Here is a 72,089-nt window from a genome sequence, read left to right on the forward strand (position 1 = left end):
TGCGTGTGCACGCGTGAGACAAAGACCACCTGTGCAGTGGAGGGAGCCAGTGAATCTGGAGCCAGAGTGCGCTCTGTCAATTGGCATTTGATTTGTCACTCAGCAGACCGGCTGACTCACTTAGCAGGCCACACCCGCTGTTCTCCATCTTTCTCTCTGCCTTTCCCTTTTCTTCCCCCTTCACACAAGGTGTATCTAAGAGTTCACCTCCAGGCCAGCGCTGTTGACACACATACCTTATTGCGCGTGGCTCACACCCATGTCTTTCAGTGGCTGGTGTTAAGCAGCAGTGAGAAAAAAAAATCATCATGTAAACTGTTGACTGTCGCGATTAGATGTTGATGATTTCTTTGGATAATTTGAGTGCAGGAATATATCTGAGAAACTTTGAACTGCCTTCAACCAGATCACAAAGGTGTATCGTATGTTGCTGCGTGCCGCCATCTCATCACCTGTACTCTGAAATGTGCTGAGACTAAAATATTTATATTGTGTACAAATCACGAGAGATTGCATGGTCCAAAGCGGGCTTTTAGTTTTAATGCACACCTACCGACGTAATGCACGTCTGAGTCTGAAATGAGAGGACCATAGCACAGGTATTAGGAAAAGCCACATCTGAGTGGCACCACAGGGAAGCAGGTGGCAGACAGTAGCACGCTCAAAAAGAGAGCTGCATGGATAGCACCGCCAAAAAAAGATCAGATGCACATGGAAGCCTTCTTATTGTCCACACTGTGCCTCTGAGATCACTCTCTAAATAATCTGAAGGCAGAGGTAGATAACCTAGTGTATGTTACTTGAACTAATAAAACACATTTGTCCCTTTATGAACACTGAAACACTTTTTCTTGTTGTAACAATGAACCCTGTCCATATTAGCCTTTAAAAAGGTCCTAAAAGATTCCTAGTCTGCCTTAATCGGAAACAAAATGCACAGAGCTTGCATAAGAGTATTGGCATTTTAAATATGAAATATTCTTGTTGTTCTGGATCACTAAAGGTGACAAGTTTTGTGTGAAAAAGCTGGGAACTTTCATCTAGTTTAAGGAAAGAACTGTGAATTTTGTTCACTTTCATTTTAATGCACTAGAAAGGATCATATGATAGTCAGTTTTGTTTGAACTATGAGTGCTTTTTAAAAAAAAAAAAGCAACAAACACTTGTGCTTTTCCATATTTTATGACATCACAGCTAAAACAGCAGTGCAAATATATTAATCTTTGCAAAGACAACAGAACGGATTTCAGAAAATTCTTGACTGAAGCTACATTTTCAATTTGCTTCAACAGGTTCATTCATGAAGCCTCTGAGAGGGTGTGGAGCAGAGCATGAGGCCAACCACATCAAACACCTGATTAACTGACAGTGCAATGCCAGAGGGTGTGCAACAATTGTTACTGCGAAACTTCTCGCTCGGTGACTCCTCTTCTCCTGAATTCTGTCTGAAAACCTTCATCCCACACAGGGATGCATCAAAACCGAATTCCAGCTCATAGTACAACACTAACAAATAGCCCACCACTCCCTGTGGTAACAAAGCATATCTGTCTACAGAGCTGTGTGACAAAAGGGACAAAGCTGCTCGGCACTGTAGCGATGGAAGTCAGAGGCGATTGCTGAAAGAACTGAAACCTCCCAAGTCAGGTGAGTTTGGTTTCCCATGACAGAGAAGTCTTTGAAGACAAGTTTGGAAGCTTTAGACAAAAGTGTGAGGATTTTTTGCTTGTTGCTTGAGCTCGAAAAGCACAAGATGCAAGACAGAAAATCTTTTGCATGCAAAGCTCTGGAGGAAAAAGCAGGTCATTTTCCATTTGTGGAGCGATACGTGCGGAAAGGTGTCCACTGCGATAAGCAGCTAATTGATACGCTGGCTCAGACAATAGGAGGGTGCCACCCGGTCACATTCCTCACATGCCAGTCAGTCTGTCAGTGACCCTGAAACTGAGCCCACTTTCCCAATTAGGGTCATTAGTGTGAGCCACTAAGTGCCCCAGTCACACATGGCTGCAAACCAGGCCCACTTTGGCACCAGTGAAACACCACAAGCAAAACAGCATGGAAAAAAAGGCCGTCTCAGGACATCTTAGACAAGCAAGTGGTGCCTAAGATGTCCATCAAGGCCATTAGATGTTTTTAATGTAAATGCTAAATTTGATCTGCAATTCAAGGGGATCCACACAGTCCTGAGCTGCTCAAAAAAGTAAGTGGCTGTGGCTATTCCTTCAGAAAGGAAGGAATAATTCAGTCGAATCTAATCGAGCTTGTAAAGAATGAAAATGAAATAGATGCTGGCAGTTGTAAAGCTGCTTAACAGCTGACTTAAAGGCAATAGACTGGCAGTTGTGGCAGTTGCTTAATTTCTCAGTGATGTAGAAAATAGCAGACCACATGATTCACTTATGTGTTTCTATGGATGTGAATAAGTGAAACACCTCCTAACCACCTTTCTTTTTTGGACTATCTGTATGAGCTTGTTGGCCTATTATCATTCTCATGTCATATGGAAATAGATATTGATTCCGTGAATGATATTTTCCTATTCCTTACAATAGTCTTTCTAATGTCGGACCAATTTTAAATCCCAGAACTGAAAAGAAAAGGGAGGCATTTGAATCTGCGGTCACGTCTTTTTTTGTGTTGTCTCTGGAAAATGTTTCGACGTTAACGTATAGCAGATGTTGTTGCTCATTTGACTTCTAATTTGGCTAAACAGTTTAGATGCTGCTTCGAAATATCCGTTTATGGATATGAGAACAACGACGTTAATGGGCCAGCATCATCACATGTGACTGACTGTGAGACAGCTGCGGTGCCTCTTGTTTGGCCTTCTGACAGCTACAATTGGTGCTCGTTTTGAAATAAATAAATACAGAACAGTGCACCCTGGAAGAAAGTGTTTTAATGATAATGCTGGAGCATCATATTATTTGTCTGGCAGTCAGGACTGCTTTTCCCTTTGCTTTGATTTCTGTAGTGGCAGTTTTCATAGAGCATTTCACATATTGGCTGCTCGGGCTAATTTAGTTGTAATTAGCAGATTGTCCCATGTTAAAAAATAAAAAAACATTTTATTTTGTTAGGCTGCATTTCTTTAAAGTGCACAGCTCGATATCTCCTTGGTTTTAAGGATTTAGCATACACGCTTCGCTTCTCTCCGCTATAATTTGAGCACTAAGTGCACCTGCATTCAATTCAACCATTTACAGGCACTGGGGTTTTATCTCGAGATAAGGTACGCTGAGAGATTTGAAAGGTGGCAGAACAGTAAAAAAATCAGTCATCAGCTTTCACATTCAAGAAACAATAAAGCAAAATGAAAGAGAAAACAGAGAGCGAGAGAGATTAGTGCTAAAGCTGTTGCTAGGCTGGAGAAAAGAAGCCTCTCAGCTGTGCAGCAGGGAGTTGTGCAGATTCATCAGGTGAGCCTGCTAGCAAGGTGCTGAAAGGTGCTAAAGCTCACGCAGAAAAGATGGTACCTTTCAGTGTGCTGTAAAAACACAATGCTTCTTAATGCCACGAGTGTGAAGAAAGGAATAAAGGCGGCAACTTAGATCTTCTGTCATAACTGAGGAGATGATGCTGAATGTATATTAGCACCAAACAGCAGGGTGGTGAAATGCAGGCAGGTTTCAGAAAACACAAAAATATTGCTGTAAGGTGAAGATTATGTGCAGCACAACACACAAAGCAACTACATCAGCACTGTATTTATTTGTGCCAAGCTGTAATATTATACTAATGTCAATAAATTCTCTAATAACACAAACGAGATGGTACACAGTGAGTGTACTCAGTGCCTCTAGTGTGTTTGTTTGATGAGTTGTCTGGCTTGTAGTGTCTGAAGCCGCTCACCTTGCTCTCTGTCATAAAGAGGCTGTTTGCACAGCGATCCTCAGACTTACTGCACATCACACTGAAAAGTAGAGCACTCAAAAAGCTGGCTGTTGATCTGCTGATCTCAATGGCATGTTGGTAAAGCAAAGCAAAAATAATCAGAAAACCCTGTTTGTACAATTGCTAAGCCAACCACCCTGTGCAAGTGGCTGAGTGTTGTCCACAGCTCCAGCTGTGGTACCATTCAGATAATCTTGCAAAACAAAAAGAAAAAAAAAGTGAGCCATATTTGTTTATTGCAACCATGTGCTGCAAGAGAGAAGCTGTTCTTTGCAGTTCAGAGCTCCTTTGTTTAAATAGTACCTTTAAAAAGTGTCTGTTCCTTTGAAAAAAACTAAAATAAATGTGGAAAATATTAAAAGTAGAAATCAAACCAGTTTTTAAGTATGGAAAAAGGGTTTGCTGTTATAGTGAGCACCATTGCCCTCTAGTGGACAGCTTTGGCTTCAGCACAGACAGAAGGTCTTGCAAGGTTCAAGAAATTCACAATGTATCTCTCTCTCTCTCTCTCTCTCTCTCACCCACACACACAAAAACACACACTGCACTAAACCAACATGGCCATAGTCATCAAAATATTGCACTTTACTATTATCACAGCCAAAGCCAGAGCCTGGCAGGCTATCGCTGCATACAATCCCTCTATGTCTTATCGTTGTTCCGACAGGTGGTCCTACCTGGCTGCGGCTGGGAAGTACACAGATATGAAGGGGATGTGTAGGGCAATAAAACCATAACTGCTTGGTTGTACTGAGGGGACGTTACGTACAGAGCACCACCTGCTAGATGTGAGTGCTCTTTATCACCAGCTGGCCAGTGTTTTATTGCACTTGTTTTTACAGTGGCTGTGATTAGCAGAAAAGGTCAGGAGGAAAATGGAGAAGCTGTCTTTTCATCTGGACGTGTGAAACAGAGTTCATATCTGTTAAACCATGTTTTAATCTACGTGAGATAAGAAAGTCGATAAATTCTCCTTTTGTTTTCCAGCACGTCTTCCATTGACTAAATGAAACAGGGCAGCATCAAATCTTATTCTGCAGCTCCACCTTGTGTGTGATGTAGTGCACTGCAGGAGTCCCCCTTAGGATCTGAGTCCTATTACAAGCTCAATCAGAGAGAAATATATGCACGTATATGTTTTTATGTACCAGACTGCAGTTAAATAACAGCAGATAACCTGTGGAGATAACGGATCCAGTTTAAAGTAATAGAGTAGCAAACCTACTTAGATCAGAGCAACTGCCAGAATTAAAGTGCACAAGAAGCACTAAATGTAAAAAGGCTAATTTACACCATTAAGCTCTACTCTCAAAGACTGACATACAGTAACCAGGGGAGGATCTGCTGTGGTGGCATAAAAACTCCAGTGCCACCCTAGTTTTGCATATGACAATGTTGTTTATTAAAATAAGCTAGCATTAACTTTGAGCCTAGCTACAATTCACACTGAATATAAATTCTAAAACTAAATATACTGCGTAGTGTTAAACCCCAACCCCCAAATCAAAACACAGTTCAGCTCATAGCACTGACGGCTTTATTTCTTGCTGTCATCAGCAGCTGATGCCTATGAATGTGCCAGAGCACATTTTGAATCAACCCAATGGGCATTTCAACACATGTGAGTGTTATTAACCCAAAAAAATCAGGTTTGAAATTTTAGTGAAACATTTGTTCATGACTTTCTAACATTTTCTTTAAATTTAAGTAACAATTTGATTATTTTTAATAAAAAGGGCTTGAAACGTAAGTTAGACTTGTGTTTCAAACTGATACCCTCATGTTGTGTAGTTTTCTGGATTTTATACATGCTACATGCTTATCCATTATAACTACATATACACTACAAAAAAAAAAATCAAAATTCACATTTTTCTTATATAACTGAACTGTTTAGTTATTTGGGTTAAAACCGATAAGAAAGTTACAGACTATGTTTATATAAAACATGTGTACACTTACTGCATTTGATCTATTTGAACCATATATAACACATATTACAGAATGCAACACCTGCATATGTGTGAAATAAAGTGGCTTTAATTTTGCCACCATACTTGATTACTTTAAAGCCACCCTAAGAACATTTCTCTGGATCCGCCCTTGGATGTAACTGGGTTTATGAAATGAACGCTTAAAGCTTTAAAAACATGTTTAGCGCCATCTTCTGGCAGCACAGAACATTACGTCACTGGGTTAATTAAATAGACTTATACTAGTTTACCTTAACCAGCTAGTACCAGAACCAATAACGCGGGAAAATAAGAAGGCTAAAAGTAAAAATCAGTTGGGGGTCACTTCTGTGCTGTCTTTGGCTGTAACAACGAGTTTTATGTTAAAACAGAGGGTATACTGCCCACTTTCACTGTCTGTAGCAGTCAGTGGTTCTTTGTTGTTTGGCTAGCTGCACTGACTGGGGTTTGTAAAGCACTTTATGAATGAAAACTGTGCGAGTCTGAAACTCCAGCCTTCCCGCGACAGGCCAACCAGCTGACAAAGCACATGTTTGTAAAATGGCATCAGCTATTTAATGCAATAAATAAAATATTCTGGCGTTTCCTAAGTGCAAACAAACAGTCTACAACATCACAGGTACTACATGCCAATCACACCACAAATATAACAAAAAGAAAAAAGAAAATCACTTACATTTGGGCTTCGCTTTTCCTCACTTCTAATCCATCACTGAGATGACGTGAGAGGGAAAAGTGTGCCATCTCTTCCTCGGTGTCTTTCTTTTCCCTTAGTTTCACCTAGTCCACCTAGATTCCCTGCAGGCGTGCTCCGGTAAGAAACACGGTTCCCGCCTATGGTGTGATGTGAAAGTGGACAGAACAGCCTAAGTTTTCACATAAAAGTCGTTGTTATAGCGAGGAGCAAAAAAGTGAAGCCCTTAAACTGATTCTTACTTTTAGTGACCTTATGTCCCCGAGTTATTGGTAATTTCTTTATCAAGTTAAGCTAATTGTTTACAAATGGTAACATAATGACATGCCAGTATTATTACACACTGTAATTCTTATATAAACTGGAAGAGAAACAAAAATGACCTAAAATGAGAACAGACTTGACAACTTATTAAAATATAACCATTTAATCATGATTTTAATCCAGGGTCAATGTGAGCCTCTCCCAGATTGCCAAATGTTAGATTTGGTGTATACCAAAGACAGGTGACCTGGACCTGTCCATCACAGAGAGACAAAATTGAATCAACAGTTAACCAAGCACGGGACCTTCTCTGCCTGAGGTGACAGTGCAACATGCTGCAAAGTGTTTCGGTATAAAGAAACCATCCAAAGAAGCCTCTGTTTTCCATTAGAACATGGATCAGTCTGCAATCATTATTAATGGAATTGTTTTGCAGGCCCTCTTGTAGCACTACAGTACGACTGGTCACAGTTAGGTTGTGGAAATCACTGCAGGGAGTTATGAACTTTCTGAGACCCCATGTTAGGGAGCATAGTTGGTGGATCCATGAATGCAAGTTAAATTATTCACCTTATTTCATCTACCAAATCATGCAGGAGAGGGATGATCTGGAGTGTTATCGGCACACATTTCAAAGTCAGCATCTGTACTGAGGTGCTTTAGTGAACGTGACATACAGTGCTCACTTAAAACAATGCAGTAATTCTTGCAGTGCAGTAAATGGCTCCAAAGCCACATTTTTGGCCCCACTACTTCCCATGCAGCTCAGCTACACCCTTGCAAAGTTTTGTGACTATTTTTTTCACAGGTACAACACCATCACACTGTCAAAATCTGTACACATATGAAAGATAAACACCACTGTGGTGCCTCTGCAGATGTCTCTAGGACAACATTTTCAGATGACACATGGACTCACAAGGGGACACAAGAGAATATTAAATATTTTTTGCTTCTTCGACAGGCGTTTTCAGTGTGATGAATTAGATCTTCTCCAGAGTTGACTAGCTCCAACTCTACAGAGGATTTGTTAATGCAAACAAAAAGAACCACTTAAATCAAACACGGTTGTGTACTGAAAAATACGTCTGAACAAATGTGAGCAAGAAACAGTAACATAATCCCAGTTAGCTGTTATAGTCTGTGTTATAGGCTGTACTTATATTAGCCGGGCCTTTGCTCAGCTGTCTGTCTCCCCCTGCTACAGCTTTATTGAAGTGGTTTCAGTCATACCTCTCCAACAGATCTTTTAGTGTTTTTGCGAATTGGTTTATGTCACATTCCAAGGATCTGACATGTGGGGTACCGCAGGGTTCAGTTCTGGGTCCTATTCTTTTTCTTTTGTACATGTTACCTCTAGGACTTATAATTAAGCAGTTCCCTGAGGTGTCTTATCACTTCTATGCTGATGATATTCAGCTCTATTGCTCTTTTAAGCCGATGGAAGTCCATAAACTGTCCTCTTTAATTAAATGTTTAGCTTCCATTGAACAGTGGCTTGGTGACAACTACTTACAGTTGAACTCTGAGAAGTCAGAAACATTAACTATTGCCCCCGATAACCAGATATCTCTAATCAAACAGCATCTTGGCTCTCTTGGCTCATCTGTTCACCCGAGCCTCAGGTACCTTGGTGTGATCTTTGATTCTGCCATGTCCCTAGAACAACACTCTCGCCAGTTGATTAGGAATTGCCTTTTTCAGCTAAGAAACATCTCCAAACTGCGAACTTTGCTGTCTGAATCTGAGTTAGAAATGGTTATTCATGCTTTTATTTCTTCTCGCTTAGATTATTGTAACAGCCTTTTTCTTTGTTTGAGCAAAAGGAAGCTTGACCGTCTCCAGTTAGTCCAGAATGCTGCTGCAAGGCTTTTAACTAAGACACGAAAAAGAGAGCACATTACACCAGTGTTAAGCTCATTACACTGGCTTCCAGTACATTTCAGAATTCATTTTAAAACCTTGGTACTGACTTTTAAAGCTTTGAATTGTGATGCCCCTGCCTACATTTCTGATCTTTTAGAACCCCACGCTCCCTCTCGCAGCCTGAGATCATCTAATCAAAGGCTGTTGGTAGTCCCACGAACACGTTTAAAGACTAGAGGTGATAGATCTTTTAGAGCGGTGGCCCCCAGGTTGTGGAATGCTCTAACTCCATCATTACGATGCCTTGATTGTATTTATTCTTTTAAAAAGCAGCTTAAGACTCATTTATTTAGATTGGCTTTTAATTAGATTTGTGCTGTATGTTTTGATAATTAATGTATTTTATGTATTTCTGTTTTATATTACTGTGAAGCACTTTGTGGTTTTTATCCTGTGTAAAGTGCTATATAAATAAATTGATTTGATTTATCCTTTCTGCTTAGGTCTGTGTGTTTGTTTACTTTACATCAAACATTCTTTTTCACTCCTTCACCCTGAAGGGCGGAGTATGAAGCAGGGTTAAGGAGCGTGAGAGCCAGATCAAGCTTAAAGCCAGAGTTGTCACCGTCACAAAGGTGGCTCTCTTTTTACCCTAGCTATATCACCATGGAAACATATGCTGAAGACATAACCTGGTCGGGAGCAGATTATGTTCAGGTTTTCAGTTTAAAGTCATGTTTCCACACTTTATTTAAAACACATTTTAAGCGTGACATAGACTCTTTGGTGGGTGAATATGTTTTATTTGTGCAATTTTTGAAGCTATACTTTACTAACGTCATGAATGAAGTCAACTGCAACAATGCAATGCACTGGTAAAATTTTGCACCACTTTAGGATTGCTGAAATGTATTTAAAAAGACCAGAGGACAAATATTATAATGAGTGGATTTACTGGCTTGATGTTATCACTGCAAAGCATAAAGTTTGCAGTGCCATCGGCCATCATGGGGTGTATCTGGGATGATCAGGAAGAGGAGTACAGAAGTCTGGTGAGGAACTTTGTCGCATGGAGTCACACAAACCACCTGCAACTCAACACCTCAAAGACTAAGGAACTGGTTGTGGACTTCGGGAGGTCCAGAGAAGGTCCACTGCCGGTTCAGATAGAGGGGGAGGAGGTGGTCAACAAGTACAAGTACCTCGGGCTGTGGGTGGACAACAAACTGGACTGGTCATGCAACACAGAGCACCTGTATAAAAAAGCCCAAAGCCGACTGTACTTCCTCAGGAGGCTGAGGTCTTTTAACATCTGCAGGAAGCTCCTGAGGATGTTTTACCAGTCAGTGGTTGCTGGAGTACTTTTCTATGCTGTGGTGTGCTGGGGGAGCAGCACAGCAAAGAAGGACTCATCCAGGCTGGAGAAACTGATCAGGAAGGCTAGCTCTGTGGTCGGCATGAAGCTGGATATCACTGGATATCCTGAATATCACTGCACAAGCAGGATTCACTGCACTGCTAACGTTAGCTATATTATATTGCTGCCTCTGTTCGGTGGTGTCGAGCCAAACGGACTTTAACGTGTGTTTGAACGAGCTGACGATGCTTTAATCACAGGAGTCACACATGTCTCCACTGTACCATCTTGTTCAGCACTCGTAATAACGCAGCTTATCACATTTGATTTTTCATGTGTGACAAGTGTCCAGAGTGAGGACAGACTGAGGGACCCACTGTGAGGCTTTGCACCCCTGATGATCCACCAGGACAAACTTGGCAGTTTGTGAGGAAGAGGAGGAGGAAGAGCCAGCAGCAGCTGACAGATGGAGAGAATAGACCAGGGGTGAGCAACTCCAGGCCTTGAGTACCTGCGTCTTGCAGGTTTTAGATATCACCTTGGGTCAACACTCTATGTGAAGGACTGCTAGAAAAGTTTAAAATGACTAATTGTCTGTCCTTAATCAGTCTTATTAGGTAATGTTAAAATAATTTTATCATTAAAATGTTTTCAGTACTCGAACACTATGAAAACTCTATGAAAGGCAGTAACAAGTTTTATATTCAGAAACCTAAAGTATGTATCAGCAGCAGAATGGAGCTAAAAATAAATGTTTGTTTCAGTTCTATGAAGCTTTGAGTATTTTGGATCAGTAGTACTGCTGTGTTTGTTGCATCATATTGCTGTAATGGTTTATATGCTTTATATATTCTGAGGTAAGTTGATGAATATGTTACATCATATTCTATAAGGATGTTATGTGTTTGTATACTTTCTGCCCAGTTTGACCCATTTAGCAGAAGTCAGCCTGTTCAAGGCTCTGATATCTATTCTGTATGACTTAAAGCAGTTATGACATGGTCTGATTTTCCCACCCAGTAAAAGAATATTTAATATATCAGTCTACTCTTCATTCTATCATAAACGGTTATCACAGCTCATACATTGTCTTTGTACACATGTAAGCATTGAGCCAAGTTTAGTAATGCCAACATAATAAAATAACGTGTGTGTGTGTGTGTGTATACAGATGTTGTGTGTAAAGATGCTTGTCTTTGAGTGAAGATTCAAGGTGATAGGAATAATAAACAACTGCCCCTCAAGATTTGACACAGACTTCAGGCTCACTGCTGTAATAACTAATAATGATAAATATAATGCTGACTTTAATATTGGCCATATTATATTTACATGACCAAAGTGAAAAGCGGGGCAGCCGAGTAAAAACAGATGATCAAAAAAAATGTCTCCTTCATTTCTGTCAAAGCTGTATGAAACGTTTCCAGCGGTTAGTATCATGGTTGCTAGGCAACCTGAGCAGCGCGACGGAGGCTAGACTGTCCCATTTCGGAAGCCTCGTACTTCCGGCCTTCTCGGTTTTCGGATGACGCGGACTGCCACGGCCGGGTCCTCCGAAGGATGCAGACCCTGAATTGGGATACAGCCAATGAGATGTGCACACCTGAAGGGTGAAAAACCCAGGCAGAGAAAAATGACCCCAAATCACGCCCTTATGACAGGATGGTACCTTTTGATGTGATCCATCATTGACTGTGAACATCACAGCCAACTTTACTACCGGTCATGGTCCCTGGGTTTCTGTTTTCTTTTGGATTTTATGATTATTTGGAGCTCTTGGTATTTTTTTTTTAAAGACTGTATAAGTTTTCCCAATATTCCCACTAGTGTAAAATTGTTGTGTATGTGTTTGTCTTAGCTTTGTATTTGCTAGTTAGTTCCTGTTTTATTTTCACACTCATTTGTATCCTGTGTCTTGCATATAGTTATAATTTCCTTGTGTTTTAGTCTTAATGGTTTCATCTCCATCTCGCTACCCTCCTTCGTTCAATTCCCCTGATGGCCCTCGTGTATATAAATAATGGTGGTGTCCCTGAAGTCCTTGCCTCAGAGCCTGTTTACCTCCCCAGTGTGTCACCTGTCTGCCTTAGTTTGCCTCTTTGTCTGCAGGTTCTTTGTTTTTGTTGAATTCTTGAATCAGCCAAAATAACGGCTCACCTTTTGTTACCTTTTGCATTTGAATCCACTTCCTGCAGTCCATAATCGCAGTACAAATTACAACAAATTAAACAGTTTAACCTGTGGTATCTATACCTACCTGCCAAGTATAGTATTTTCATGCAACCTTTGCATAACATAAAAAAAAAAATTAAATTGTAAAAATCTAAGTTTCTCACTGACCACTATTTCACTGAGTCACGACCTTCCAGTCAAACTAACCTTCATCAACCGGGTACAAAACATTGTTGTGTATAGCTGAAGGATAGTTGTACCAAACATTGTTTTGTACCCGGTCAAACTGAACTTCAGCAGGTACAAAACAATGTTTATATGACTGACCTTTTTGTACAATGGAAGGTCATTTGGAAGATCAGTAGTCTAGCATACCCCCAACCTGTTGCTGAGCCTGGTTCTGCTGGTGGTTTGTCCTCTTTAAAGGGAGTTTTTCCTTCCCACTTTCACCAAGGGCTTGCCTGTTTGGAGCTATGGGATTGTTGGGTTTTCTTTGTAATACTGTGAAGTCTTTACCTTATATGTTATTTTTTTGTGCTTTCTGTGAAATATACCAGCTGTAGACAAAGATACAGTTGATGTATTTTATATTATTTGCAGTGTTTGAAATGTTGTATTTTACAATATACTTAAAATGCAGTAAAGTGTGGTGACTTTAAGAGAAAGGAAAGGAGAGATTATCCCTACACAGAGAAACAAAAAAGATCTTCCTCCACTATTTAGCAATAATTGGACAAAAAATGGATCAGATTAAAATAAATTTGTGCTGCCCCCAAATCTTCTAAATACCATATTTTATTTGCAATAAAAAGGCAATAAAACATTACGAAAACACGTCATCACACATAAAACTGTATTATTTGAAAATTGAGCATAAAGAATCGAATTAAACCGATTATTCTCCAAAAAAAATGCTCCCCATCAGCGTCAAATGTATTAATATAACTGCTGCATATGCTCCACCATTTTCTGCTTTACTAAACATCTTCTCCACATCACACATGTTCGCCAAGATGTTTTGCAAGATGAAACTCTTTGGGCATGATGATAAATCACTGAAGCTCATTTATTTGCTAATGCTAGCTGTGTTTCCATATGAAGCACAAATCCTAACTTGTCTCAGAGCATTGAAAGCGGAGCCAGTGGCAGCTTGCTTTACATGCTGGTCTCCCATCAGTTTGCTGTGAAACCAGAGGTTTATCCACATGCAGAAATCCTCCCCCCGACAAAAAAGCTGCTGTCCTCTCAGCTTGCTCATCTCCAGCCACTGCTAACGGGAGAGACTCATATGACAGAGAGAGCTACGGTTTCCTATGATTGTGAAGCAAGCGTATCTTTCAGTGAAAATAGCTGACCGTGGCCACAAGATGGCAGTAATATAGGGGATGTATTACAAGCTTTATGGTGGATGTCTGAGATGAAATGAGAGAGACCAATTTACGGTGGTACCACTGATTTTATGTCTACTTTTCGATTTGCAGGCACTGCTTGCCTTGCTTGTCTTAATGGAACACCACTATTTAAATGTTATTGCTTGCTTCTCCTCTGTTGTGCCAGCTATATGCTGGAGTACTGCAACCGCAGCTTTATTTACAATTGTACCATGAACACACTAGTATGTTGAGGCTGTAAGCAGCGCGTGGGACACTTTCTAATTACCAAGCAAATATCTCCATGCTCTCACTGACAGAAAAAAGCACGCGAAAAATCAACTCATTCCACAATACTAGCTATTAACCAACCCATCGGATTTAATATCTAATTAATTGAAGGTGCTAATACAACACTGGTCCACTTAAACAGTAGCAAAGAAATGCACATAATGTTCAAAGGAAGCTCTTACAAAGTCACATTACTCCCATGCAGGTACTTTCAGATTGGACCTATCATTCGGGCCCCTCCCATACGTACCGTCCAGTCCTGAGATGATGTGTTTAACCAGACTTTAATTTCAGTCTGTTCATTTTCCCTTCCTAGTCACATTCACTACATATATTTTTATTCATGAACAAAAATATGAAGCACCCCAAAAACACTTGCTTCCTAAAAAGTCCCCATATCATATTTTTCTTTCTTTTTATTAGATTTTCAAGACCACATTATTCGCTAAAACCTGTCAGCTGAAGTGTGAATACAATCATTTGTTAAGGAGCATCTGTGAATTACAATCAGTAGGATGCAATTAAAAAGCTCTTTAGCTCTCCTCCCATCATTTTTCCAACAGCCATGTTCTGCTAATAGCTTTGGATCATGGCTAATCCTTACTGCAAATGGCTCCTAATCCAGTGGGCCTGCGTTTGGTTACCTGAGGGAAATACTATCCAGGTTTGCTGCTACCCCCACTGCAAGCTTCCAGATTAGTCCAATATATATTAATCCCTCCATTTATCTTTGTCAACTAAGGACCAAAAATAATTTAAGAGTGAGTAAATAAAAGCCACTGCAATAAAAGAGGCATGCCTCAGACAGAAGGCAGGTGCTTGCCACCTCATGCACCTCGTCCCTGCCACTGACTCTCTAATGAGCTTCTCCGTATGGTAAATATGGCTCTGCTCATTTTCCTCATCAACATTTCATGGGTTAGGTGATTATCCTTTTCAAGCAAACAGGGGATGTTTCAGAGTTTCTAAAATGGAAAAATAGTCATCAAAAACACATGACGCCTCACAGCCTTCGTGTTTGTTTAGAAGATGAAAAGAATGAAGAATTTTAGAGAAAAAAAATGTGATTTCGAATACGCTCGAAACTTGTTTAGAAGAAAATGGAGGCGACACTTAATGACCTGTTTAAAAATAGAAGTAACATCACACGTTTTCAGCGGTTAAACCTTTAGGTTGCCTAAATTATTCTCATGTGCTTGTAGACACTGATCAGCTGAACCCTGGAGAACACGTCCAAAGTTTGACATTTACTGTCAGGTGGGCGACTAATAAATACAAGAGCAAGGGTGTACCACAGAAGGAATGTGTCTGAAGTTTTTTCTGAAGGTCCAAACATGATTTCAGTCTGATTTCAGGAGGCTACTAGTCCCAAATACTTTTTAAAAGAAGCAGTAAACTTTGGAAATAGGAGGGACAGTCATCATGACATTTTTTTTTTTTTTTTTTTTTACAAGAGAGTGACTCAGCAGAAATAAAAGTCTGAATTGATCTGTAGATTGTCCTTATGCCCTGCTAGTGGAACTCATTACAAGTGGCACAGACCAACAGGCATGCTGTGCAGCCCCACCGTTTCATAATAGGGTGCAGATACACCATCAAAGGTAGGGTTACCTGTGTAAAAGACCTCATGAGGATCACGAATGGTGGTGGAGTCTGCTTTTAACGTTTCATGGGCTTCAAGATTTTTTTAAAGGAAAAAAATTGAAAGTTTTTTTTTTCTTCTTTAGCAGATGTTGCTTAATGGTTAAAACAAATATACAGGAAAGAAAGAAAAAGAAAGACGGAGCTTGTAGGACTTGATTACAGGAGGATGCAGACTGAAAGAGACTAACAGTGATATATCAGTGAAAGTGTGTGGTTACTGGGCTGATCTGCTGGTAACTTTGAAGTGCTGTGAATGTCAACACAAATATAGACAAACGTCATGTGTACACAAGGACACACTCGGTTTGCAATAGCAAAAGTGATCTGGCTCTTACGACTTGGCACTGGTCAGTGGTTACGATTGTGAAGGGGGGTGTTTTATCCCCCAAATCATGATCTTTTTCTAAACCCAACCAGGCGAAAGTAAAAACTGAGTGAAAAAATCTAAACAGAGTAAAAATTAGATTTGACTGATAGATTTTCACAAAGTGTTTATATACACTCAACAAAAATATAAACGCAACACCTTTGTTACTGCTCCCATTCCCCATGGGATGGACGTAGAGACCTAAAATTCATTCCAGATACACAATATAACCATCCCTCCCAAACAGTGGTCACAAATCAGTCCAAATGTGTGGTAGTGGGCACATCTGCTATATTGAGATAATCCATCCCACCTCACAGGTGTGCCACATCAGGATGCTGATCTGACATCATGAGTAGTGCACAGGTGTACCTCAGACTGCCCACAACAAAAGGCCACCCTGGAATGTGCAGTTTTTTGCGCTATTGGGGGTCTGGGGACCCAGAACTGGTCAGTATCTGGTGTGACCACCATTTGCCTCATGCAGTGCAACACATCGTCGCATGGAGTCTATCAGACTGTCAATTGTGGCCTGTGGAATGTTGGTCCACTCCACTTCAATGGCTGTGCGAGGTTGTTGGATATTCGTGGGAACTGGTACACGCTGTCGTATACGCCGGTCAAGCACATCCCGAACATGCTCAATGGGTGACATGTCCGGTGAGTATGCTGGCCATGCAAGAACTGGGACATTCTCAGCTGCCATCTGCCCTGAACAATGTGAACCATGATTCATCCGTGAAGCGCACACCTCTCCAACGTGCCAGACGCCATCGAATGTGAGCATTTGCCCACACAAGTCTGTTACGGCAACGAGCTGGAGTCAGGTCAAGACCCCGATGAGGACGACGGGCATGCAGTCAAGCGTCCCTGAGACGGTTTCTGACAGTTTGTGCAGAAATTGTTTGGTTGTGCAAACCAATTGTTCCAGCAGCTGTCTGGGTGGCTGGTCTCAGACGATCTTGGAGGTGAACCTGCTGGATGTGGAGGTCCTGGGCTGGTGTGGTTACACGAGGTCTGCGGTTGTGAGGCCGGTTGGATGTTCTGCCATATTCTCTGAAACGCCTGTGGAGACGGCTTATGGTTGAGAAATGAACATTCAATGCACGGGCGACAGATCTGGTTGACATTCCTGCTGTCAGCATGCCAATTGCACGCTCCGTCATTGCTTGTGGCATCTGTGGCATTTTGCTGTGAGACAAAACTGCACATTCCAGGGTGGCCTTTTGTTGTGGGCAGTCTGAGGTACACCTGTGCACTACTCATGATGTCAGATCAGCATCCTGATGTGGCACACCTGTGAGGTGGGATGGATTATCTCAATATAGCAGATGTGCCCACTACCACACATTTGGACTGATTTGTGACCACTGTTTGGGAGGGATGGTTATATTGTGTATCTGGAATGAATTTTAGGTCTCTACGTCCATCCCATAGGGAATGGGAGCAGTAACAAAGGTGTTGCGTTTATATTTTTGTTGAGTGTATATAGGTTGTATAACTAAATAAATTAATAAATAAATAAATAATCACATTTTCATTCTTTTCATGAATTCAAGCTACCACTGAATTTTTCCCCTCACATTACCAAAAAGTGAACATTACACCACTGTGGCAAATAAATCCCAAAAAGCTATTTTTTGTTTGCTTGCTTCAAAAACTATTTATTTTTCGATCCAGGATTTATAATCTACCATCTGGAAAGCTCAACTGGATTATTTACCCACAGAAAATATGCTGGTGAAAAATTCATGTCTGTGTGTCAGTCTGACCCTTGGTCATCTTCTGTCTCTCCCAGAAAAGCCTCTCGGTGCTGTTGAGTGAAAGATTTTGGAGAGGAGGGTGGCCATGCTGTCATCTCTCTGCAGCCTGTGCCTCTCCTCTCCTCCCACTCCTCTTTTTCTCCACATGAGAAAGAAGGACAGCTGCTGACAGCTAAACTTGTAGCCTCTGTAACACGCAGGAGCTCAAATGACCTTTAGTGGCAATATTTAATTAGGGTCAATATGTATAGCTATTTCCCTCCGTCTGTACATCCATCCATGGAGCCTAGCAGCTGCCATATTGTGAAAGTAGCTATGTAATTTAAAATAATTAGATATAAAAACAATTGATGGAAAAAAAATCTGTTTTTGAACACGATGAGTAGTTGAATTTCCCTTCTGAATTGTAACACCTGTCAAAAATCAAGTGACTACCCCATGTTATTGATCTCATCCCAGGAGGAAGGCTCTATTTTAGGTTCTTTGACATCAGTTGATCATAAAAAGATGTTTTTCTTCATAGAACAATAAACGGCATTCATGTGGATCCACCGTTTTTCTCTATAGTGGAGACAGATGACATGCAGAAAACCTTGGGACCTCCAACTAACATTAACTGTCAAGTTCATAAGGAAGTCAAATATTCAGTGTGAGGATTGAAACGTAGCCTTATCCATCTGCCTAGCTGAAGGGGACATTTCAAGCTGCCAACAGATTTAAGTGGTCACCGAAGCCCGCATGAGGTGCTCTGTGTATTACATATGACAGCAGTATTTCCATAATCCTACATCTCTGTTAAACACTTGTCTAAATAGTTATAAATCATCACAGGATTCCAGGCTTTATTTGGAAGGACGTAGATTTCCACCCTATAGGCCAGAAACAGTTCACTAAAAGATCTGCTTTGAAGCAAAAACCTTTCAATCAAGTAAACAACAAATGACCACAATATGATTTTAATAATTACAAAGTCCAACTGTCTTGTTTATCACTATGTAATGTCTTGGTACACATCAAACATGTGCATGTGCATACAAAGACAGAGAGCAGAGGATTCTGTAAGAGAACTTACAGTTCTAGAGTAACTGTTAATTTCCTTTGGGGAGGAAATCGGCCACCGGTTAGAAGAGGACTTAGTGAGTGATCCATTTTCCCTCCCACAGATGAGAAAGTTAATAGGTTATATCCTCATCCTCAGCTGGGATTGTCATTTCCTCTGCTGTTGACCTGTACATCAGATGGTAGACTCTTACAGGAATCAAGGTGAAGAAGAACAAACATGAACGCTGGACTCTGGAAGGCTAGGGCTTGCCTGAGGTCTGGGGCTGTGTGCTCTGCTCCACTCTGCCTGCCAGCCTGTGAGGAAAGATTGGAAAAGTCATCAGCACGCCGGGGCCCTGCTTAAACACGGGTGGCCACCACACAAAGTCTCCAAACAAATGGCTTTACATGATGGGATCGGTGTATTATGTGCTGCAAGGGGAGGGGGAAACGCAACATAAATGGCACTTTCTTGTTGAAAGAAAAGTTATGGATGATGTAAGAACGCTGTGTTTGAGGGTGGCCAAAGAAACAGATGAACAGGGCTCTATTTGTCTGCTGCTCGGCCTGGGTAGCTTTTCTATGTCCACAAAGTCAGCCATAAAAATCTGAGCGAGGTGAAAGAAGTGACTTTGGCGCTTTCTTCATGCATACTGACTAAAAGGGTCAGCTAGTGTAAGGGGGTGCAGGGCACATCTGTCAAACTAAACTGCAGCATGCTGCAGAATAAATATGAAGCCCATCCACTATACATTATGTCATTCTGCCATTTGGAACAAAAAAAGCACATTTAACAAACTAATTTATGCAATTGGATCATTTGTCATCTGCATGAATGATGCCAGGGAAACAAGGAGCAGCTTGAATATGACTGTAATAAATATAATGTGTACTACTGGCTCCAGCTCACTCCCTTTCAATATGACCCCCACTACAAGCTTGACACAGTTCCCTACAAAATCTAACAGTGACGTTGGCTTTGTGCTACAAACTTTGACATCGCACGATTTGTAAGCAGGGGTTGCCACAACTCGTGCACAGCATGCCCAGTATCATGTGGTGCTGCATATTTAACCACTGGTGTAAACCAGTTCCATATGGCAATGTAGTATGAATAGCGACCACTAGAGGTCGCCATAGTCACACCACTGATCACATGATGCGTGAGCAGCAGACGGGCCTGCACAGTGTACTCCGTTTTTATCCAAGAGCAGTGATTTCACCATGTGAACAAAACACACACAGACACACAAAAGTTTATTTCAGTGAGTATTGATGTAGATTAAAACATTTAAAATTAAATAAAAATATCTGTGGTTTTCCCTCCTCTGAGAGGAACCCACATCTTTCACCTTCATAGACATGTTACCCCCTCCCCTACAGCTCAGTCCCTCTATAAAGTCACAGCCTGCTCTTTGTGGTTCACATCCTTGACTTTGGGTCCACAGGTCAGACCACCAGTCCCTCAGGAGGAGTGTCCTAACCTCTTTCTCTTTAAAATAACAGCAGTGACTGGGTCAAGCCCACGTCTTCTTCTTCTTCTTTTTCTTCTTTTTCTTCTTCTTCTTTTTTTGAGTAATATTTCCTCAAGATGGCCACCAGCAGAAACAGCTGCAGGTAGAGAATTAACCACAGCTGGCGAAATGTTAACACCATCACGTTCTTAAACATTTGTAAAAGTATATTTTATCCCTTTATCCCCTCTTAACATCTAAAAAGGCTTTACTAAGCCCATGTGTTACAGCCTGTATGGTCAATATAAAAGCTTAATGAGAGGGCTGGATGACTTGACTCCAATTTGTATGTTCTGTTAAGTTGGCGAGTTGGTTTACAGTGAAAGGCTCATTTGTATTTTTAGTTATTAGTGTTACTGAACAAATACGGCTTGCTGTATCTGTCTGACCCACACACACACACACACACACACACACACACACACACACACACACACACACACACACACACACACACACACACACACACACACACACAAATATGCTCACCCTGTTCTTTCTTATTTTTGGAGGCCCAGTGAGGTCTTTAGCCAAATACAGCTTCATACTGCCTGGTCTCCAGTCCAAATGGCTCAGTAACAGTTAAGAAACCTCCTGGGCCCACACAGACCAAAAAGAAACAGAGGAAAAAGTGGAATTGGCAGCCAACCCCACATATTCACTGAGCTCATCCCACCAGGCAGCAGTAAATCATTATGAAAGCAAAAGACATTGTGGTTGATGCTATCATCTAAGACCAATAAAGCAAGCATTTGTAGGAACAACCTCCTCGCAAATGACGGTCAATGTTATGTCAGTAGCATTTCACTCTGTGGCTTTTCACTGGATAACAGAGTTTCAGAAAATGTCTCAAAGGTGCGAAAGGGTTAGAACAATCCTCATGTACATGATGGGGAAAAAAGATTCTGGTTTGTCTCTAAGGTCTGTCTAAGCTTTGTGGCACTGCTTGACAGGAACTGGCCTGGAGGACAGTTTCAGTGTTCCCACAAAGAGATGATTCATTTTTCCTAACAAATCGGGAACCGGACTCCTAATAGTGGTAATAATCAGCCTTACAGTTTCACAGAGTGAAAATACTGAGCTGCTGTTGGTAGAACACAAATGTGGTTTTCAAAGACCTCCTGTAAGAGGCCAATTGGCTTGCTCTTTTCCATGCTCCTGGGATATTATTCCCCCTTGAAAGGTTTGATGTCCAAATAGCCCAAATAAACAAAAAGAGAGGATATGATTAAGGAGCTCTGGTATGTAGGACACAAGAGATTTGCTTGTTAGTTTACTTGTTTCGATTCAGTATTTTTACGCAGATTCTCTCAGACTACTTGAGAAGGAATCACTTGATTCAGAAAGGATTATCTGAACATGTGGTACTCTCCCAGGATGAACTCTGCCTGATGTCCTGCATGAAAGGGAAGAAAACCAAGGGCGTCATCCTGTGACAGGAGCATCTGTTGGCACCTCATTCCTTCTGGGCCTTGCTTTGTGTTTGGCTCCATAGTGGCATAAGTCTTGTCTTGAAAGACGCGGTGCTCTGCCAAGTTCAACCCAGCCCGTAGACATTGGCCACTATTAGCTGGCTTCCTTAGCGGGACAGGGAGGGCAGATAGTGGGGGATTCACAGCAAGACTAGAGGCTGGTGTGATTGCTTTGAATGTCTTCAGCCTCTGCCCTATAATCTGGAGACAAGCTGAGATAGCAGAGCCATGCCATTTGACCACAGTTTATTCTATGAGGGAGGGGAACGTGGCCGTGCAACAGTATTTACTTCATCACTGACTTCATGTGGGTGGTCCCCCCCCCCCCTTGCTGGAATACAATAGCTGAACCAGACACTGCTCACTCACATACTGTCCTGCCTCATTGGAAAAGCCATAAAACACGAGTCATCCAGGGCTCCCAGGCTAAGTTTTCTTTCCTCACCGGTTACCATACATGTCTTGGCTTTCTGACATTTTATCGCTATCTTTTTTTAACAGTAAGTATTTTTTTCTACAAGTGTGGTCTGACAAAACAGCTCAATATCGCAGTTCATAAGTAGATGTCTATCATTTAAAAAGCACTAATTGGACATTTTAGCAGCAGCTTGTCATTACTCCAGTTGACTGCTACATTAACCTAAATGATAATGAGACACAGAGGATGATACTGAGAGTGTGTCTGATGTGATTAGAACAGAGAAACTCTGTTGAGCGGTCTATCTATGATCTTGCTACATGACCTGCGGCCCTGGAAATGAAGCAGGCCGACTTTGTAATTCATTTAAATTGACATCTGACCAGAGAGGAAATCTGGTGAAGTATGGCTTAAATTATTTCATTTCCATTTTTTATGCCTCACTGGAGATAGGAAGCAGCAAAATAAACCAAAGACAAATGATTAAAGTGTTTGCTCATAAATGTTAAACATGTCGGAGTGACTTGCTGTCACTTGCATGTTAGATAAGCAATAAAAAAAGGCAGTGCACACGTAATAAATTACACTACTGATTATAATGTTGATGGATGCTCAACAAGATTCTTTATTCAACAAACGTCAACATAAAATCTAATTTTTTACAGGCTTCTACCTCCTTTATTCTTCAACTTCACAAGTCAAACATAGAAGCATGTGCATGTAGTCGTTGCGCGCACACAGACACACGCAGTAATAGAGATATAACTGGAAGAGTTCTAGCAGCATATGGATGCCATTTGCAAGCTGCGCTGAGAATGTATAGGTCAGTCTTACCCTTTGGTATCTCTCTATCCATCTGTTTTCACATTACTTGCAAATTATAGTGTCCTCCAGACCCAAATGAACATAAATCAGGCCGGTGAAAGTGCAGAAGTTTTCCCATCTGTCATAAAACAATGATTTAATGTACGGGTTGTCAAAATATGGCGCTGTGAATTCGCCCCGCTCCCCAGCAGTAGGAACACAAAGGACCATCTCATCGGAGTAATTTATGGCCTCTGAGGGAACAGTGGGTGATTAGGGCTTAGGCCACCAACAGCCAGAAAAACAGTAGGAGCTCCAGTAAGGATGGTTGGAAAACCTAGACCAAATTTATCAAACAATTCAGCAAAATCTATTTCTGTTTGGAGAAGAGAGCAAGATATATGGCCTGTTTAGTATACTGGTACATCTTTGGAACGTTTGGTTGCACTGCATTTGTGAGTTTTGGAGATTCTACATTAAATAGTTGCAGACCAGACGTGATGTATTGGTCAGCTGAGGGGCCTGAGGCCAAATCAAATATACAAAAGACCTTGTTGGATTTTGAACAACGTATTCGTGTAAATGATGTCACTGCATCGCTATAAAATTATTTCTTCTTGAAGGTGGAGTTTTAGGGTGAACGCGGCTCTGTTCAGCAGCGGGTGCTGGCATCCAACAACAACTGGACTAGTTTGAAAATGCTTGCGTGAACTGCCTTTACCTTAAATGGCCTTTAAAGCCTGAAAGACATACATGGTAACTATAACTGCACAGAGGGAAATGGCTTCCTGTATGGTCAGTTAATATATTATGATTAGCTCCCTACCCCAGTCAGGTTGAGGAAATGCAGGGGTATGGCGGCTGGAATAACAGAGTAACTGTTGAGGGGATGCTCGTTGGCTCCCAGTTACTACTTAGGGTTATTATAGGATTATTGGTACTCACATCTGCCTGTAAATAAATACAGATTTCCTGTGAACCTTAAATGGGAGCAATAAAATCAGCCTAGGTGGTCATGCTGCTATTAGGTAGCTTCATATCAACACAGTCGTTTTTTCATCTCAGAGATGCGAGAAAAGACATTCAGGCTTCAGCAGCTGCAGTTTGATTGCTTGATCTTTTGCAGATATTTAGAATTTCATATTTACCCACTCAACTAAAAAACTAGTTCATCTGCAAGGATCCATTCAGCCCACGTCACATCGATTCATTTTCACCTGTTTTTTCTTCATGTGCGAGGGAGACTTCTTTCATTTCTGGGCAGGTATTTTGTTTTCATCTGTTTTTACAACTGTTGTTTTTGGTCCCTGGTCAGTCGTTGGCTCTGTGTGGGAAGATTCATGCTTCTGGCCCCCACACGGTGAACAAAGTTCAGGGCAGGTGTTTGCTTGAACCTGATTCAGAAATGAAACTGTTGTCATTATATTCCCACTACGAGCAGCAGCCAGGAGTTTTTTATAGCACTTGTAGCATCTATCATTCATATCACGTTGATGTGAAATATTGTAAATATTGTTTGTGGTATTGAAGAGACTGTGAAAGTGAGGCTGTAGGGAGTTGGGGGCGGGACACTAATGTGCATCTCTTGTGAACTGCTGCAACAGTAGATGTTCTCTGTAGTTTGTATACTCAGCAAGGGCCTGACACACATTAAGTAATTCTCCACAAAGCTTATTTGAGTTAATTGCGCGGCTGCCTGGCAATCTCCTGAACCACCCAAGCATCCGCTCCCTGGAGAATGTTCTGCATGTCTGCTAACCAATCAGCAAAAGGGTTCTGCATCGCCGCTGGCGGTCCATCCCGGGATCCAAAGGCTGTTCTGGCCAGATAGTTCGTTATTTCTCAGGAGAACTGCCAAAGCCCTCGCTGGGACTTTTAAACATCAGAAGTGGAGCGAAGTTCAGGGGCCTTTCCAGCCTCGGCCACACAGGCCCGCTATCTGTTTAAACAGCAGGTAGTCCCCAACTCTCCTCTGTTTGTGTCCGTGGCTTCCTCCACCAGTTAGGGGGGATTTTCCCATGCAGTCCAGGGCCCTTGAAGTATATCTCTTTTCCAGGATGGAGCTTGATTGAAAGAAAAACACAATTTACAAATTGCACAAGAATATAAATTTCACTTATACCCTTCCCCCATCGCCTTTTTTCTTTTAGCAGAAATAGTTCACAGAAATTCTGTGTTGTGTTAAAAAAAACAAAACCAAACTCCAAAACCCTCCTTATGATGTGTTTTCCCATGTATTGTCGACTCAAGCAAAGTCAGTCCTATTGATTTTACATTGCTTAGGTCTTTTTTTGCCAGTGAAGTAAACAAAATAAGACTGTAGTACTGTAATACTGTAGGAACTGGCTGGATTTGGCAGGAATGTCTCTCAGAAGCTTTATTTGACCAGCAGACACATATGACTTTTACTGGAGGTCAACTTGCAATCTAACATATTTGAAGGTAAAAAGTTTAGCATTTGATAACAAGTCTCGCAGGATATCTTTTAGCACAGTAGTGCACTGAGCTAACTAGCAAGTCAACACATTAAAGGAGCGACTTTGAGGTCTCAGTCTCCAAAAGGCAGCTGGTGGTATTAGAAGATTAAACATTAAAGAAAACAAGATGAATTTTGGCTTCTAATACTTTCCATAGCTTCAACTCTGGAGATTAAAAATGCAGCGCCCCTCATGCCACCTTTGTACTATAATCTATACAGAAAGATGGAAAAATTGCATAAGTTTGTGCTCTAGCACCTTGATGGACTGCCAGTGGCTATATTGGATAATGAGCTGTTTTATTTGCTCTTGGTCTTAATAATGGTTAGGGTTGCATTGAATCTGTTTACAATCCTGCATATAGAAAAAAAAAGTACTGACTGTGTTTAAGTGCAAGGTGTCCAGCCTATTTGTTCTTATATGAGGAGTGTAGAGTGACACCAGGCTCTAGTATTGAGTGGGATGTGTAAAAGATGGGGGCTAATAATAAGTCATTCATTTAAAACAGATTTGGTCACAGAACTGCAAGTATTTACTGCAGGTATGTAGGTGATGTAGGAGTCTGACAATATTTGGGTCTATATTGATAATTTTGTTACATGACAGTAAAATGAGGAAGAGATGGAGAAGAAAAAAACAGAGTGAAAGACATGAGTGGGAGTTGCTGTCCACACTTTAAAAATAATCTGAATGAATGCACCATATTTCCATCTAAAAACTTAAACAAAATACATCAACCAAACTTAAGTTCTATGAACATGACACACATTTGTTGGTTAAATTTCAGTCAATTAGCTTTTTTGTAGCTTTAATTTATTGACCTTTTTTAACCTTTCATTCCAAATACTTGGATTTAGTAAATCAAAAAGTTTTTACATTCATTTACTCATAAATCAAACACATCAGAGCAACAAAATGTTGCCTTGTTATATAAAACTATTATGTACTTTGTGTAACTAGTGTGTGTTGTTGAATGAACTAATACATGGTTAGAAAATATTGTGAATATTAAGCTTATTGTTTCAATTCAAATTCATTTATTTAGATAACAAAGTTTACCACAGATAAATTACATTATTAACACATCCAAAGAAATGTAACTTTTTTCTGTAACTGGCAGCAATTAACTACTGTTACTGTTGTAACTAGTTCTTCCTCCTTCTTTTATGCTAAACTTTCTTTAGGTCTGTGTACATCCCCACAAACATGTGACACATGGCTTCATCGCTGTTATCTTCATCGTGCCTTTAGCCATGTGTGTATGCTCTTTGATTAAAAACATAAATCTACTGTTAAAAGAAGAAGCACATTATAAGAGTAAAGACATTTCAACAAACACTTGAAGGCAAGACAAAGTTTTCCTATGAATTCTCCAGAATCCCACAAATGAAAATACAGCTTTAAAAATAAAAAATACAGTTTTAACATCATAAGCAATATAATAAATTTAAAAATTGCACTGCAAGAACACAATTCCCTTATGAACACTCACACTCACACAAACACATATATATTATACTGTACGTAAACATGTCATCCAGTTTGGTTACTAATATAGATCTAACCAGACTAATACACCCGACCAATTTGAACCAAATGAAACTCTCTATTCATATCTTTGATTGGTTTACTCAAGCTATACCGTTACATCGGTATATCATGTAAATGCATAGTAATTATGTATTAGTTATTGCATATGTTATTGTCACTATGCACTGTGTACAATATCCATCCAGGAATAATAATAAGAAGCTTACTCTAAGCCTTAGTACATACATGTGCATCGTCTTAGAAATGTGTAAAAACGTACTGTGGATTAAAGAAGATGGGCCCACGAGCAGATGAAGGGGGCTGTTTTATTTTGTGATGTGCTTCTAGTAAAGACAAGAATATTACAACACATTCTACTTACATTTCCACTGTAAAACACACACAAAGAACCCTAATTTTAAACTGGTTGCATCAGTTGTTTAGTTATTAACCAGTCAGAGGAGAGAAAATCAGAATATTTTCACGAATATAAAACATTTAGAGCAAGATATCAACTACCATTAAAGGTAATTAATGATGGTAAAATGTCGACAGCAAAACTAATGTGCTAACGCAAGGCTGAATACCCCCAAAACAAAACCACTACTGCCTTCTAAAGTTTTCAATATAAGAGTAAAAATGTGCAAATGTCTTCAACTAAACAGACATGTTCTAATATTTTCTAGTTGTGTTTGCATTGTTAGATAAGAAGTGTAAATTTGTGTCAGTGTGGCAGAAAACTTGGACAGGAATGACAAAACTCACTGCCTTCTGAGACCTGAAATTGGCTGTTTTATATCAATCAATCAATCAATCTTTATTTATAAAGCACTTTTCATACAGAGAAAATGTAGCACAAAGTGCTTTACATAGTTAAAAGCAGCCCACCCTCCAACTCACTCCCCACACTCTCAATACACATATATCCCCCCACCCACACACACATACACACACGCGCACACTTAAAGAGTAAAAATTGGGCTGGGCTCGCATGAGCCAAGTGAGGAAACACTATAACAGGGAGCCGTCTGCACCGGGAGCCGGTCACAGACCGCAGCCTCCAGGCTGGGCACACAGCAGGAGGGAGGCAAAGGAGCCCCCCAGCCAGGCTGAGAGGACCCCAGAGACCCAGCAGCCACGGTCAATAACAGCCCCGGTGCAGAGAGCGCCCTCCGAGGAAACACTGGAGATATGACGCAATACAATATATATAGGGTAAAATGATAAAATAAATAAGAACAGGATACAATATAAATATAAATAGAATAAGAAGATTAAAAAATGAATAAGAATAAAATCAAACAAATATTAGGTAAATCCTAAATTAATAATAAAATAGCAGGATAGAATAAATAAGCATAAAATAAATAAACGCTAAGTAAAAGCTAAATTAAAAAGGTGGGTCTTGAGCCTGTTCTTAAAAACATGTACGTTCTCTGCGGCCCTGAGCTCCTCCGGCAGGCTGTTCCACAGACGAGGACCATACCACTGAAACGCTGCCTCTCCGTGAGTATGTGTCCTGACTTTAGGGACAATCAAAAGGCCAGTACCAGAGGACCTCAGGGTCCGCGAGGGTTCGTATGGTAAAAGCAGATCTGAGAGATAGGAAGGCCCAAGACCATTAAGACATTTAAAAACCAATAAAAGAACTTTAAAATCGATCCTGAAACACACGGGGAGCCAGTGCAGCGATTCTAAAACCGGTGTAATGTGGGCCCGCCCTCTGGTCTTCGTCAGCACACGAGCTGCCGAGTTTTGCAAGAGTTGTAAAGTTGAAATATTCTTCTTAGGAAGACCAGAGAGCAGGGCATTACAGTAATCAATGCGACTGGTAATAAAAGCATGCATCAGCATCTCCGTGTTGGCCCGAGAGAGAATAGGGCGGACTCTGGCTATATTTTTTAGATGATAAAATCCAATTTTAGTTACATGTTTAATATGTGGGATAAAACCAAGCTCAGAGTCAAAAATAACACCCAGGTTTTTCACTTGTAGCGAAGGACATAGTGAAAATGCCTCTAATTTAGACAAGAGTTTCTCTCTCTGAGCCTCAGGACCGACAATTAAAACTTCAGTTTTGTCCTGGTTAAGTTGTAAAAAGTTTTCTGCCATCCAAGATCTTATATCCAAGATACAGTTAAAGAGGGCATCCATTTGTCTGGTGTCATCAGGAGACACGGAGATGTACAGCTGCGTGTCATCAGCGTAACTGTGGAAGTTCACTCCATGCCTCCTGATGACACCGCCGAGAGGGAGCATATACAAATTAAAAAGTACAGGGCCTAGAACCGACCCTTGAGGCACACCACATGTCATTTTATGGATCTTAGAGGAGCATGTATCCATACTCACCATAAAAGTTCTGTCAGAGAGATAGGAAGTGAACCAGCTGTGTACAGCACCAGAGAGGCCCACCATGTGTTTCAGTCTGTTTAAAAGAATAGCGTGGTCTACTGTATCAAAGGCTGCGCTTAGATCCAGTAGCACCAGGACTGAGAGCTTTTGGGAGTCCCAGTTACATCTAAGATCATTTAAAACCTTTAGGAGAGCCGTCTCTGTGCTGTGGTTCACCCTAAATCCAGACTGGAATATCTCCAGGATCTGTCTATCATTGAGAAAATCAGTAATCTGAGTAAAAACAAGTTTTTCTAAGACTTTACTTAAAAATGGTAAGTTGGATACAGGTCTGTAGTTATTAAAATCATTACAATCCAAATTGCTCTTCTTCAGAAGGGGCCTCACCACCGCCGTTTTAAAGGCAGCAGGGAAGACACCCAACTGAAGAGAGCAATTCATCATGCATAAAAGCTCAGCCTCAAAAAATCCATAAAGTGTTTTAAAGAGTGAAGAAGGAATTGGATCTAAAAGACATGTGGTGGGTCTCACTGTGGAGAAAACCTTCTGAAAGTTCTCAGCATTAACCAGGACAAAGCTGTCCAGTGTCTCCTCAGGTACAATCGAGCCCTCAGATGTATTTAAAATCATATCACGATTAGATAAAATATCAGATCTGATGGCGCTGATCTTTCCCCTGAAGTGGTCTGCAAACTGCTCACAGAGCGAGTCTGTGGGGGTTCTTTGGGAGCTGTTAAAATCAGGGTTAAATAAGTGATCTATGGTGGAAAAGAGGACCTTGGGATTATTTTTGTTAATACTGATTATTTTGGCGAAGTATGAATTTCTTGACTTCCTTAATGTATTATTGTACACTTTAAGTTGCTCGCAAAATATTTGATGGTTGATATTATTTTTAGTTTTCCTCCATCTCCTTTCTGCTGCCCTGCAATTTCTTTTTGATGGAAAGAAGATGTCAGAAATACATATAATCAGGTCTACATTTTTGCATCTGTTCTGCAACTGTTAGCTCTGAAGATGTGTTAGTTTAACAGCCTTCTGACATTTTTTCCCACTTGCTTGGATTTGAACGTTTTCCAAGTGTGGAACATGCACTTGAAATTGTCACTGCTTTGAAGTAATTAATTGTCATTGGATGAACACATATAGATATAGTTGATCTGAGTTTTCTTAAGATACAACCAACAAGAAGGAATCCTTTAATAACCATGAACACAATATATTTATATTCATTAAGCATTTTTATATCTAAGCAATCAAACAAGTGCCTTAGTTGACTTTTCTGAGTGTACACTGCAAAGCCAAGCATGTCTCCTACATCAAGGTGGCCATAGCTGGGTTTCTATTGCATCCCACGTCAACACCACTGACAGCAAAAAGCACTCAGGGGCCGACAGATCACTTTACCATTCCTGCAGCAGGAAGAGGAGCCTGGAGGCGGGTGGTGGGGGGTTGAGAAAAAGGGCAAAAGGACTGCAGGGGTGTACACTAATAAGCATTGGCCAGTAGGTGGGAGTATTGATGCTGGTTTTGCAGTTCCAACAGGGGGGAGGATAGAGGAACATTAGCAGCTAGAGGAAGGGAGTCATTGACCTTTATTGATTTATTCCCACTGCTGAAAACCTTCTGCTAAATATGATAATTATGATTGTGTGAAATGCTTCTCTGTGATCGATGACAGTGTGTGTGGTACACATTTAACTTCAGCTTTTAAAGTAGGTTGCACTTTTGTTCATCTACCAGCATTTCTTTTCTTCTGGCATCTTCCAAGTGAACAATTTAATTTCTAAAATTGTAGGTTATTGTAGGACACAAGTGGAAGATATTATTTAATTTTAATGCTTAATTTGCTACAAGATAAATACAAAAACAGCAATTAAAATATTTCCAGGCATGTAAAAATTTGGGTTCGAGTGAAGCAGGAGTTTCCTAGAACGGGACATTAATAAATTTACCAGGAAAAAAGTTTGTTTGCACATATGTGTTACGGAGTATAGCATGGTGGGAAAGGACGGAGAGAACCCCCCCCCCCCCCCCCCCCCTAAGTTTTGTTGGTTTTGTTTTTGAGTTTGTTTTGGATTAATTGCATGTTTTTGTGTTTATTTACGGTTGTTGCACCTGTGTGGGAGGGGAGATTTGACTCTAGCCCAGCTGCCAGTGAGGCGGAGTTGAATACAGGGAGCGGCTGATTGGAGTTCCTCTTTATAAAGGGGAGAGGAAGCAGGAAGTGTTGTTGTTGTTTTTAGTAGGACCTCGGTGAAGCAGGAGAGCCCCAGAGATCCAGGACAAAGTGTGCGCATTTTTAATAGAAAGGATTTTTTTTTAGCCTGGCCTGGTTTTTGCTTTTAACGAAACGGAGGACGTGGAAAGGAGGACGTATTCCTATGGAGCTGTGAGAGGACGTGCTGGAAAAGAGAGGACGTGCTGGAAAAAAAGGGACGTGTTGGAAAAGAGGAAAACGAGCACTAGACTGGAGACCTCCTGCGCCCCGATAAGAAGAACTGGACCAGCTCGGGGAAGTTTAACTGCCGGGAGGTAATGTGGAGACCCAGCCTCGAACAAAGTTAAAGCCTGAAAAGGTGGGTGGCAAACCTGTTTTAGGGAACTGCAGGATTGATACGTGTTGGTTGCGTGTTCGTGCAGTGACCCTCTCTCCCCTGTTTGTAACTAGGCGAAGAACTCGGACCGCGGTGGTCTTTGGGCTTTGGATCCCTGGCCGGGGTTGTCTTCAGCCGGTAGTTTGCCTAGAGGAAGAACAAATAAATTTTGTGTAACCCATTGCAGTGTGTGCGTGGTGGTTTGTTGCTGGTCCCTACTAGAATTCCTATTCTTTTTGCACGGAGGCTCTCTTAACAGACCTCCCGTAACATATGCATATGTATCTTTAGACAAAAAGGTTCTGAATGACAATTTGATTCCAACACCTGTGAGGCGTACTACCAAATCCTTGTTCCTTTGGAGGAACAGCAACCAACATGGAAGGCTTTCCATGAAAGGAATGGTCATTTGGGGGTGGCAAAGACACTTTCGATGCTGCGCCGTAGTTTTTATTGGCTTCAAATGGAGAAGAGAGTGCGGGACTGGACAACATCCTGTGAACGGTGTGTACGTCATAAAGGTCGTGGTGACGGTCAGGCCCCACTTAGTCCTGTTCTTACACACGCACCTCTCCAAACCGTGGCAGTTGATTTCCTGACATTAGGTAGACCGGCAGACTCATACCAGTACATTTTGGTCGCCACTGATTTGTTTACAAAGTATGCTTGGGCAATACCTACCAGGGACCAGACCGCTGCAACTACAGCGAAGATGTTGTTGAAACATATTATTCAGCCAATTGGATGCCTAGAACAACTGCACTCGGATCAAGGTGCTAATTTCGAGTCCGCCCTCATAAAGGAGCTCTGTCAGTATTATAATTGTCGGAAAAGTCGAACTACTGCCTATCATCCTCAGGGAAATGGGGCCTGTGAACGTTTCAATCAGACATTAATAAATATGCTGTCCACCCTAGAGGAAGAGAGGCGGACTCGGTGGGTACAATGTTTGCCCGAACTGCTCCAGGCTTATAATAAGTCTGTCCATGCGTCTACAGGTTACACCCCCCATTACCTGATGTTTGGATGGAATGCTCGTCTGCCAGGCGAGCTGTTTATGGGGACGAAGAGACCCATGGAGTCAACCACGACGCAGGAGTGGGTGAGGAGACATCATGAGCGCTTGAGGCTGGCATACCAGATGGTGGAAAAGAGCAGCCAGAAGGCTGCAGGCCGGATGAAGGACAGGTATGATGTTGGGGCTAGGGCAGCACCATTGCTCCCGGGGGAAAGGGTTCTAGTCCATACGACAAGAAGGGACGGACAGGGTAAACTGGCAGCACACTGGGAGGAAGAGATCCAAATTGTAGTTGGCCAGCCAAACCCTATGAACCCAGTCTACAGAGTTCGGCCAGAAGGTAAAGATGGGCCTGTTAGAGTGGTCCATCGTAATCGCCTGCGCATATGTACTTTCTTGCCTTCCGTCAATGATAAAACAGGAGGTGGCGCCTTAGAACCAGGAACGGCAGCTGCGCATGATATAGCGACAGCCTCAGACCAGTGGTTACTTCTATGGAGTATGGCACAGCAGATGCCAGGGCCAGGTCACTATCCGTCCTCCAACAAGTCCGCCCCTGCAACTCAGGAGGGTTTAAGGAGATCTGCCCGTGAAAATCTCGGGAAGCCCCCACCTCGATATACTTAGTAGAGTGCCCGAGGACGGGCTAGGAAAAAGTTGGGGTGGGTGTTACGGAGTATAGCATGGTGGGAAAGGACGGAGAGAAACCCCCCCCCTAAGTTTTGTTGGTTTTGTTTTTGAGTTTGTTTTGGATTAATTGCATGTTTTTGTGTTTATTTACGGTTGTTGCACCTGTGTGGGAGGGGAGATTTTACTCTAGCAAAGCTGCCAGTGAGGCGGAGTTGAATACAGGGAGCGGCTGATTGGAGTTCCTCTTTATAAAGGGGAGAGGAAGCAGGAAGTGTTGTTGTTGTTTTTAGTAGGACCTCGGTGAAGCAGGAGAGCCCCGGAGATCCAGGACAAAGTGTGCGCATTTTTAATAGAAAGGATTTTTTTTTAGCCTGGCCTGGTTTTTGCTTTTAACGAAACGGAGGACGTGGAAAGGAGGACGTATTCCTATGGAGCTGTGAGAGGACGTGCTGGAAAAGAGAGGACGTGCTGGAAAAAAAGGGACGTGTTGGAAAAGAGGAAAACGAGCACTAGACTGGAGACCTCCTGCGCCCCGATAAGAAGAACTGGACCAGCTCGGGGAAGTTTAACTGCCGGGAGGTAATGTGGAGACCCAGCCTCGAACAAAGTTAAAGCCTGAAAAGGTGGGTGGCAAACCTGTTTTAGGGAGCTGCAGGATTGATACGTGTTGGTTGCGTGTTCGTGCAGTGACCCTCTCTCCCCTGTTTGTAACTAGGCGAAGAACTCGGACCGCGGTGGTCTTTGGGCTTTGGATCCCTGGCCGGGGTTGTCTTCAGCCGGTAGTTTGCCTAGAGGAAGAACAAATAAATTTTGTGTAACCCATTGCAGTGTGTGCGTGGTGGTTTGTTGCTGGTCCCTACTAGAATTCCTATTCTTTTTGCACGGAGGCTCTCTTAACAGACCTCCCGTAACATTTGGCGTTTGTCGACAGGATTTGTGACCAGTATACAAACCTACCTGCCTTAGACTGATTAATATGGCGGATGAGTTATCTGAAACCAGGAATATGGCGTCACCATTTTTTATCGGTGCGCCCTGGGTACCAAAATTTTGTGGGCTTAATACGAATTATGAAGATTGGGAGAGTCAAATTAGCGCAATGCTCCGTGCTCAAAAGTGGTCGATAGAACAGCAATGTGATTTTGTATTGAGTGCATTAGGAGGAGAATCACGACCTGAAATTCTTATTCTGGAACAAGCGGAGCGGGATACGCCAGATAAAATCTTTCTTCAGCTTAAAGAACTGTATGGGGACAAAACAGCCGTGGGTACCCTGCGTGCCATGTTTTATGAATGTAGACAAAGGACAGAAGAGCCTATTAGAAAGTTCACGTTACGCTTAAGGGAGTTGGGCCATCGCCTGCAGACAAAAGAGCCACAAGGGTTTCGGCGGGCTGACCTGCACCTGCGTGATCAGTTTGTCTTGGGTCTTAGGGAGGGTGAGATACAGCGTGATCTGCGGCGTTTATTAAGGCACGATCCTGACCTCTCATTTGAACAGGTGCATAAAGAGGCTCTGCAATTGGAAGCGGATGCGCTGTATGGCGTACATGAGGACTCCGCTTGTGCTGTAGTAAGAGGGGATTTAAAGTGGCAGGATACTCTGAATTGGAGAGATAAGTTTAAAGTGGAGATCCTTGCAGAAATGAAGGAACAAATTATGGATCTCAAAAATACTCTTCAGGAGGAGCTGAAGGAATTTGTCCGACCAGCACCAATGCCACGGACGTTTTCAGCTCCTAGAGGTGAGCGAGAAAGGTGGAACCTTAGTTCCCCTCAATATAGGGGAGGTGTTGAAGTGTCCGAGCCACCCCCGGTGACAAAGCAAACCCCACGGTTAGTGGAGCGACCACGGCACAAGTGGGATGAGCATGGGCAGCCTATTTGTAGTAGGTGTGGAGTTAGTGGACACATGGCAAGAGAGTGTCGGGGCACTTCATCTCAGATGGCTTTAAACGAGTAAATCCAGTCGCTATGGGCCAGGTGATTGGAAAGGATGATAGTGGTCCAACTCAGTTAAACCACCCTCAATTTTTAGGGGCATGCTGTCAAGTAGAAGTATTCATTGATGGTAAAGAAGTGACATTTTTGCTGGATACTGGGTCTAATGTAACATTAATGCCACAAGCCTGTTTTAGGAGATTGTTTGGTGAACAGGAGCCGGGGAAAGAGAGTGATCTTAATTGGCTAAAGCTGAAGGCCGCGAATGGATTGGCTATTCCTTACGTGGGCTATGTGTTAGCTGAAGTACAGGTGGGAGACATTACCCTGAAAGATATGGGAATTGTGATTTCAAAGGACGACCCCAATAATTCTAATGCATTACCTATATTAGGTATGAACATCATCGTTCCATGTTGGGATGTGTTTTTTTTGAAACCTCAGACGCAGACCCAGACCTGGCCTGTTGGCTCGACTGTAGACGCTCAACAAGCGTGGGCATCTGCTTTTCAGGACTGTCAAAGAATTCAGGCAGCTGTCCCCGTACCACAAGTAGGGACCCTGCGACCCGCTTACCGCCACCCGGTGAAGATCCCTGAGCACAGTGAGCAGGTGATTTGGGCTAGGGCCCCACAGACACTGAGGAAAGGACAATGTATCTTGGTGGAGCCATTGGAAGGGCCTAGTACAGTTGCCGTTGCTCGATCGCTAGGAACTGTCTATAGAGGCCGGGTCCCCATCAAAGTAAGGAATCTCAATCCTTTTCCTATTACGTTACGACGTTATGAGGCCCTGGCTACATTCTCCACGGAAAATGTCGACATTCAGGAACCTTTTGAAGTCACGTTTGAGCAAACCAGGCCAGGCATCGTTGAAGTGGGCGTATCCCAGGTGAGCTCGGAACCATCTGGTAAAGCTCCTCACATTGAAGTTATGACACAAGGGCGGTCGAATCTATCTATGGAGGAGCAGGAAAAGTTAAATGGTCTCTTGAGGAAGTGGGGCGATGTGTTTGCTGCCGACGAAGAGGATTATGGCCACACAGATGTAATTACGCACTCTATTCCGACAGGTATGGCACCTCCTATTAGAGAGCGGTATAGGCCAATCCCCCATAAAATGTATCAGGAAGTGCGAGAATTGCTGAATAATATGATTCGATCAGGGGTGGTGCGAGAGAGTACAAGTCCCTGGGCAGCACCCATTGTCCTGGTAAGGAAAAAGAATGGGGAATTGAGATTTTGTGTGGATTACCGCAAGTTGAATGCAGTGACACATAAAGACGCCCATCCATTACCTAGAATTGAAGAGACCTTGACGATGCTGACTAAATCAAAATACTACTCCACCCTTGATCTAGCAAGTGGGTATTGGCAAGTGAAAGTTTCTGAAGCTGACAGGGAAAAAACTGCATTTTGTACTCCTTTTGGCTTGTATGAGTTTGAAAGAATGCCTTTTGGATTGTGTAATGCTCCAGCAACATTTCAAAGGTTGATGCAGAGTTGTTTGGGAAGTCAAATCACAGAGTCCGCTTTTGTCTATCTGGATGATGTGATAGTATATTCACCGGATTTTGACAGCCACCTAGAACATCTGCAGGCAGTGTTTGCAAGATTGAAGAGCTATGGGCTGAAGTTGCGACCTGATAAATGTGTTCTTTTCCAGCAACAGGTGAAGTTCCTGGGTCACCTGGTGAACAGTGAGGGTGTGGCTCCGGACCCTGATAAGATTGCCGCTGTACAGAAGTGGCCGGCCCCGCAGACTATTCATCAGGTGCGTTCCTTCTTGGGCTTTGCCGGTTATTATCGGCGGTTCATTGCAGGGTTTGCGGGTGTTGCTAGGCCTCTTAACTTGCTGCTAGTGGGAGTACCGAAGAATAAAAAACAGAATATCCCCATAAATTGGGATGAGGATTGTCAGCAGTCCTTTGATCTTCTGAAGCAGAAATTGCTCGAGGCTCCTATTTTAGCTTTTGCTGATTTCAGATTACCCTTCCGGCTTTATACGGATGCCAGTAAAGTGGGCCTTGGTGCAGTACTGTCTCAAGTACAAGATGGGAAGGAATGTGTGATAGCCTATGCTAGCAGAAGCTTAGCACCCGCCGAAAGGGATGATGCAAACTATAGCTCCTTTAAACTGGAGCTGCTCGCTTTGAAGTGGGCGGTGACTGAGAAATTTAAAGATTATCTATGGGGGTCTCTGTTCACAGTTTATACTGATAATAATCCATTGGTCCATTTATCGACTTCCAAAGTGGGCGCAGTGGAACAACGGTGGGTAGCCCAGCTCGCAAATTATCAATTTGATATTAAGTATCGGCCTGGCCAGGAAAATGTGAATGCTGATGTTCTGTCTAGAATGCCATTGCAGGTGCAACCCCACGATTTGGTGCCTCCACAGAGGGTGGACGAAAAAGCATGGGTTCAGGCTGTGAACATCGATTGGGATCCAGGATGCTGGCAAGGCTTACAAGAGCAGGACCCCACGCTGCATAGAGTGAGATACTACATGGCCCGAGGAAAGATGCCATCTGGGGAGGAAAGACGCCAGGAGCCTACTGCAGTCTTAAACTACATGAAACAATGGTCACGGCTGGAGTTGTTGGAGGGTGTTCTGGTCCGCAGGGGGGTGGATTCCAACACCTGTGAGGCGTACTACCAAATCCTTGTTCCTTTGGAGGAACAGCAACCAACATGGAAGGCTTTCCATGAAAGGAATGGTCATTTGGGGGTGGCAAAGACACTTTCGATGCTGCGCCGTAGTTTTTATTGGCTTCAAATGGAGAAGAGAGTGCGGGACTGGACAACATCCTGTGAACGGTGTGTACGTCATAAAGGTCGTGGTGACGGTCAGGCCCCACTTAGTCCTGTTCTTACACACGCACCTCTCCAAACCGTGGCAGTTGATTTCCTGACATTAGGTAGACCGGCAGACTCATACCAGTACATTTTGGTCGCCACTGATTTGTTTACAAAGTATGCTTGGGCAATACCTACCAGGGACCAGACCGCTGCAACTACAGCGAAGATGTTGTTGAAACATATTATTCAGCCAATTGGATGCCCAGAACAACTGCACTCGGATCAAGGTGCTAATTTCGAGTCCGCCCTCATAAAGGAGCTCTGTCAGTATTATAATTGTCGGAAAAGTCGAACTACTGCCTATCATCCTCAGGGAAATGGGGCCTGTGAACGTTTCAATCAGACATTAATAAATATGCTGTCCACCCTAGAGGAAGAGAGGCGGACTCGGTGGGTACAATGTTTGCCCGAACTGCTCCAGGCTTATAATAAGTCTGTCCATGCGTCTACAGGTTACACCCCCCATTACCTGATGTTTGGATGGAATGCTCGTCTGCCAGGCGAGCTGTTTATGGGGACGAAGAGACCCATGGAGTCAACCACGACGCAGGAGTGGGTGAGGAGACATCATGAGCGCTTGAGGCTGGCATACCAGATGGTGGAAAAGAGCAGCCAGAAGGCTGCAGGCCGGATGAAGGACAGGTATGATGTTGGGGCTAGGGCAGCACCATTGCTCCCGGGGGAAAGGGTTCTAGTCCATACGACAAGAAGGGACGGACAGGGTAAACTGGCAGCACACTGGGAGGAAGAGATCCAAATTGTAGTTGGCCAGCCAAACCCTATGAACCCAGTCTACAGAGTTCGGCCAGAAGGTAAAGATGGGCCTGTTAGAGTGGTCCATCGTAATCGCCTGCGCATATGTACTTTCTTGCCTTCCGTCAATGATAAAACAGGAGGTGGCGCCTTAGAACCAGGAACGGCAGCTGCGCATGATATAGCGACAGCCTCAGACCAGTGGTTACTTCTATGGAGTATGGCACAGCAGATGCCAGGGCCAGGTCACTATCCGTCCTCCAACAAGTCCGCCCCTGCAACTCAGGAGGGTTTAAGGAGATCTGCCCGTGAAAATCTCGGGAAGCCCCCACCTCGATATACTTAGTAGAGTGCCCGAGGACGGGCTAGGAAAAAGTTGGGGTGGGTGTTACGGAGTATAGCATGGTGGGAAAGGACGGAGAGAACCCCCCCCCCCCCCCCCTAAGTTTTGTTGGTTTTGTTTTTGAGTTTGTTTTGGATTAATTGCATGTTTTTGTGTTTATTTACGGTTGTTGCACCTGTGTGGGAGGGGAGATTTTACTCTAGCCCAGCTGCCAGTGAGGCGGAGTTGAATACAGGGAGCGGCTGATTGGAGTTCCTCTTTATAAAGGGGAGAGGAAGCAGGAAGTGTTGTTGTTGTTTTTAGTAGGACCTCGGTGAAGCAGGAGAGCCCCGGAGATCCAGGACAAAGTGTGCGCATTTTTAATAGAAAGGATTTTTTTTTAGCCTGGCCTGGTTTTTGCTTTTAACGAAACGGAGGACGTGGAAAGGAGGACGTATTCCTATGGAGCTGTGAGAGGACGTGCTGGAAAAGAGAGGACGTGCTGGAAAAAAAGGGATGTGTTGGAAAAGAGGAAAACGAGCACTAGACTGGAGACCTCCTGCGCCCCGATAAGAAGAACTGGACCAGCTCGGGGAAGTTTAACTGCCGGGAGGTAATGTGGAGACCCAGCCTCGAACAAAGTTAAAGCCTGAAAAGGTGGGTGGCAAACCTGTTTTAGGAGCTGCAGGATTGATACGTGTTGGTTGCGTGTTCGTGCAGTGACCCTCTCTCCCCTGTTTGTAACTAGGCGAAGAACTCGGACCGCGGTGGTCTTTGGGCTTTGGATCCCTGGCCGGGGTTGTCTTCAGCCGGTAGTTTGCCTAGAGGAAGAACAAATAAATTTTGTGTAACCCATTGCAGTGTGTGCGTGGTGGTTTGTTGCTGGTCCCTACTAGAATTCCTATTCTTTTTGCACGGAGGCTCTCTTAACAGACCTCCCGTAACATTTGGCGTTTGTCGACAGGATTTGTGACCAGTATACAAACCTACCTGCCTTAGACTGATTAATATGGCGGATGAGTTATCTGAAACCAGGAATATGGCGTCACCATTTTTTATCGGTGCGCCCTGGGTACCAAAATTTTGTGGGCTTAATACGAATTATGAAGATTGGGAGAGTCAAATTAGCGCAATGCTCCGTGCTCAAAAGTGGTCGATAGAACAGCAATGTGATTTTGTATTGAGTGCATTAGGAGGAGAATCACGACCTGAAATTCTTATTCTGGAACAAGCGGAGCGGGATACGCCAGATAAAATCTTTCTTCAGCTTAAAGAACTGTATGGGGACAAAACAGCCGTGGGTACCCTGCGTGCCATGTTTTATGAATGTAGACAAAGGACAGAAGAGCCTATTAGAAAGTTCACGTTACGCTTAAGGGAGTTGGGCCATCGCCTGCAGACAAAAGAGCCACAAGGGTTTCGGCGGGCTGACCTGCACCTGCGTGATCAGTTTGTCTTGGGTCTTAGGGAGGGTGAGATACAGCGTGATCTGCGGCGTTTATTAAGGCACGATCCTGACCTCTCATTTGAACAGGTGCATAAAGAGGCTCTGCAATTGGAAGCGGATGCGCTGTATGGCGTACATGAGGACTCCGCTTGTGCTGTAGTAAGAGGGGATTTAAAGTGGCAGGATACTCTGAATTGGAGAGATAAGTTTAAAGTGGAGATCCTTGCAGAAATGAAGGAACAAATTATGGATCTCAAAAATACTCTTCAGGAGGAGCTGAAGGAATTTGTCCGACCAGCACCAATGCCACGGACGTTTTCAGCTCCTAGAGGTGAGCGAGAAAGGTGGAACCTTAGTTCCCCTCAATATAGGGGAGGTGTTGAAGTGTCCGAGCCACCCCCGGTGACAAAGCAAACCCCACGGTTAGTGGAGCGACCACGGCACAAGTGGGATGAGCATGGGCAGCCTATTTGTAGTAGGTGTGGAGTTAGTGGACACATGGCAAGAGAGTGTCGGGGCACTTCATCTCAGATGGCTTTAAACGAGTAAATCCAGTCGCTATGGGCCAGGTGATTGGAAAGGATGATAGTGGTCCAACTCAGTTAAACCACCCTCAATTTTTAGGGGCATGCCGTCAAGTAGAAGTATTCATTGATGGTAAAGAAGTGACATTTTTGCTGGATACTGGGTCTAATGTAACATTAATGCCACAAGCCTGTTTTAGGAGATTGTTTGGTGAACAGGAGCCGGGGAAAGAGAGTGATCTTAATTGGCTAAAGCTGAAGGCCGCGAATGGATTGGCTATTCCTTACGTGGGCTATGTGTTAGCTGAAGTACAGGTGGGAGACATTACCCTGAAAGATATGGGAATTGTGATTTCAAAGGACGACCCCAATAATTCTAATGCATTACCTATATTAGGTATGAACATCATCGTTCCATGTTGGGATGTGTTTTTTTGAAACCTCAGACGCAGACCCAGACCTGGCCTGTTGGCTCGACTGTAGACGCTCAACAAGCGTGGGCATCTGCTTTTCAGGACTGTCAAAGAATTCAGGCAGCTGTCCCCGTACCACAAGTAGGGACCCTGCGACCCGCTTACCGCCACCCGGTGAAGATCCCTGAGCACAGTGAGCAGGTGATTTGGGCTAGGGCCCCACAGACACTGAGGAAAGGACAATGTATCTTGGTGGAGCCATTGGAAGGGCCTAGTACAGTTGCCGTTGCTCGATCGCTAGGAACTGTCTATAGAGGCCGGGTCCCCATCAAAGTAAGGAATCTCAATCCTTTTCCTATTACGTTACGACGTTATGAGGCCCTGGCTACATTCTCCACGGAAAATGTCGACATTCAGGAACCTTTTGAAGTCACGTTTGAGCAAACCAGGCCAGGCATCGTTGAAGTGGGCGTATCCCAGGTGAGCTCGGAACCATCTGGTAAAGCTCCTCACATTGAAGTTATGACACAAGGGCGGTCGAATCTATCTATGGAGGAGCAGGAAAAGTTAAATGGTCTCTTGAGGAAGTGGGGCGATGTGTTTGCTGCCGACGAAGAGGATTATGGCCACACAGATGTAATTACGCACTCTATTCCGACAGGTATGGCACCTCCTATTAGAGAGCGGTATAGGCCAATCCCCCCTAAAATGTATCAGGAAGTGCGAGAATTGCTGAATAATATGATTCGATCAGGGGTGGTGCGAGAGAGTACAAGTCCCTGGGCAGCACCCATTGTCCTGGTAAGGAAAAAGAATGGGGAATTGAGATTTTGTGTGGATTACCGCAAGTTGAATGCAGTGACACATAAAGACGCCCATCCATTACCTAGAATTGAAGAGACCTTGACGATGCTGACTAAATCAAAATACTACTCCACCCTTGATCTAGCAAGTGGGTATTGGCAAGTGAAAGTTTCTGAAGCTGACAGGGAAAAAACTGCATTTTGTACTCCTTTTGGCTTGTATGAGTTTGAAAGAATGCCTTTTGGATTGTGTAATGCTCCAGCAACATTTCAAAGGTTGATGCAGAGTTGTTTGGGAAGTCAAATCACAGAGTCCGCTTTTGTCTATCTGGATGATGTGATAGTATATTCACCGGATTTTGACAGCCACCTAGAACATCTGCAGGCAGTGTTTGCAAGATTGAAGAGCTATGGGCTGAAGTTGCGACCTGATAAATGTGTTCTTTTCCAGCAACAGGTGAAGTTCCTGGGTCACCTGGTGAACAGTGAGGGTGTGGCTCCGGACCCTGATAAGATTGCTGCTGTACAGAAGTGGCCGGCCCCGCAGACTATTCATCAGGTGCGTTCCTTCTTGGGCTTTGCCGGTTATTATCGGCGGTTCATTGCAGGGTTTGCGGGTGTTGCTAGGCCTCTTAACTCGCTGCTAGTGGGAGTACCGAAGAATAAAAAACAGAATATCCCCATAAATTGGGATGAGGATTGTCAGCAGTCCTTTGATCTTCTGAAGCAGAAATTGCTCGAGGCTCCTATTTTAGCTTTTGCTGATTTCAGATTACCCTTCCGGCTTTATACGGATGCCAGTAAAGTGGGCCTTGGTGCAGTATTGTCTCAAGTACAAGATGGGAAGGAATGTGTGATAGCCTATGCTAGCAGAAGCTTAGCACCCGCCGAAAGGGATGATGCAAACTATAGCTCCTTTAAACTGGAGCTGCTCGCTTTGAAGTGGGCGGTGACTGAGAAATTTAAAGATTATCTATGGGGGTCTCTGTTCACAGTTTATACTGATAATAATCCATTGGTCCATTTATCGACTTCCAAAGTGGGCGCAGTGGAACAACGGTGGGTAGCCCAGCTCGCAAATTATCAATTTGATATTAAGTATCGGCCTGGCCAGGAAAATGTGAATGCTGATGTTCTGTCTAGAATGCCATTGCAGGTGCAACCCCAGGATTTGGTGCCTCCACAGAGGGTGGACGAAAAAGCATGGGTTCAGGCTGTGAACATCGATTGGGATCCAGGATGCTGGCAAGGCTTACAAGAGCAGGACCCCACGCTGCATAGAGTGAGATACTACATGGCCCGAGGAAAGATGCCATCTGGGGAGGAAAGACGCCAGGAGCCTACTGCAGTCTTAAACTACATGAAACAATGGTCACGGCTGGAGTTGTTGGAGGGTGTTCTGGTCCGCAGGGGGGTGGATTCCAACACCTGTGAGGCGTACTACCAAATCCTTGTTCCTTTGGAGGAACAGCAACCAACATGGAAGGCTTTCCATGAAAGGAATGGTCATTTGGGGGTGGCAAAGACACTTTCGATGCTGCGCCGTAGTTTTTATTGGCTTCAAATGGAGAAGAGAGTGCGGGACTGGACAACATCCTGTGAACGGTGTGTACGTCATAAAGGTCGTGGTGACGGTCAGGCCCCACTTAGTCCTGTTCTTACACACGCACCTCTCCAAACCGTGGCAGTTGATTTCCTGACATTAGGTAGACCGGCAGACTCATACCAGTACATTTTGGTCGCCACTGATTTGTTTACAAAGTATGCTTGGGCAATACCTACCAGGGACCAGACCGCTGCAACTACAGCGAAGATGTTGTTGAAACATATTATTCAGCCAATTGGATGCCCAGAACAACTGCACTCGGATCAAGGTGCTAATTTCGAGTCCGCCCTCATAAAGGAGCTCTGTCAGTATTATAATTGTCGGAAAAGTCGAACTACTGCCTATCATCCTCAGGGAAATGGGGCCTGTGAACGTTTCAATCAGACATTAATAAATATGCTGTCCACCCTAGAGGAAGAGAGGCGGACTCGGTGGGTACAATGTTTGCCTGAACTGCTCCAGGCTTATAATAAGTCTGTCCATGCGTCTACAGGTTACACCCCCCATTACCTGATGTTTGGATGGAATGCTCGTCTGCCAGGCGAGCTGTTTATGGGGACGAAGAGACCCATGGAGTCAACCACGACGCAGGAGTGGGTGAGGAGACATCATGAGCGCTTGAGGCTGGCATAGCAGATGGTGGAAAAGAGCAGCCAGAAGGCTGCAGGCCGGATGAAGGACAGGTATGATGTTGGGGCTAGGGCAGCACCATTGCTCCCGGGGGAAAGGGTTCTAGTCCATACGACAAGAAGGGACGGACAGGGTAAACTGGCAGCACACTGGGAGGAAGAGATCCAAATTGTAGTTGGCCAGCCAAACCCTATGAACCCAGTCTACAGAGTTCGGCCAGAAGGTAAAGATGGGCCTGTTAGAGTGGTCCATCGTAATCGCCTGCGCATATGTACTTTCTTGCCTTCCGTCAATGATAAAACAGGAGGTGGCGCCTTAGAACCAGGAACGGCAGCTGCGCATGATATAGCGACAGCCTCAGACCAGTGGTTACTTCTATGGAGTATGGCACAGCAGATGCCAGGGCCAGGTCACTATCCGTCCTCCAACAAGTCCGCCCCTGCAACTCAGGAGGGTTTAAGGAGATCTGCCCGTGAAAATCTCGGGAAGCCCCCACCTCGATATACTTAGTAGAGTGCCCGAGGACGGGCTAGGAAAAAGTTGGGGTGGGTGTTACGGAGTATAGCATGGTGGGAAAGGACGGAGAGAAACCCCCCCCCTAAGTTTTGTTGGTTTTGTTTTTGAGTTTGTTTTGGATTAATTGCATGTTTTTGTGTTTATTTACGGTTGTTGCACCTGTGTGGGAGGGGAGATTTTACTCTAGCCCAGCTGCCAGTGAGGCGGAGTTGAATACAGGGAGCGGCTGATTGGAGTTCCTCTTTATAAAGGGGAGAGGAAGCAGGAAGTGTTGTTGTTGTTTTTAGTAGGACCTCGGTGAAGCAGGAGAGCCCCGGAGATCCAGGACAAAGTGTGCGCATTTTTAATAGAAAGGATTTTTTTTTAGCCTGGCCTGGTTTTTGCTTTTAACGAAACGGAGGACGTGGAAAGGAGGACGTATTCCTATGGAGCTGTGAGAGGACGTGCTGGAAAAGAGAGGACGTGCTGGAAAAAAAGGGACGTGTTGGAAAAGAGGAAAACGAGCACTAGACTGGAGACCTCCTGCGCCCCGATAAGAAGAACTGGACCAGCTCGGGGAAGTTTAACTGCCGGGAGGTAATGTGGAGACCCAGCCTCGAACAAAGTTAAAGCCTGAAAAGGTGGGTGGCAAACCTGTTTTAGGGAGCTGCAGGATTGATACGTGTTGGTTGCGTGTTCGTGCAGTGACCCTCTCTCCCCTGTTTGTAACTAGGCGAAGAACTCGGACCGCGGTGGTCTTTGGGCTTTGGATCCCTGGCCGGGGTTGTCTTCAGCCGGTAGTTTGCCTAGAGGAAGAACAAATAAATTTTGTGTAACCCATTGCAGTGTGTGCGTGGTGGTTTGTTGCTGGTCCCTACTAGAATTCCTATTCTTTTTGCACGGAGGCTCTCTTAACAGACCTCCCGTAACATATGCATATGTATCTTTAGACAAAAAGGTTCTGAATGACAATTTGTTCAGTTGCAGTTCTCCTAAACTGATTATTAAAAGCCAAAAATATAGTGTGCCAAAATGTAATAAAGTTTGGATATTACTGCACTGCTAAATACACACTGTAGTGCAATAAAGCAGCATTCTTGCCAGAGCAAGTCAATTAAACCAAATCAAGCTAAGAATTTCCTGAACTTTAAATATTTATTGGATTATTTGGATCCTGCTCTTCTACCAAATCCTATTTGTGTGTTTGCCTTCAGCAAGCAGGGTCACCCTCAGTTGATCTGACCACGCTGTATAATTCTAACAACAGCTGGCCAAAGTCAGTGGCCCGCAGCCCACCACTCCCTCCCTTTGTGGGTTAGCAATGGCAAGCATACTCCCTGTGGTAGGGCACATATACTGTACATGCACAAATACAATACAGAGTACAGTATATACTACCCCTACAATCAAATACTGCATGGAAAATATGGAACATGGGAATATAATAATTGTATTATTGATGCCTATACACTGAATTATAAATTAGAATCAGACTTATAAGTGGATTATACTGGCAGCTTTAAATTTAACACAAATAACACAGGGTGTTGAGGGACTTTGGCACTGAGCAAACTGCTGAGCTGATGGAATATATTTCCTGATGCTCAAATATACAGTAATTGTGTGTATTTAGCTACAGAGATTGCTGACCTGACGCTGGTGAGGTTATGCACTCAGGTGAAGCCAGGCGCCAGTCGAAGTGACACAGTCTCACCTCTGAAGACGTCTTTTATCGTGGGGAAATGTGGCCATTCATGGCCAGCCGAGCGTTTCAATGAGCCACATTAGCTGTTGCACCATTGTTTTTCAAAAAGGCAGCTCTGAACTTGCTTTGATGGCGGGGTAGCGGGCCCGTGTTTCACTTTGTCATTCTGATGAGTGTCTTGTCATTCGGATCTGCTGAGTCTTGCAACCTTCATGATATTGTAAGATGAATCAGGACAGGATGTGATTACTCAGTTTTAGTGAAGGTGTTTTAATTGGCTTTAGCTGAAGGCTGCTGTAAATGATCTTTAAGCTTATAAGAATCAGTTGCAAAGAAAACACATGATTAATGTATAAAACTGAGTTTTTAAAAACATACTCCAGTGGTAGGGGATGCCAGTGCATGTGCTTTTATCTCCCTTTGAGCAACATTTATACTCCACAAAGAGACTGTTGGACTTCTCTCATGTCCTCCGTCACTCATTCACAGCAAGCCATTTGTAAGTCACACTTTGGCTTTGAAGGGAGTCAGGCACACACCAGAGAGGAATTCCCTCTGAGGGTAAAATCCTCTGGAAGAGACCTGTGATTATATCTATATTAATGGTTCAGCAAGTCTAGAAAGTCTGCTAGAAGCAGCAAATTGTGTTTTTCACAAAGAAGAGGGTCATCTTAAACTGATTAGGTTGCAGAAATATTATGTTCTTCTTGAAAGTTTGTGCTGTGCCTTTGGTCTTGTTGCACAGACCCTGATGCCAGATGCAGTAAATTATTAGTCTAAATCAGAACAGAATGCCAGCTTTACATCAGGATTGTGATCCATGTCAAGGAAAAGAAACGTTATGTTTGAAGCAAAGCAGTGCCCCAGTGTCAGGGTCTATCCCAGCTAAGTCCAAAGCTATTATTCACTATTTTATATCTCACATGGATTTGGGCTGTTCCTGAAAGAGCATTGCACGATTGAGCTTTGTGGGGACTTGTGTGATTTAGCGTGCTTTATGCCTTAGCAAAAACACAGGACTGGCCAAGCAACTCCTGAAATAAATACACTAGTGGTTAATAAATCACACAGTCAAGTGTGCGTGTGTGTGTGTGTGTGCGTGTGTGTGCGTGTGTGTGCGCGCGCGTGTGTGTGTGCGTGTGTGTGAAATGGAAAAAAAAAACTGGTAAGCTGCATTGTAAGATGAAAAAACTGAAAAGTCTCAGAAGGAAACATTTAAGTTATTCTCACAAAGATTACAAATAAATGTCACTGTTTGATTATATTATTTGGACAAAGATGAAGCGCTTCACTGCCAAGATATCTTCTATTTACTATAATCATATGGGATTCCAGGGCCTTATCTAAAGCCCTGTCATCATCAATACATTGCAGAGCATTTTCCACAGCTGGAGTGGGAAGACCCTTTGTAAGATTCACATTCTGCTTTCCTTACAAAATCTATTAAAACCCTTTGGTTTGCAGTTTTTGTATTAAGCTTGTACCAGCTGATCAAACCTTTAAAAGCACTCTAAGCCAAATAACGAAATGATTTCATCACAGTGCTAAACCATACTGTGTGTGCATGTACTGTACATTTTGAGACTGACGTGTCTGCTCAATGTGTGTTAATGTGTAATGTGTGTCTAACATTACTGCTACGCCAGCTTGTCTTTGTAACAAAATACAGTCGTGCTGGCTCGTGTCTCGGGCACCACGCCTCTTTCATTACTGAGTCAAACAGCTCATTACAGTTCAGTGACAAGACACCACCACTTCCTTCTCTCGAACCATGAGTGACTAAATAGGAGGCCTATACAAACTCACTTCAAACTGGGTGTCATCTCAACGAGCAGCATGCGAAACACAGCAGCTTAGTGCTTCCTGGATGTACCCATGAGCCCCATGGGAGCTGTCAGAGGTCAGTGAGGACCAGGCAGGGAATATATGAACAAGATTTCCAATAAAATAAGGTAACCCCGACCGGCATTCAAGCTGCAAAATCAAAACCAGGTGGGCTGCCTATGTTCAAAACTATCAAATGAACACCAGATCATGATGTCATTAGGGTGTTTGTCTTCCTCTCGCTGTGCTACTAAAAAGACACAGAAGTGATGGGCTGTATTAAACAAACACCCTGCCTTGTAAGGATATGTGAACATGGGCACAGTGTCCTCTCTCTCAAGCAAAGCAGTGAAAATGCTCAGAGCTACACTTATTATTTATTCTAAAACAATATATCATGTTAAGCTTCTGGCCTTCAGACATTTCTGGACATTTGAGTTGTGCGGGTATCACTTGTCCCTGTCAGGAAAAATGTGATTTGAGTAATGTGAGGTGAACAGTTTAAGTGATCGTGCATTTGCCATGAAATATGTCCTCATTAAGGATGAAAGATTGGGTTACCATTTTGCGTCGGGAAAATTTCTGCCAGGACTGTAATGCAATTTTCTGCACTCTGAAGGGCACGCTGAGAAACAAGCCTGAAGACATGCAGAAAGGTACACACAGAAAGTCTTTGCTCCCGGTCAGGAAGGAAGTACCTTGCCACTGAAACGTAGGTTTGGAGTAACAGAAAATACAAAAACACTAAAAAGAAATCTATACGTGAGAGAAGCAGGGAACTGTGGGAGGCTCGAACACTGTGACTGTTTTTTATAAACCACGCTTATTTGGAGACAAGGTATTTAAGAAAGTGAAACTATCATCAGTCTGAAGTAATGATGAAATCTTCTAAAGTACTAAGAGAGAAGAAGAAGCTGAAGGAGTAGCGTTCGTGGCAATGGCAGCGGTGCTGACAGCTTTTATTAATCTTGCCAGCTAGAAAATTATTTAGTTAAAGAAAAAAAAAATGCTCAGAGTATCCTGGGAGAGGCAACAACCTCTGCAGCATAAACGGAGGGTTTTATGGAAGGTTATTGTTACGAGTACTCGGCGGCCTAACTTGTGTAAGGAATTATAATTGGTTTATGGCAGGAAGTGGTCTGTGGTGCAAAAAAGAATCAAAAAAGAGATGACTGACAGACTCAAAAGTGGGACACACTTAGCTACTGTGTGTCATCACACTTCTAACAAACTCACACTGAATTAGCTCTACTGCAAATTTTAGCCACATCCAGTGAATATTTATAGCCTTGGTTACATGTACTTCACGTTTACTACTCTTTTCAACTTTTTGATTTTCTTTCATTGTACCTTTGTCTTTAAATAGCGAGTACGCTGTAATACTAACAAAACAGACAGTTACTTCCTGCTACGGCTAAAAGAAGAGTAAACATTGGTCCCACAATCATCAGATTCCTCTGTGTGCTATATGTGAAGTACGTATATCTCTGTTTGCTTTCACGTGTTTGCTTACTTTGTTTTTTGACATTTCAAAAACAGTTTTTGCTGAACTGTTGATTCGCCGTTGTAAGATTTTATGTAGTAGTTAGTTCTGTTGTTTTTGACATGCTAACACCCTTGTTTACGTTGGAATATAGCCTGTGTAAAGATCACTTACACAATTTACTGACTGATCAAGGCATCACCTAGTGTAACCTAACCTGTGTGTGCATTGTGTAGTAGGAATGTATTTGTATATTGAATTGCTTTCTTACAGGATGTAGGAGAGATGCCCTAGAGCAAGGTGAAAAAAGAACAATCAAATTAGGATGTGGTGACATCATCACAAAAACCGCTTTCTCATGGTTATTACCACGCTGAGCGACACAAAGCGTTTGAGTCAAGGACATGAAAGGCCTGCGACAGCATTTTCTCATTTGAAGTAACTTAAGCTAAACTTTCACCTCTCGCTTGTGCTATCGCCTCTTCACAAATACCTGTTGTGAGAAGTCTGGCACGGTCTGTTAGTGTTTAAGTCGGCCATGAGTCCCCCTGAGGCATTTTCATGTATTTCCCTCACACTTCTGTCAAAGTTCATAATATGTGACAGATTATACCTCCAAAGAAGGCCAGGAAGTACAACTGAACCACATGTTGCGGTGTGTATGTGTACTCCCTCCCACCATTATTAGTATCAGTAATGTACAGTTTGTCACTGACCTGGTAAGATCATTGCTGAGAAAGTAGGTTCAAAAATAATAATTAAATGAGTTGATAAATAAATAGAAAATGAAAGCTCCTGCCTGGATTTTTAACACCTTCTCCTTTCCATTCAGACTTTGTTTTAGATTTTTTTAATCAATGACAGTTTCAGATCTTAAAGTATTGGTTAAACTAAACAAATCACTGAAATAAATGACACAATAATTATGTCGACTACTATTAATGCTCTGACCCACATGTTGGCTCCAAACTAAAATATGCAAGCAACTGGGTAGTTTATATAAATACAGCTAAATGGCTGATTATCCCAGTAGCAGCAGCAATCCCACTAATTACTGGAGCCCTCAATTAACTTTGCAATAATAATCTTCAGCTTCTGGTTGTCCGAAAAAAAATTTTTTTCCTAGATCTGAAGTATTCCTTTCAAAAGTCGCCTTTTAGGTTCTCTACTTAAGTATGATCGCTGTGTTTAATCTCCTGAAGCTTTTGCCAGCTATTCATAGTCAGGATAACGATTGGATAAAACTTGTGGCAATGGTCAAGCTGTTTGTTTACAAGTCAGAAGATGTTGTGGTTTTTGGTTTGCGTTCTACTTTCAACTAGAAAAAGTTTCCCTTTGCACTTGAAGTCAAAAGACATTAAATTGCAGCAGCTGCTATAGACACTTTAGCATAAATAACGCTGTCGATGAAACCATTCACAGGTGTTCCCAGTGCAAAAAAAAGAGTAAAAACACAGCATGGCTACAACTGACCTGCACACGTAAATTCCCACTTTATCATTTCAGGCAGCTGCTCACCATCGGAATAATAATTAGTCCTATTGAGATAGATCCACCTCAGCATTTTTTGTTGATTTAAGATAGCAAATTGGCTGCAGTGTTTGTTTGCTCCAGTAGTGTCTAACTACTGAAGAAATAGCTGCTGTCCCAGTCCAGCGTAATCAGGGTGTATTCTGTTTGGCATGCTTGAGTGCTCCTGAAGTCCACTGGGTGAAGGGGAACTACACTGGATGTCAGCCCAGCTGGAAAACTGTCCTGTGAACAGCTCTTCAGCTGTGAAATGGACAGCGTGCTTTTGATACAAGAAAACGTACGAGGGTGGTGAAAAATGACGAGACGGTAAAAGAAAATGTGAAGTAAACTTCTAAAACCCTTACAAATGCAGAATAAAGCAACAAAGCTTCGTTCCACTGATAGCGTTTTTGTTTACAGAGTGATCAACTGGTTGCAAGAGTAGAGTCAACTATAAATTATGTGCGAGCACGAGTGCTTACCACTCACACTCAGCTGGTTTTGATGCAGGGATGGGATCATGGGACAACTCTTGGATGGCTGTGAAAGGGCTGTGGACTCTGGCGGTCTGTTGCAATGCGCTGTGGGTGGGAACACATGTCAGTGTCCTCAGCAACCCAAAAGCAGCACTACAGTACTGGAATAAGTAGGCCCGACCCCATGGCCCACAACCCAGTGGGCCAACGGCGCCTGTCGGCTGAGCCCAAAACACCATTTCTACACCAGATGTATCCCTAAGATTTGGTAGTGCAACAACTTCAAAGTCCACTTGATTGTTTTTGATTGTATGATTATTCAATACTCTGGACTTTTTCTTTATTTCTGGGGGGAAAAGATATTATCATTCAACCACACTTATTTAATTGCAGCAATTGGAGCCACTCTAATTGGGCTTTGCCTTTCATCTGTAATGGTAATGATTATGAGATTGTGTTTGTGCTGAGCAGTCCAGTCTGATGAGTAAGAGTGGGATGATATAACATTTTTAGCTGAGAATTCTTGTTTTTTGAATAACGTCTTTTAGCCTCCTGTCCAGTAAACCCTTCTGTGATTTAAGTGATTTCTTTTCCGTGTTTGTAAAAACATGAAACAAATCCTACGTGCTCTCACATTGTTTTTCATCTTGATGTTTGTAGCTGATTTGATCTTTGTAATGGAGGCCTTGAATAAGTAAACAGTGAATGCCTGTTCAAAATGTCAGCATGCTTTGTCAGAGCTACGCAGACATTTAAAGAGCATCTTATCATGTTGATTTAAGCAATTAAACATGAAGTTGCCCTCTGCAAGCTCCTAGTGACTGTATCATCTTAATTATTATCTACAGAACCTCAAAGCATTTTCTTTGGCTTGATAAAGGGGACTTATCACGGTCATTACGTGGTTAAATGTCTGGCTACTCGAAAAAAGTTTGTGGAAATGTGAGGTGCAGTACAACCTAGCCCTTAATGTGTTTAGGTATATAGTGGTTTCGAAATGCTTTCAGGCTGCACGCATGTTAAACAAAGTAATTAATCCTTAAATGATTCCTTGTTCTCGAAAACCTTCGTGTGACAAGCATCCCTCGATTAAAGCGGTGTAAACAGACTTTGCTTTGACCCAGGGAATTGTTAGTAGGGTCTGAAACGCTATTAAATAGGCAGATTACTTTTATCTTTTGGAAACCCGGTCTAGAGTTCACATCAATACACTGCTAACACCAAGTCAGAGGTTAGAAGGTTTCCCGCTTCAGTTTTATTCGTGTGCAATTGGAATATTTGTTTTCAGTCTTAAGACTAAAGAACAGACTCTATGCATTTACTTACTAGTATACATCCCATGTAACTGCATTCTTTTGCTCCTAAGTCAACCACAAACAGATCGTGATCTAATCAAGTGTGACAAAGCTTTGCAGGGAGAGATGGGCAGCGATCTGGACTCTGCCCATGCCAGTATAGGAGATGTTTTGACAAGGATTATCACTTTCATCACCAGGTAATTTATAACAACCCCCAGCTTCCACAGACCTCATATCTCTGGTAAAGAACTGTGCTTACAAATATGAGAGCAATGCTGGTAGCTCGGTTTCTCACCTTCTGCTGAAGTAGGAGAGGGAAAAAACAAAACATTCAAACATCATGTTATCTTTGGCCCATATTGCAGGCTGACTCTTGCACAGAAGCCCTCGCCGTGAGTGTCTTGGCAGAACAATCACCTGCATAGTGATGCAAAAGCCAAGGAATTTATCCAGAAGTCTTCATAAATCATCCACTTTATGTTAAAATAAACATGTGGTGCACTGATAGGAAGCAGATCGATTGTGCGAAATTACACAACCCTGATCTTGTCTAATTGTGTTTGTGGAAGTCAGTTTGTGACATATTCGCAAAATTAGTCACACATCTTTACTGCTGAGTCTTGACAGTGAAATACAGCAGACAGCACTAGCTATTTTAACTGAATAAAGCAGAGTCTTTAAATTTTGTAGTAGAAGCTGAATGATACCGTCTGTGATGGCAGTCACTACAGCTTTTGGCCTCCGTTCATGCAAGAATCAGCATTGTACCAGTGGATTAAAACTAGCTGTAAACCCAGACTTGGATACGAAGAATGTTTATGATGTAAGAATGCCATCTATTCAATCTGTGCATGGCAAATGTTTTTAGAGTGCAGCGCTGTAAAAACAGCACCTGAATCTGGCACCACCAAACTTTCTCTCACACAGGTAAGCACAAGCACCCGTGATCTGAAAAGCTGAATAGCTTAAAATACATGTTTTACTGAACAAAGAACTCCAAACGTGACTATTTATATCATTTATCCTCTAAAAAGTTGAGTATGCACACATGTCAGTGCATAGATTGAAATTAGATCATCTTAATTGTTGTTTTCTATTTCTTAATAGATGACTAACATTTGTAAGTCCAATGGATCTGTTGTAGGAATGCAAGTTAGCGTGTCATACACCAAAATTAAAGACAGGAAGACAACCAGAGTAACCATCCACAAATGCTCTACTAATCGGTCTGCCTGCTTCGATGAAACATCACTGGAGAGATATTGTGCTCATAAGGGATATCACACATGTTTGTTATGCATCAAATAGAAGTTTGCCACACAGAATTTGCAAAGAGAGAAAGAAAGCAAGAGGAACGAAAGCCAAAAATGTGGCAGCACAACATTTTCCTCATTGCCTTTTTATGAACTATAGTTCCACAGAGCCACCCACACCTCACCACTTTGGGAGAAACTCGTCTCAAATTGGCACCTATTTATGGATTGGCTCCTGCCAGAGAGAAATTCCTCCTACAGTAAAAAAAGGAAAGAAAAGAAATCCCACTGAATGTGTGCTCATCCATCATTCCAAAGCCATTGGCTTTAAAACAGAAGCAGTAAGGCTATGATTTGGTAACACACTGTGCTTTGATTGGTTTCCCCACTTATGCTTTTGACTTCCCTTTTAAGTGTTTTTCTTCAAATAAAATCCTTCCCCACTGCAGTATATGAACATTTTCATTAGGAGAAGCACAGTCTGCATCTCTGCTGCCTCCCTCTATGTCAGAGTTTATGACCTTTAAAAATGTGCAGTATGTGCATGCTGAGGTTCGTCCTATGTTGTGTGCAGTCCTGACTGGTGTGACAGGCTGACGTCATGAACTCCATTTCACCTGCGCTGCCCGCTGCTCGCACAAAGAATAATGTGGCGGGCCCTGCCATACCTGCTTTGATGCCAATTAACTAATCTTCCCACCGGTTTCTTCAAGTATGCAAACACTGTCACACTATCTGTGTGAAAATCAGTACAATAGTCAAAATGACGTCTATTCAGCACGCTCAAAACCAAAACACAAGAAACATTCCTCTCTGTGTCAGTGTGGGCCTTGAATGCCAGTGTGAGATCCATTAATGTTGTTATTAACAACCTATTGAACCAGTCATGGTAGCTAGAGTTGCGCGGTGTGAATAAGCACAGTTTTACTTTGGCAGCTGTGTTGTTGTTATAGTCATTTATCCAATTGCAATCAAACTTGTGCTGCTAAAGTTGTCCTGGAAGCATTTGTTGTTTATTAGAGTCATAAAAAGGATAATGGCAGTCTGAACTGAACACGATTGTTTAAATATAACATCTGTTTTTAAAACAGACCTGCTGGCTGTTGCTCTGAAAAGCATTTCTGTGAAGGGCTGCGTGTCATGTTCTCATTTTTGCTAACGACAACAATGGCTAGGCCTTGATGCAAACCTTGGTGTGCAGGAAATAATGTACACGAATGAAAAGATTTAACACCTGTGGGTTCTGCAAGGGCTCTTTGCATTGTTGTATATCCCAGAGATCACGTCAGTCAAACAAGGTGGCCAGTGTGCTCTCAACTGCAGAGATGGCAAGAGACAAAGCAACTAGTAGTTATTCATGTCATAGTGTCTCTGAGAGATAAGGTGCAACAGATGGCGGAGATGCTGCTGATATGGAAACAAAAGAAAGTTGAGCAGAGTTTAGAGCTGAAGGTGCAGCAGTGCACTGTTTGTTCCCATCCATCCATTCGCTTCCGCTTATCCTTTTCAGGGTCGCGGGGGGCGCTGGAGCCTATCCCAGCTGTCATTGGGCAAGAGGCAGGGTACACCCTGGACAGGTCGCCAGTCTGTCGCAGGGCCAACACACAGGGACAGACAACCATTCGCACTCATATTCACACCTAGTGACAATTTGGATTATCCAATTAGCCTATCCCCACAAGCTGCATGTCTTTGGACGGTGGGAGGAAGCCGGAGTACCCGGAGGGAACCCACGCAAACACGGGGAGAACACGCAAACTCCACACAGAAAGACCCCGGCCTGATGGTGGAATTGAACTCAGGACCTTCTTACTGTGCGGCACCAGTGCTAACCACCATGCCACCGTGCTGCCTGTTCCCAATGCTTTGGAAATAAATTCCCACCTATAGATCACGATGTTGCGAAATTAACAGCAGAAGAAAGTTTGTGCACGTCCTCCAGTGAAAGTATTTTCATGCTTTATGATTTTAGTAGTTGCTTTTTTTTAATAATTCATTTTATATTTTGTCTGCTTGTTATTCAGTTTCTTTTTTGTGCATTGGAAAAACTGCTGTTTTGAATGCTAAAGAAGGTCTTTTTTAACATCTCCCTTAGTGAAATCAGTGAGCTACACCTGCTACACCCGAGAGCTGACAGAACAGATGACATACTGGGAAAGACGGAGGGTGTAATGTCTGGCAGAGCTGAGCACCCAGTAGGTGTGCTGTGTGAATGGGTTATGGTAAGGAGACCACTGGACCTATACAGCGGTTGGTGGTCTGGATTTTGTAAAGTTCCTCCAGTCTTTATCTACCTGCCAAAAATATGAATATATTGTTACTTATGTAGGGCACAGATACTATTTCAAAGGCGCATCTACAAATAAAAGTTACTTGCGGCTGCTGTCTTATTTCCCAAGAGATCATCACGGTGGATGGATCATAATATTTGATTTGGCACATATTTTTACATCATATATCTTTTTTTGGCACAACCCTGCCATCCATCGGGTCTTGAGACCGGCACCATTAGCACACTAGCTTGTCGGGATTTTGTTTGCTCCCTGTCTCAAACTGGGATCTTTCATATTTAAGGCAAATGTGTTAACCACAGTACCATGGGTTTTAAAGCAGTTGTCCTTGTTTTGAGTTGTTTTAGATTTTATATTGTCTTCCTTTCTACTTTATTTGGTAACGTGCAACCTCTAACAGTTGCGCATTTCCAGATAAAAATGGCCTGAAGTGACAGCAGTTACAAAACATTTTTTCCTTATTGTTCTTTACTGGTGCTGTACATTGTTCAGGAAACGGTCAATTTAAAATCAAAATGTGATAGAATACCCACACGCATGACTGACCTGTACAAACATTTATAATATGAAACTGGGTTAAAAAAAATCAATTAGAAGTTGCTGCCTTAATCATCAAGTCTACATCAATACTTATAATGCATGTCTGTACAAAAATCATTATATCTATATATGTCTATATGTACCTACCTTGCATTTTCTGTGTGTGTGTGTGTGTGTGTGTGTGTGTGTGTGTGTGTGTGTGTGTGCGCTTAAATATGTGACGAAATGTGAAATATGGTCACACTCTCCCCTTTTTTTTCCTGAGATGCTGAATAATGTACAGAAAGGCACCTGCACAGTGAAGTTGACCTTTGACCTTTTGGATATAAAATATGTCAACACTTTGTTCTAAGTCATTTCTGTGAAATTTAGTCACAACATATGAAGACGCAGGTTATCCTTGAGACCCAGATGTTTGTGCCAGATGTAAGGATGATTCACCGACTCGTCGCTGAAATATTACGTTTACACAAGAATGGGATGAACATAGAAGTCAACGTGCAAGGTCACTTTGTCCTAATCTATTCTTCCTTCAGTCAAATAAACTTTTGTGCCTAATAAAGACCCCTGGCCTTCATCACAGGAACAAAGAGGCAATCAACTCCTGTATCGCAACAGGAAAAAAATGACACAAACGAAACAGTTGGGCATTTAAGATTGAGAAAGCAAGAGTATTATCTGCCAGGGTCAGTAAGCGTGGTGAGGCTGGAGCCTGTTGAAACAGCAGGGTTTCTTTCCTCCAGTTTGCTGCTTTAACAAGTCTGATTTTGAGTGACCTGGGGAAACAGTTTAATGACTGTTTCTTGACTGTGTTTCAACACTGTGTGGGTGGGTGGTCTTGAACGGCCGGGCAGGGACGGTATTCTGATGTACAGTAAATGGATGTTTCAGCAGAACAACAAACACTTTTCTTTTCACCAGCCCAGGAAAGCGCCAGATTAGGTCCTGTTGTGTATTTATACAATAGTCCTAAATAGTTTGTTTTCTGAAAGCATTTAGTTCGGTGATTTCCCACAGAAAATATTTTGGGTTACGAGACATCTGTGAGATTTTTGATACCTGTATTTTTATGTGGCAGCTTTGAAGTAACAACATTTCTTTCATTTCTGACGATAGTGACCCAGCGATGTAAGGACACCCACTCCGTATTTTGCCAATCTGCAGGATTTCCTCTAAAACGAATGTAAAACCGTCACTGACCTTGTCTTAATAACCACCGCAGACTTTTATAAGAGGCTAGGCGCCACATCCTCTCATCAGCTGTTCCCTTTGAGAACGTTTCCTCGAAGCCCATCGTTCAAGTGTCATTTCTTTCATCTGCAATTAATCAGCCATCATGTTTGTAAGGTTTTACCCTCCTATGCCTCCCCACACAACTCCTGCTAGGTTTATGGTCAACACAGAGCCGACGCCAGGATTTAAGAGTGTTCTGCATGCTTTTCAAGTTTTTATGCCCGTGTAACACTCTATAAATAGATGACTGAGTAAAACAACATGCAATTTTTGTACATTAAGGTTGAGTCAAATTAATTTCCAGTAAATAGTTGCAATCAGTCCATAAATATATATAACATGTACCCATCCATCTATTAAGAAAATAACACTTTTCTTTAGATGTATCATTTTAAAATGTATACCAATCGATGTAAAGTAACAATACTGATACAGTTGTGTAATGTCACTTCTGTAGCGAGTCTTAGCTCCATCTATGGTTTCAGTTTATTTGTCAGTATTTTTGTCACATGACAGAGGGTGGTACAATACCATACAGTCTATTACCATTATATTAAATCCACTATTGGACAGAAATCTGACTCAGAACGCAGAATTTTGACAGCGAAGTTTACGAGTATGTGCTCCACATCCACTTAAATGAATAAAAAATTTGTTGTAGCCCCAAGACACAGTTTAGGTTTCAGGTTTGAGCTTAAAGTACTGATTCTGTAGCTTCACGATCAGCTTCGTGCTTTTTAAGGCATTATGAGCTTTAATCCCCACCTGTTTTTTTTTTTTTTTTCCAAGGAGGAAAAAACATGTGGTTACACGTCAGCTTCTCAAGTAAAGCCATGTTAATTTATTTTTACTTCCCTAATGGAAAAATATTCCCCTAATTACAGTAAACAGAAAGTTGCTATTTCATATGGAATCATTCATGTTTGATGCCTGGCTCTGATAAGACACTTTTGAAGTTCCATTGTATATGTTGTAAATTGTTTCTTTGAGCTTGCTCAAGTACCAAAATCACCCCTTCTTTACCCATGGGAATTGAGAGCAGAGTGGGTACCACTCCAGCACTTGGAATCTGGGCCAAGAGTTTCCAAACATCTTTTCCTGGTGCCTAAAATTAGCAGCATAATGAGGTAGTGGCTTCCTTTTCTCTGAACTAATACCCCATCCCAGTGGGACAGCATGATCTGGACTAACACTCAAGATCAACAGAAAAATCTCGCACCAACACTTAAGGTCCCAGAACAGAACATTTAAAATTGCAAAGAAAGAATTTAACTGTACCGCCTTTGATTTACAGAGTGCTGTAGTTCAAATTTTATCTGTGCTTCTGTAATTCACGGTCGCAAACAGAATCTAGAGCAGTCAAAATATCCTCTGCAGTCTCCTTTTCCACTGTTTCACTTGTAACCGTTCTTAAAAAGAGCTTTTATTAGGACCCCATGATGGTAGGGGAAAATAGAAAAGACATGCTTAGGTAGACTCCACTGCATTATTAAACCTATAGGTCACATTTAATTGCACTTGCATTAATCTGTTTTATTTCAGCTAATGAGTGCTGCCATAAATTTAACTGAAGGTGAGGAATTTTTAAGACCTTCAGCAAACTTTTGATCAGGGGGAAAAGAGTTGGAAAAAGAGTTACTGTGTACAGTACAGTGTCCAGTTACACACCAGAATGATTTTCAGCTCTCATTAAGAATTCACACTCACACTTAATGATCTCTTTGAGGGTCAGTTTTAGCAGGGACAGGTAATCCGGACAGATTTGTACCAGAATACCTTTATAATGTTCACTAATCAGGCCGAGGTTTGTACGTTTATTTGCACATGCTTGATTTACTGCAAAGATTCGGACATTGAAGGCACCGTGAAGCCCCAAAGAAATAAGAAACACAAGTACAGACTAACATAACAATCTGCTCTTTTTAAATGAATGAGGATTTAATCGAGTAGTCACGTTTTTATATTTATTTTCAGGAAAGCAGAGATGCATTTACGGCGCGTACGTTATTAAAAATGATAGCATCTGTGTCATACCTCATGGGGGCTCATGTACTGTTTGTTTTATTCTTTAGACACTTGGCACGGCTTCTGGTGCAAAAACGTGTACATACATACTGTATGTCTCTGTGTAAACAGAAGTAAACATTGTTTTTCTGGAAACTGATAAGCATCTTTAAACCTGCACTAACTGGAAATTAACACAACGCTTACACATCAACACCTCACCTTAAAATTATTGTGGAAAATAAGTGAGTAACAAGTTGTTCCACATGTACAGATTAACACTGATTTATTTAAGTATCTGGTGACATGGTGAATGTACCGTAAATCTCCTTTATTCCTCACTTTTAGTTTTCACCAGTTCTTGGGAAGCAAAAATCGGTTCAATCTTGGTGTGGTACTTAAATAATTGATTGCTCCTCTATAAAAGGAGAAGTTTTGGTATTTTGGTGGTCTTGAGCATTCAGGTCATAGTTAACATCGTAGAATTTCCAGCAAGTTCATGCACTCTCGGATCCGTAGTGCTCAAATCCATATCCATAAGTCAGGTTTGCTAAACTGCATCTGAACAAACCACAAGACTTTGGTAGATGTGACCAAATCGAGATGTCTGTCCATAATGCACAGCAGCACATTTGGAGAAAACCAAACCCAGCACATCAGCACAAACACCTCATACCAACTGCCAGCATGGTGGTGGAGGGCTGGTGATTAGGCCTTGTTTTGCAGCTATAGAACTGGGCAACTTGCAGTCGCTGACCTAAACACTGAGTCCTCTCTATAGCAAAGTATTTTAGAGTAAAATGTGAGGCCATCTGTCCAACAGGACAATGATCCCAAGCACAGCAGTAAATGTACAAAAGGCTGAAAAGGAAAAGAATCAAGGTGCTGCAATGATCCAGCCAAAGTCCAGACCTCAGCCCGACTGAAATGCTCTGGTGGAACCATAAGAAAGCTGTAAATAGACAAACACCCCGCAAACCTCACCCTGCAAGCCACAAAGAAGGCTGGGCCAAAATTCCTCCCCAGCGATGTGAAGAACTGATAAAGTCACACAGAAAACGATTACTTCAAGTTACTGCGAATAAAGGTGATTCTACAAGCCACTGAATCATTGGGTGTACTTATTTTTCCACAGAGCTGTGTGAAAACTTTCTTTCCACATGACTGGAAGTCTAATTTGCTGCTGCTGAGGTTGCATCCAATAAATCTGTCAGACATTTTTGGTACAATCAGCCGCTTGTAGCTGCTAGAAGCTGCCACTGTTGAAGTGCACCTAACACATTGTTCATTTAAAAAATACTGTTAAAGCAACTTTAAGCTTTGGATTTAAATCTGCTGTGTTACATAATTCCTGAAGTCTTTCTGTTCCGTGAACTTGTAAACCTAGCTCAGATAAAAGCAGTTGCCTTTGCCATTTACAGACAAGACAAAAATGTCAAGAACAAACAAATAAATGGCAGCAAAAGTACAAATATTTTGCATGTCTGCTACATGAATTTGTCATCCTATCAGCCATGTTACTAACTAATGCCCAGACACACGGGAACCTAGAGTTCCTCCAGCCCGCTGACTCCAGGACACCTTTACAAGAACCAAGCATGTTCTCAAAAACAAACAGAACAACCTGTACAGGAGTCCAGACCCAGACCTAAAGAGCCAGACACTGGGATTGCTTCTGACAGCTGTTTCCTGTTATGTAACTACACACAGCTGCTATTTCTAAGAGAAGGCATCTTGGTGTTGTAGACATTTCCAAGGGTCAGGAGGAAGAAAAATAATGCAGCTTTAATAGTGACCATCAATGGACCACCAAGGTTTCCTCCTTCTGCGTGCAATGTTCTGAGTCACCAGACATGTCAAGCATCTTCCCAAAATACTGGTTTATTTTTATTATTATTATTATTTTTTATCAGGCTGTGGTTCGTTGTAGTTATGATATGGAAACATGATTTTTCTTTCTTTACATTGTTGAAAAAATTCCTGGTAACTATTCCTACAGCTGCTAAAGCCACAACATGGTTAATTACATCCATATTATTTTCTCTCTTAGATTAAAATTGCATATCTTAGATTTAAAAAAATGATATTTTTAATGTGTAGCAGAAACATTTGATAAATGTTTTCTGTCACTGGGATAAAGGCACAACTATATCGTCTCACACATATGACATTAAAGGCATCATATAGTATTTATACATGGCTCTGCATTCTGGTATGTTAGGCTTTAAAGGAGTTTAACATAATCTTCAGCCTATTCCTATTTATCTTCTTAGCAGTAGCAGTGAAGTGGTATTAACTCTTGCAGAACATCCACGTAACTGTATACATAATGTATGCTCAGAGAGGCCAATGCATCAGGGAAACAATTTTTTAAGTGACTATGTGAACTCCTTAAAAATAATACAGAGAAAATATTATAGTGTCCTTAAGGCTTCAGATGCATTAGTCTTCTTGTCTACGATTTGCTCAAGAGAGTAGAAGATAAATGAGGGAGCAGTAATGTCTGGGAAAAAAGGCAGAATATTTGGCTGCCATTCTCTCTGCAAATATTGGTTCAGTTTGTTTGAGGTCCCTTCGCAAAATAAACATTTTACATATTGAACAGATTATCCTACTTATCCAACCTGGACACTTTACGATAGCATGCGAACATGCATGGCCAACAAAGACGGACCACCCTTAGAAGGAGGGGGGTGGAAGTCACTTAACGTGGAAGTTTGTGTCCTTTGAAATGCACCATTTGTGATTATCAGATGGAGCTCAGTGAACATCGGAATCCATCCTTTATTAAGGATGTCCCATTTACTTTGTCGTACGTGTAGATACCCGATACTTAAATAATTCCTAAGGACCCTAATGTAATAATAATTTAGTGTCATGATTTACCCCAACACTAGAGCAAGTGAGCAAGTTCATGCAAAATCCAGCCTCACGTTGACAGCAGACAAAAGAGCATCATCTGAGTCAGACACCGACATGGAAACGGCACATTTCATAGCAGCAGCCCCACATTCAAAGCCAATGGAAAACTGAAGACGTGTTGCAATAAATCACAAGAGGACATGTAAATCTTGCCTTACAGATGTTTGTGGAAAGATTAGAATGGCAAGGCGATAGGTCATAACTTAGGAGCAGACCTTGTAACAAGAGGCAGATTGTAGCAACTCTCACACAGCTCCCACGGGAGCTGGCAGTGTGTGTAAGCTAAGCTGTTACGGTACCCGGTGAGTTTTTAAAGCATTGTTGTTTCTCCAATGATCTCTCAAATGCAGGCTTTATACATCTATGCTGTAAACCTTTAGGTTTGGTCAGGTGTTGGCCAGCTAGACAAGCCAGTCTAGCATGCTGCAAAAAAGGCCTCCGTCACACGCTGGAATGTCTCCATGGGTCATGGATATTTATTGATGGCATCTGTTCCAGGTTAAAGGGCCACAGAAGGTACAAGTACATATGGAAGTCTCTTTTCTCTTTAGAGAGGCCTTTCCCTCAATCAGTGCGGATGTCCAGAGAATATGTCCCTTCTCCAGCCTTTGACTGTACACATGTAAACTGACAGCCATCCGCTGAGATTTATCAGGACAAGATTTATGTTTTTAGCAGCCAGTTCTCGCTTCTTAGTAGCCGCGCTCACTGCGGGCAGTGTTTTTCTTCCTGCACATTCTTATTAGTTTAGTTTATTACAGCAGCACGTCTGGTGAGGTCATTTATGGCCAACCATGGTGGTAAGACAAACTCATTTATAACGATGAGCCTTCAACACCTTGGATGAGCTCACTTGTACCTTCCTCTCGCTATCCCTTGTTGCCCAGACATCAAGCTCCAGAGCTAATGAAATCATCTGTTTGTCTGTATATTTGTGCCGGGATATGACGGGCTAGGGATCACTGTTGTTGGTGTTGAATTGCTAGCTCGGGGGACATTTCACGTGCTGGTGAATTTCTTCTCCCACAGTTATTAAACACTATTGAGATCATATGATAGAGGCAGCAGGCTGGGGCCACATGCCGCCAGTGCAGTCCTCAAAAAAACAAGACTGGAAAAAAAATTTTTTTTGAGCTCCTGTACTAAAAATTGATGACACGTGCTTGCATCACATTTTCTTTTTGCTTCATTGTTTTACCTTTGAGCAACAAACTAACAAATGACAGACGTTTTTACTTCAAATTTGTATCACAACAATTTTTCATTTGCATGCAACAGATTTTTTTGTTCATCTCTTATATCTAGAAGTAGAAAAACAATCACATGTGTGTTAGAAGAGGCTGAAAAGATGTTGAAAGACAATTAGCAGCTAAATGCCATGTGTTTGTACTAGCACAGGTTCCCCGCTGGTATTGAACTTATGACCCTGATCCCTGAGGGAGATGTTCGGACAAAGATAGAGGGCAGTAGAGAGATTTAGACATGCTTATGGATCCTGTGTGGTCTCCAGATATGCAATGTGCAGTCCAACACACACATTCAAGCCTTGGCTGAAACTTAGCCTTGATTCATACTGAGTATCCATCTGGTAGAATACCCAGCAGCGTTGTACCCAGCCCTCTGCAGTTCCCATTTCAGAAGAGAAAGCACACTGACAGAAAGAAGCACAAAGGAATAAAGATTAAGATGCCACATTGAAAAGAAAGCGCTTGAACAATAAATGTGTGTATAAATACACTTTCAAAATGAAAAATTACAGTAAAACAGTTGCAGACTGGATTTTTCTGTTTTTTAGATTATTAGAAATAAATTTGTTCGGCTGAAAATAAAACTCACAGATTGTGTCCCTGTCATATATGTGCAGTAGATAAATATTTGTCATTCATTCAAATTGTTTGTGCTAAAAATATGATAATTGGCTAATTATATTTTTGAAGCTGCCACATTTCCTCTGGAATGAGTTCCCTGTCTCAAAATGCAACACATCATACACGTGTGTTAGAAACAACTTTAATATTTTTTATCAAGAGAGGGATATTACATTGCATTCTGTGCGTGCATTTTGAAGGACACTGAAAATTCTGCTATTGTAAAAGTGGAGATGATGAGTTTTTCCCTAGGAGGACTGCACAGCCAACGCTGCTCTCCTTTGGTCACACAATAACGAGAGTCACATCTGTGGCAACAACTTCTCACAGTGCAGCATGGAGTGCAAGCGACAAAAAGGAAATGTTACTCATCATTTCATAAAGGCAGATCATACCCAGACTCTTAACAGATATTTATGTTTTATGAAAACCAGTCTTGCAATTTCACCAACAGAGTGAGAGCCGGAGCTTCTTTTACCCACTCTGAATGAAGGCAGCTGAAGTGGATTAGGCTAAATGTCCTTGGAAAAAGGGGCTCACCACAAGAGTAAAGGAAAATTTTTACAGCACAACACTGACCGCTCGGTGTGTTCCAACAAATATAAGTACTAAGTCTGTTCATTGCATCCAGCACTACAGAGTGAAAACTTTCTTTATAAGAGTTTGAAGGTGTAAGCAAAGCTGTATAAGTTGATGTTAATTGAAGATAAACTCAGGACGAGTTGCAATTATACTGTAATTCTGACAATATTGCAGTGTCATAGCAGATTGGTGCCATCTACCTAAAAACACTTTCACTGACTTTATTATGTATAAGCTTGCATGTAATGAGGTATTCTGCAAGTGACTTTCAAAATTGCTCACTTTTTTTTATTTGCAACACGTAGAACTGGTCCAATCATGATTTATCAGGATATGTATCTTAAAAATAATCATTGGATTGACTAGAGATGATGATATCGGGTAAAGAGATGTGCAAAAAAGCCTCCTCAATCAGCTGTGGCAGCCAGCTGTTAGAATCATACACTTCAGCCTGGTTGCAGGGCAGTGGATGATAACAGACAAACGTTGTGCTTCTCCATGGAGACAGTTGACAAAGACAGTATTAATGTCTAGTTGAGTTCAACTTGGGCAGCAACAGTGCTTGGTAGATTGAAAGAATAAAAGAAAATGTTAAGATACAGCCTTTGAAAACATTAACTGCATCTTAGAATGCAAACTTATCTACTTCATGCTTCCTCTCCATTTTCTTCCTTATCATGTCAACAAGTCCTGCGATGGTGACCACACCGGCAGAGAACATTTGTCTGTGGCTCATGACGTCTTTATCAGAGATTTCTGCTGAAGTCTATCGGCCTACCCTCCATGTTGAAAAATCATGCCAAGGGTGCCCAGTGATGCAGTGGGTCCTGCCTGAGATTCAGTGACAAGTTGGGAGTGAGACCCCCTCCGTCAACTTGTAACTTTACTTTTGTTTGCCTTTAGGCATACAAAGCAAACTTGGATACCATTTCCATCTCTCTTTACCACCCATGTGGATGTCTCCAAGATTAGGATCCCTCCACTGCACACGTTCAATGTGCCCTCATGTAGGACAAACCATGCACGATCAGTTGGACCGCAGCCTATTGTGATTTCTCAAGATAGGAGAAAGCACATTTTGGCAGTTTTTCACTGGCCGAGTAAAAGAACGATGCTGACGGTAATTACGATAAAATGCACGTTTGCTCTTGCATGAGTGCCATTTACCTGCTGCCGTTTTTAATTGGTATGTGAAACACAGCATTCAGTTTTGAACCACGGCATAGAATTGTTGATGGACCTTGAAAAGATTAGAAATCGAAGTGTGATAGCTCTAGTTACACGAATCAACTGAAGAGACTGTGTTGTAAATGTTTCTCAGCAAGTGTGAAGGAATTTTAGAAAATCATCAGCAATCATCTTTGTCTCATCCATCTCAGCCAGTGGAAAATGAATGTGTGAAGACGTGCTGACATGTACAAGTTCACTCTAATTCTAGTATTGGCTCGTGCTCCGCTGCTTTAGCCACAGAGGATCTTCGCGCCCATCTGGCTCACTGTGCAGGACTGAAGTGGAAGCCAGCTCAGTTGGGTCACTGCAGAACTAAATCCACAACATAGTAATTGCTGAATGGATAATATTGGAGTGAAGCCTTTAACTGGATTCTGGGCCCTGACTCGATTCAGCTGTGCGAGGATTTAAATGAAGTTACTGAAATTGTCAAAGCGGTACATATTTTGAAACAACTTCGAGACTGGTTAACATACACAATAAAATATTAAAAACAATCTTAACGTTATTCATGATAAACGAAAGTACGTTTTTCTCAGTCTCTTATGATTTTTCTGACTCTACCTGAGCAGCGCCATGCGTGTAAGGTTGATCTTCTAATCCCTTGGATCTAAAGGTAAACAGGAGGACTCCTGGATATAAAGAAAGACACTCACAATATTTAGTTAAGAGATTTCAGGCTGGAGTAGGGTTACTTACCTGAGAAACGGGAATGGCTTTTGTGTGGCTGGACAGGTCAACAACATATCCATTTTCACTAGTGGATGGGAATGTGTTTGCTTAGGTTTATCTCCGGTCTCCTGGAAGCCAAAGGTGTTTTATCGTGAATGAATAATCTCTGATTGTATCTTGTATCGCCATTTTAGAGCCATCAGCTTGGAAGGAACCGATTTTTTTCTTTCTCCAGTTAATAAAGTCTCTTTTACATTCATTACTTTATTGCAAATCATTTTATCCGCCCACACTTGCAGAAATTAGGTGTTAAGTTAAGGTGAGAAAACGATTCCTTACCTCTGAGGCACGTCAGCACTTGTCACACCCAGTAAAGCTCTTCCCTCAGCCATGTCTTAACTCTTGCTTCATCTTCTCTTTAATCAGCTATGCCATTCTTATAATCATACACGAGAAACCTAATATTGCTATGATATCTGGTGAGATGAGAAGAAAAGCACTGAGCAATGCTGACATGGAGAGGGAACAGTAATCTATTACCTTCATGTTTCACTTGGCTAGCTAAAAGCGCAGTCTTTGCTTTTTCTTCAGTCCCAGCTAGAAATCCTGATTTTAGAGCAAGTGCTGAAATATCTCCACAACTACTGGGTAAATGGGCATGAAATTTGATACAGATATCCAGGATCCCCAGAGGAGGAATCCTAGTGACCCTCGCGGATGTCTGACTTTTTGTCTGCCCAACAATTATTACAAGGATTTCTGTGAAAGTGGGAAAGGATATACATTAACGTGTAGCTCATTCCGTGTCCTCCCATTCTTCAAGAAACTTGGTGGCCAATATCCAAGGATACACTTTAAAAAAACAGCTAGTAAAAGCTACAAAATGCTCCAAACCTCAGTGCAAGAAACACATAAATAAAAGACTAAATGGCTTGAGTTAAAATTGCCTTTAATCTCAGTCTCACACTCCAGTTTCTAACATATCAGAACGTTTCAAATGTAAGTAAAAACACAGTATCCTCGCAATCTAATCTTTTAATGTTACTTGCTCCGACATCAACGCAAATATGTGCTCGTAAAATTATAGCAGCTTAAGGCAGATTTGCTGCTAAGATGAATTGCTGTGTTGACAGCATCAGCCATGATTACTATAATAAGTCTCAATTCATTACATCCTTTTTCAGTGTAGGCTGAGGCAGAAATTAGCAAACAGTGTCGTGGGTGTTACAAAACACGGTATTATGGTTGACAGCTTGTCGGCGTGATTGTTGACTAATTACAGTGCTCGTCTACCCTGGGGGACGACGAAAGCACAGAGCGGTGTGCTTGTGCTGTTGGTTGCTTTGACAGGATGAGTAATCCCACGGCTATCAGTCAGCTATGACAGCAGACGCCCACTGACTGATGCCTTCACTCTCTTTTTTTTTCCTCTCGTATTTTTTTTTCTCTACATGAAAATGTCTCTACTACTAGCTATCAAAGCCAAGAAACCTACAGAACATTATGAAGCTTAACTAGGCTCCAACAGCTATTAAACCTCATTTGCAGTATCAGCATAGTATTTTGCAAATTATACACAGTCTGCCCTGGATCTCGCTCTGGATCTTGCAGGCGATAAGAACTCTCCCTGGAGATTGGGGAAATGGCTCAATTTGGGCCTTTCAGACGCAGGGAGCTGTGCTTGTGCCTCCATTCGCCAGGCTTGTCATCCTACCTTTTATTAGGCGCTTAGCTGTGTAGTATCTCCTCCTAAGATCAGAACTCACCAACAAAGAGTCAGCATTCACATCGCCAGATAGATCCTGGAGCTGGGAGGGGGTCTGGGGTGTTCAGACTTGGAATTGTTGAGTTGGGCAAGAATGCCCAGCCCGTTCTCATACCCAGCCAAGTTTTATTTTGGTGTAGGTCTATTGCAAGAGCAATCTCTGAGTGTGTGGCATTATGGAGGACATCCAAATGGTTAAGATGGAATTCCCTGATTGTTATTGAGACCTGAACTCCACCGTTCCTGAAATGATCTCTATCAGCCAGCACTCCTTGAAGCACATAGCTATTCATTAAAGATGGTTATCGCTGAGTCTGAGGTGAGAGCAGGGTTTTCAGGGGCATTCAACAAGGCGAGATCATTGGGTAGCATCTAAGATTAGCCCAACTCGACGTTTTTCTATGTGCTCCTTCACAATTAAGACTACTTCAAAGAGTCTCGCAGGTATCCATTTAGCTCCTTAGATGTTGCAACATGAAATGAAAGCGCTTATGAGTTTGAACTCATAAAGAATACTCACAAGCACATAAAATTGCTTAGTATCCCATAACAAATAAACATGAAATACCTTGCAGATGCAACAAAAGATCAAGGCAGTCATGCTAGGAATAAGCTGTGCTCAGTTCCCTTTGGACTCAGTGTTGCATAAAGCTGCTATTATCGCTTTGAATGTCATATCTAGACCATATATTTTCCATTACTGAGTAGTGCGCCTGTTTTGCAAATGTGGAAGATTTGTACAAATGGTAACCCAAGCAAAAGCATCTTTTTTATATATATGTAGATATATATATGTTCAGGGGTGACTGATTGCATGCTTATGTTAGGAAGCAGGGCCATCTGCTGATAGACCATCATTACTGGTCTGTCAAGCATATGTCTCTTTCTAAAACTTTCACTACTGTTTTATGATGCGATGTGTAAAAACATTGTTTTACAGCAGCTTTTGGCTCTTTTTAATAACACTGCAAACGCCTCTGGTTCAGGCAAAAGCAGTTTGAAGGCAGATTCAGCAGCAGAGGGCTCCCTTTTCCCCACGAGCCTCCCAACTTGAAGCTGCAAAAGGGAAATCTGACAAATCCTCAAACTTTCATTTACCAGGTCTGTTTGCTTGGGTTTTATATAGAGTATATACATATTATCCAGAGAAATGTTGTGTTTTTTGACTTTATTTTTTTCAACCTGAACACTGTACAAATGAGTTACTACTGTGACACAACCTGTTTTTGAAGTCTATTTTTTCCTGTATTTACTCTACGTATTCCCCTGATATTCCTCCTGCAAAGTAAAGCAGCAATTTGCGCTTTAACTCTGCATTTCAGAACTATTACTCAAAGCAAGTTATCTGTTTTGATTGAGCGGGATGTTTGCCAGACAGGAGTTCCCCTGCCATTAATCTTGCTGTGTGTCTGAGTGACAGACTGGATTATCAACTAAAACTTTCAGCCACTTGAGACTGCTACCAATGTTTTGCTTTCAAGAAGAAGAAAGAGTGGGAAGCCATTCTTCTGTTGGAAAAGAACAGAGGCTGGTGTAACTTAAGCAATGTGGAAACCCTCAGGAGTCTGTAGCATTATCTGGACAAACTAATATTTACTCCATGGCAGTGCAAACACACTCATTTACTCTGGCTTTATTCAACACTTTGGCATTGTTGATGGATTAACTCTAATGATGAAATCCAACCCATCTTCTCAGTTTGATCAAAAGGCTTCACTTTGAGAGCGCTTCGCATCGATCGCTTGCAAGTGAAACTACTACGAGAAACGCACAGGGATCAAGATTCCAAGCAAAAACTTACTGGTTACTGGGTAGCTAATATCAAGGAACTGTGATGACATATTTGCTTACAAATTACTGATCAGCTGCTATGCCATCAATGTGCACATTATTAAGGAGCCAGTCTCCCACAAAGATGGAAGTCAAATCGACAACAGTCTGTTTCTTTTTTTCTGCTGTGTTCAGAAGGACTGGAGATTTGCAGCAGTCTGTACATGAAAAAAGGCAAATAATGACTTGGTTTGAAGTCTGACCACAGTGCGGTGAATCTCTGTTTGAGTCAGGTCTGCTTCAAATAAAAACTGATTTGCTTCTCCCCCTAAATTTAGTCTCCAAAATTACA

At 42.2% G+C, this 72,089-nt stretch overlaps 1 protein-coding gene across 9 annotated transcripts; it reads left to right on the forward strand.

Annotated features, from left to right (window-relative positions):
- The first annotated feature begins 31,403 nt into the window (after positions 1-31,403).
- LOC146685814 (uncharacterized) lies at positions 31,404-43,083 on the forward strand. 9 transcript variants are annotated; one of them, XR_014916672.1, is made up of 5 exons: positions 31,404-31,848; positions 31,941-33,054; positions 33,885-34,137; positions 38,769-40,048; positions 40,140-40,247. XR_014916672.1 is itself a non-coding variant. In XM_085441040.1 (4 exons), the coding sequence occupies exons 1-2, from the start codon at positions 35,489-35,491 to the stop codon at positions 38,787-38,789; spliced, it is 1,761 nt and encodes a 586-aa protein (XP_085297166.1). In that variant the 5' UTR covers positions 35,221-35,488; the 3' UTR covers positions 38,790-38,958; positions 39,796-40,048; positions 40,140-40,247. The 9 variants fall into 9 exon arrangements, 4 of the variants coding, with proteins under 4 accessions (XP_085297166.1, XP_085297168.1, XP_085297167.1 ...); XR_014916670.1 differs by having other exon boundaries at positions 31,941-32,370; positions 32,865-34,137; XR_014916669.1 differs by having other exon boundaries at positions 31,941-34,137.
- Positions 43,084-72,089: the final 29,006 nt, after the last annotated feature.

Source organism: Copadichromis virginalis, linkage group LG19 (assembly GCF_057382275.1).
Source record: "Copadichromis virginalis isolate Kocher_CV1m ecotype Utaka linkage group LG19, C_Virginalis_male_GT1.1, whole genome shotgun sequence".
In the NCBI taxonomy this organism is placed as follows: Eukaryota; Metazoa; Chordata; class Actinopteri; order Cichliformes; family Cichlidae; genus Copadichromis; species Copadichromis virginalis.

Coding starts and splice junctions, on each gene's coding strand:
- LOC146685814 (XM_085441041.1), top strand. CDS start 35,489: ATGGGCCAGGTGATTGGAAAGGATGATAGTGGTCCAACTCAGTTAAAC. Junction 37,229..38,768: donor CCCCGCAGACTATTCATCAG/GTGCGTTCCTTC, acceptor ATGCGTCTACAG/GTTACACCCCCCATTACCTG.